The sequence below is a fragment of the Rhinopithecus roxellana genome, chromosome 19, assembly GCF_007565055.1.
Source record: "Rhinopithecus roxellana isolate Shanxi Qingling chromosome 19, ASM756505v1, whole genome shotgun sequence".
Taxonomy (NCBI): domain Eukaryota; kingdom Metazoa; phylum Chordata; class Mammalia; order Primates; family Cercopithecidae; genus Rhinopithecus; species Rhinopithecus roxellana.
This window is the reverse complement of record NC_044567.1, coordinates 12,021,842-12,093,930: the sequence shown is the minus strand read 5'-3', so window position 1 is coordinate 12,093,930 and position 72,089 is coordinate 12,021,842.

Sequence of the window (72,089 nt, the reverse complement as noted above, 5' to 3'; positions counted from 1 at the left end):
GAAGTTATCTGAGAAACTTATTTGTAATGCGTCCATTCGCCTGTCAGCATTAAACCTTTCTCTTCAGTGTACAGTTTGGAAACACTGTTTCTATAGAATCTGCAAAGGGACATATGGTGTAAAAGGAAACTTGTTCAGATAAAAACTAGAAAGAAGGTTTCTGAGAAACTGTTTTTGATGTGTACATTTATCTCACAGAATGAAAACTTTGTTTGGATTCAGCAGTTTGAAAACATTGCTTTGTCCATTCTGCGATTGGACATTTGGGAGCTCATTGAGGCTAATGGTGAAAAAGTGAATATCCCAGGTTAAAACTAGAAGGAAGCTATATGTGAAACCTCTTTGTGATGTTTGCATTCATCTCGCAGGTTTAAAAATTTCTTTTCATTCAGCTGTTTGGAAACACTGTTTTTGTCTATTCTGAGAATGAATATTTCAGAGCTCATGAGGCCAATGGCAAAAAAGTAAATGTCAAAGGATAAAAACTAGAAGGAAGCTATCTGAGAAAATGCTTTGTGAAGCGTGCATTCATCTCACAGAATTAAACTTTCTTTTCATTCAGCAGCTTGGAAACACTGTTTCTGTAGAATCTGTGAAGGGATATTTGGGAGTGCATTGAGGCCTATGGTGAAAATGGAAACATCCTCAGATAAAAACTAGAAACAAACTTTCTGAGAAACTGTTTTGTGATGTATGAATTCATCTCATACAGTTAAACCTTTCTTTCTATTCAGCAGTTTGGAAACACTGCTTTTGTCCTTTCTGCCAATCTACATTTGGCAGCCCAATGAGGCCAATGGGGAAAAATAAAATATCCTGGGATTTAAACTAGAAGGAAGCTGTCTGAGATACCGCTTTGTGATGTGTGCATTCATCTTGCAGAGTTAAACCTTTCCTTTCATTTCATGGTTTTGAAGAATCTGTGAAGGGATATTTGGGAGCACATTGAGGCCTACAGTGAAAAAGTAAACATTTTCAGATAAAAATTAGAAAGAACATTTCTGAGAAACTGCTTTGGCATGTGTGCATTCACCTCACGGAGTTAAACCTTTCTTTGGATGCAGCAGTTTGGAAACACTGTGTTTGTCCATATGTGTATAGACATTTGAGAACTCATTGTGGTCAATGGCATAAAAGTGAATATAGCAGGAAAAAAACTAGAAGGAAATTCTCTGAGAAACATTTTCTGATATGTGTATTAATCTCACAGAGTTAAACCTTTATTTTCATCCAGCAACTCAGAAACACTGTTTTTGTAGAAAGTGCGAAGGCATAATTGGGAGCACATTTTTACCTATGGTAAAAAAGGAAATATTTGCAGATAAAAACTAGAAAGGAGGTTTCTGAGAAATTGCTTTATGATGTGTGCATTCTTCTCACAGTTATACCTTTCTTTGGATTCTGCAGTTTGGAAATCCTATTTTTGTCAATTTTGCAGATGGATATATGAGAGCTCTTTGAGTCCAATGGTGAAAAAGGGAATATCCCAGAATAAAAACTAAATGGAAGCTATCTGAGAAACCAATTTGTGATGTGTGCATTCATCTCACCGAGTTAAATGCTTATCTTCATTCATCAGTTTGGAAACACTGCTTTTGTAGAATCTTCTAAGGGATATTTGCGAGCACAGTTAGGTCTATGGTGAAAAAGGAAATATCTTAAGATAAAAACTAGAAAGAAGCTTTCTGAGAAACTTCTTTGTGATGTGTGCAGTCACTTCACAGAGTTAAATCTTTCCTTGAACTTGGCAAGTTTAAAATACTTTTTGATCATTCTGTGAATGGACATTTGGTGGCTCATTGAGGCCAATGCTGAAACAAAGAATATCGTAGGACAAAAACTAGAAGGAAGCTATCTGAGAAATCACTTTGCGATGTTTGCATTAATCTCGGAGAGTTGAACCTTTCTTTTATTTCAGCAGTGGACACACTGGTTATGTAGAATCTGCAAAGCAATATTTTGGAGGGCATTGAGGTATATGGTGAAAAATTACACATCTTCAGATAAAAACTAGAAAGAAACTTTCTGAGGAACTTCTTTGTTATGTGTGCATTCATCATACAGTGAATCCTTTCTTTTGATTCTGCAGTTTGATAACACCATTTTTGTCCTTTCTGCAAATGGACATTTCAGACCTAATTGAGGCCAATGGTGAAAAAGTGATTTTCCCAGGATAAAAACAAGAAGGAAGCTATTTGAGAAACCATTTTGTCATATGTGCATGCAATTCCTGATTTAAAACTTTCGGGCCGGGTGTGGTGGCTCAAGCCTGTAATCCCAGCACTTTGGGAGGCCGAGACAGGAGGATCACGAGGTCAGGAGATTGAGACCATCCTGGCTAACATGGTGAAACCCCGTCTCTACTAAAAAATACAAAAAACTAGCCGAGCGAGGTGGCGGGCGCCTGTAGTCCCAGCTACTCCAGAGGCTGAGGCAGGAGAATGGCGTAAACCTGAGAGGAGGAGCTTGCAGTGACCTGGGATCCGGCCACTGCACTCCAGCCTGGGTGACAGAGCAAGACTCTGTCTCAAAAAAAAAAAAAACAAAAAAAAACAAAAAAAAAAACAACAACTTTATTTTCTTTCTGTGGTTTGGAAACACGGTTTTTGTAGAATTTACAATGGGATGTTTGGGAGTGCATTGAGGCCTATGATGGATAAGGAAACATTTTCAGATAAAAACTAGGAAGAAGCTTTCTGAGAAACTGCTTTGTGATGTGTGCAACCATCTCACAGTTAAACCTGTCTTTGGATTCTGCAGTTTGGAAACAGTGTTTTTGTCCATTCCACAAATGGATATTTCAGAGCTCATTGAGGCCAATGGCAAAACAACCAGAATATCCCAGTAGAAAAACTAGAAAGAACCTATTTGAGAAATCGCTTTGTGCTGTGTGTATTCTTCTCGAAGACATAAACCTTTCTTGTCCTTCAGCAGTTTGGAAACACTGCTTTTACATAACGTGCAAGAGGATTATTTGGGAGCACACTGAGACCTATGGTGAAAAAGGAAACATCTTCAGCCAAAAACTAGGAAGATGCTTTCTGAAAAACTGCCTTGTGATGTGTGCAATCATCTCACAGATGTAAAGTTTTCTTTGGATTCATCGGTTTGAAACACAATTTTGTCCATTTTGTGAATGGATATTTGGGAGCTCATTGAGGTCAATGGAGAAAAAGTGAATATCCCAGGACAAAAACAAGAAGTAAGCTATGAGAAGCCGCTTTATGATGTGTGCATTCATCTAGAAGAGTTGAACATTTCTTTCCATTCAACAGTTTGGAAAGACTCTTTTTGTGGAATCTGTGAAGGGATATTTGGGAGCGAATTGAAGACTATTGTGAAAAAGGACCCACCTTCAGATTAAAACGAGAAAGAAGCTTTCTGAGGAACTGCTTTGTGATGTGTGCATTCATCTCACAGTTAAAACTTCTTTTGGATTCTGCAGTTTGGAAACACTGTTTTTGTTCTTTCTGTGAATGGATATTTGAGAGCTCATTGAGGACAAGGGTGAAAAAGCATACATTGCTGGATAAAATCTAGAAGGAAGCTATCTGAGAAACTGCTTTCTGATGTTTACATTCATCTTGCAGAGTTAAATGTTTCTTTTCATTCAGCAGTTTGGAAACACTGTTTTGTACAATGTGTGAAGGGATATTAGGGAGCGCAATGAGGTGTAGAGTGAAAAAGGAAACATCCTTAGATGATAACGAAGAAGAAGCATTCTGAGAAACTGCTTTGTGATATGTGCATTCATCTCACAGTTCAACCTTTCTTTGGATTCAGCAGTTTGGAGACACTGTTTTTGTCCATCCTGCGAATGGACATTTGGGAATTCACTGAGGCTAATGTCGAAAAAGCAAATATCCCAGGATAAAAACTAGAAGGAAGGTATTTGAGAAACTGCTTTGTCATGTCTGTATTCATCTCTCAGAATTAAATGAAGGGGTGGCCTGCCCCTCCACATCTGTGGGTGTTTCTCATCAGGTGGGATGAGAGACTGAGAAAAGAAATAAGACACAGGGACTAAGTAGAGAGAAAGGAAATTGGGTCCAGTGAACCAGTGCTCAGCATATGGAAGAACCACGCCAGCACTGATCTCTTAGTTATCTCAACGTTTGTTGATCATTATCTCTACCATCTCAGAGAGGGGCATGTGGCAGGGCAATAGGGTAATAGTGGGGAGAGGGTCAACAGGAAAACATGTGAACAAAGATCTCTGGGTCATAAATAAGTTTAAGGAAAGTTGCTGTGTCTTGATGGGCACACATCAGAGAGCGATTTGTCAGATAAATTCCTTCTAGTTTTGTCCTAGATATCCCCTTTTTCGATATTGAACTCAATGGGCTCCCAAATGTCCTTTCACAGAATGGACAAAAACATTGTTCCAAAACTGTTGAATCTGAAGAAAGGTGTAACTCTGTGAGATGAATGCACATAAAAAGAAGTCTATTTGTCAGATAACTTCCTTGTAGTTTCTATCCTTGGATATTCGTTTTTTCACCTTTAGCCTCATAAAGTCCCAAAATGTCCATTTGAAGAATGGACAAAAACAGTGTTCTGAAAGTGCTGAATTCAAAGAAAGGTTTAACACTTTGAGATGAATGCACACATCACAAAGCAGTTTCTCAGAAGCATTGTTTCTAACTTTTATCTGGATATTTCCTTTTTCACCATTGGCCTCAATGTGCTCCCAAAAATACTTTCACAGACACTACAAAAACAGTGTTTCCAAACTGCTGAATCAAAAGAAAGGGCTATCTCTGCGAGATGGATGCACACATCACAAAGCAGTTTCTCAGATATCTTCTTTCTAGTTTTTATCTTGGGACATTCACTTTTTCACCATGGACCTCAAAGAGCTATGAAGTGTCCATTTTCAGGATAAACAAAAACAGTGTTACCACACTGCTGAATCCAAAGAAAGTTTTACCTCTTTGAGATGAATGTACACATCACAAAGCAGTTTCTCCGATAGATTGTTTCTAGTTTTTCTCAGAAGATATTTCCTTTCTCAAGGTTGGCCTCAAAGTGCTACAAAATATCTCTTCACAGAATACAAGAAAACACTGTTTCCATACTGCTGAATGAAAAGAAATGTTTGACTCTGTAAGACAAATGTATGAATCACAAGTCGATTTGTCAGATAACTCCCTTCTAGTTTCAATCCTGGGATATTCGCTTTTTTGCCACTGGCCTCAAAGAGCACCCCAACATCCCTTTGCAGAATGAACAAAAACAGAGTAACCAAACTGTTAAATCCAATAGAAAGTGTAACTCTGTGAGGTGAACAGACGCATCACAGAGCACTCTCTCAGAAAGCTTTTTTCTAATTTTATCTGAAGACATTCCCTTTCAATGCACTACTGAATATCTCTTCGCAGATTGTAAGAAAACAGTGTTTCCAAGCTGCTGAATGAAACGAAAGTTTTACCACTGTGAGAAGATTTCACACATCAGTGGTCGATTTGTCAGATAAATTCCTTCACTTTTTATTCTAGGATATTTGCTTTTTTGCCATTGGTCTCAATGAGCTCCCAAATATCCTTTCACAGAATGGACAAAAACATTGTTCCGAAACTGCTGAACCCAAAAAAGGTGTAACTCTGTGAGGTGAATGCACACATCACAGAGCAGTTTCTCAGAAAGCTTCTTTCTAGTTTTTCTCAGAAGATATTCCCTTCATCAAGTTCGTCCTCAACATGACACCAAATAGCTCTTTGCAGTGTACAAGAAAATACTGTTTCCAAACTGCTGAATGAAAGAAAATGTTTAACTCTGTAAGACAAATGTACAAATCACAAGTTGATTTGTCAGATAGATAACTTCCTTCTAGTGTCAATCCTCAGATATTCGCTTTTTTGCCAGTAGCCTCAAAAGCACACAAATGTACTTTGACAGAATGGACAAATACACGGTTACAAGACTGCTGAATCCAATGGAAAGTTTAACTCTGTGAGTTGAACAGATGCATCACAAAGCAGTTTCTTAGAAAGCTTCGTTCTGCTATTTATCTGAAGACAGTTCCTTTTTCTGAGGAGGCCTCAAGACACTACAGAATATCTGTTTGCAGATTGTAAGAAAACAGTGTTTCCAAAATTCCTGAATGGAAAGAAAGTTTTACCTCTGTGAGAAGTCACACATCAGAGGTCAGATAACTTCCTTCTAGTTATTGTGCTAGGATATTCGCTTTTTCACCATTGGCCTCAATTAGCTCCCAAATGTCTTTTCACAGAATGGACAAAAACTGTTCTGGAACTGCTGAGTCCAAAGAAATGTGTACCTTTGTGAGATGAATGCAAACATCACTAAGCAGTTTCTCAGAAAGCTTCTTTCTAGTTTTACTCAGAAGATATTTCCTTTTTCACTGTGGACCTCAAAGCAATACCAAATATGTCTTCGCAGAATACAAGAAAACACTCTTTCCAAACTTCCAAATGAAGGAAATATTGAACCTTGTGAGATGAATGCAGAACACACAAAACAGTTTGTCAGATAACTTCTTTGTAGTTTCTATCTTCAGATGTTCACTTTTTTGCCTTTGGCCTCATAAAGACCCCAAATATCCTTTTGCAGAATGGACAGAAACAGTGTTCCGAAACTGCTGAATCTAAAGAGAGTTTTAACTCTTTGAGATGAACGCACACTTTACAAAGCAATTTCTCAGAAAGATTGTTTCTAGTTTTGACTTTTCCATGGTTGGCCTCAAACTGCTACCAGATATCTCTTCTCAGAATACAAGAAAACACTGCTTCCAAACTGCTGAATGAAAGGAGGTGTTTAACTCTGTGAGATGAAAGTACAAATCACAAGTTGATTTGTCAGATAAATTCCTTCTAGTTTTGATCCTGGGATATTCGCTTTTTCACCACTGGCTTCAAAGAACATCAAAACTTCCCTTTGCAGAATGGACAAAATGGGGTTACCAAACTGCTGAATGCAATGGAACATTTAACTCTCTGAGTTGGAATGGACGCATCACAAAGCAGTTTCTCTGAAAGCTTCTTTCTGCTATTTATCTGAAGACATTTCCTTTTTCACAGGAGGCCTCAGTGCACTACCAAATATCTCTTCACAGATTGTAAGAAAACAGTGTTTCCAAACTGCTGAATGAAAAGAAAATTTTACCTCTGTGAGAAGAATTCACACATCAGAGGTCGATTTGTCAAATAAATTCCTGGTAGCTTTTGTCTTAAGATATTCACTTTTTCACCATTTTCTCAATAAACTCCCAAATGTCCTTCTCAGAGTGGACACAAATATTGTTCCAAAACTGCTGAATCCGGAGAAAGGTGTAACTCTCTGAGATGAATTTATACATCATAAAGCAGTTTCTCAGAAAGCTTCTTTCTAGTTTTTCTCAGAAGATATTACCTTCTTCACCGTGGGACTCAAAGTGGTAACAAATATGTCTTCACAGGATACAAGAAAACACTGTTTCCAAACTGATGAATGAAAGGAAATGTGGAGCTCTGTGAGACGAATGCACAAAACACAAGTTGGTTTGTCAGATAAATTCCTTGTAGTTGCTGTCTTCGGATATTCACTTTTTTTGCCTTTGGCCTCATAGAGCCTCCAAATGTCCATTCACAGAATGGACAGAAGCAGTGTTCCAAAACTGCTGAATCCAAAGAAAGGTTTGAGATCAATGCACACATCACAAAGCAGTTTCTCAGATAGATTGTTTCTAATTTTTATCTGGATATTTACTTTTTCACCATTGACCTCAATGCACTCCCAAAAAAAGTTTCACAGATACTACAAAAACAGTCTTTCCAAACTGCTGAATGAAAAGAATGGCTTACCTCTGCGAGATGAAGGCACACATCACAAAGCAGTTTCTCAAATGTCTTCTTTCTAGCTTTTACCCTGGGACATTCACTTTGCCATCATGGACCTCAAAGAACTACTCAATGTCCTTTTTCAGAATAAACAAACACAGTGTTACCACGCTGCTGAATCAAAAGAAAGGTTAAACTCTGTGAAATGCAGGCCCACATCACAAAGCATTTTCTCAGAATGTTTCTGTTTTTTTCTGACAAGATATTTCCTATTTCAAGGTGGGCCTCAAAGCACTACCAAATATCTCTTTGCAGAATACAAGAAAACGCTGTTTCCAAACTGCCGAATGAAAAATAACGTTTAACTATATGAGATGAATGTAGAAATCACAAGTCGCTTTGTCAGATAACTTCCTTCTAGTTTTGATTCTGGGACCTTCGCTGTTTCACCATTGACCTCAAAGGACATGGAAATGTCATTTCACAGAATGGACTAAAACAGGGCTACCAAACTGCTGAATGCAATGCAACGTTTAAATCTGTGAGGTGAACGGACTCAAAACAAAGCAGTTTCTCAGAAAGCTTCTTTCTACTATTTATCTGAAGATATTACCTTTTTCACAGGAAGTTTCAATGTGCTACTGAATATCTCTTCACAGATTATAAGAAAACAGTGTTTCCAAACTGCTGAATGAGAAGAAATGTTTAACTCTGTGAGAAGAATTCATACATTGGACGTCCATTTGTCAGTTAACTTCCTTCTAGTTTTTATTTGCTTTTTGCCAATGGGTTTAAGTAGCACTCAAATGTCCTTTTGAATAATGGACAAAAACAGTGTTCCAAAACTGCTGAATCCAAAGACATGTGCAAGTCTGAGAGATGAATGAACACATCACAAAGCAGTTTCTCACAAAGCTTCTTTCTAGTTTTTCTCAGAATATATTTCGTTTATCACTCTGGGCCTCAAAGCGCTACCAAATATGTGTTCACAGAATACAAGAAAACACTGTTTCCAAACTGCTGAATGAAAGGAAATGTGGAACTCTGTGAGATGAATGCACAACACACAAGTTGGTTTGTCAGATAACTTCCTTGTAGTATCTATCCTCGGATATTCGCTTTTTCATCTTTGGTCTCAGGAGCCCCCAAATGTCCACTTGCAGAATGGACAAAAACAGTGTTCCCAAATTGCTGAATCCAAAGAAAAGTTTAACTCTTTGAGATGAATGCACACATCACAAAGCAGTTTCTCAGAAATATTGTTTCCAGTTTTTATCTGAATATTTCCTTTTTCAACTCAAGCGCTCCGAAAAATACTTTAACAGATACTTCAAAAACAGTGTTTCCAATCTGCTGAATGAAAAGAAAGGTTTAACTCTATGAGATGAATGCCCACATCATAAAGTCGTTTCTCACATATCTTCTTTCTAGTTCTTATCCTTGGACATTCACTTTTTTGCCATGGACCTCAAATAGTTACTAAACATACATTCGCAGAATAAACAAAAAGAGTGTTACCAAAATGCTGAATCCAAAGAAAGGTTTAAATCTGTGAGATGAATGCACACATCACAAAGCAGTTCCTCAGAGAGCTTTTTTTAGTTTTTCTCAGATGTTTACTTTTTCATGGTTGACCTCAAAGTGCTACCAAGAATCTCTTCGCAGAATACAAGAAAATACTGTTTCCAAACTGCTGAATGTAAAGAAATGTTTAACTCTGTGAGAAGAATGTGCAAGTCGGAAGTCAATCTGTCAGATAGACAGCTTCCTTCTAGTTTCAGTCCTGGGATACTCACTTTTTTGCCATTGTCCTCAAAGAGCACCAAAACGTCCTTTGGCAGAATGGAAAAATACAGGGTAAGTAAACTGTTGAATCCAATGGAAAGTTTAACAGTGTGATGTGAACTGATGCATCACAAAGCAGTTTCTCAGAACGTTTCTTTTTCCTATTTATCTGAAGACATTTCCTTTTTCACAGGATGCCTCAATGCACTACCAAATATCTCTTCACAGATTATAAGAAAACAGTGTTTCCAAGCTGCTAAATGAAAAGAAAGATTTACCTCTGTGAGAAGAATTCAGACATCAGAGGTCGATTTGTCAGAAAACTTCCTTCTAGTTTTGCCCTAGGATATTCACTTTTTTGCCATTGGCCTCAATGAACTTCTGAATGTCTTTTCACAGAATGGACAAAAACAGTGTTCTGGACCTGCTGAATCCAAAGAAATGTGTGCCTCTGTGAGACTAATGCACATATCACAAACAGTTTCTCAGAAAGTTTCTTTCTATTTTTTCTCAGAAGATATTTCCTTTTTCACCATGGGCTTCAAAGAGCTACCAAATATGTCTGTGCAGAATACAAGAAAACACTCTTTCCAAACTTCTGAATGAAAGGAAATATTGAACCCTGTGAGATCAATACAGAACACGAAATTCGGTTTGTCTGATAACTTCCTTGTAGTTTCTATCCTCACATATTCACTTTTTCACCTTTGGCCTCGTAGAGCCCTCAAATGTCCTTTTGCAGAATGGACAGAAACAGTGTTCCAAAACTACTGAATCCAAAGAAAGTTTTAACTCTTTGAGATGAATGCACACATCACAAAGCAATTTCTCAGAAAGATTGTTTCTAGTTTTTCTCAGAAGATATTTCATTTTTCAAGGTTGGCCTCAAAGCGCTACAAAATCTCTCTTCACAGAATACAAGAAAGCACTGCTTCCAAACAGCTGAATGAAATTAAATGTTTAACTCTGTGAGATGAATGTACAAATCACAAGTCGACTTGTCAGATTACTTCCTTCTAGTTTTTGCCCTAGGATATTCACTTTTTCACCATTGGCCTCAATGAGCTCCCAAATGTCCTTCTGCAGAATGGACAAAAACATTTTTCTGAAACTGCTGAATGTAAAGAAAGGTGTAACTCTGTGAGATGAATGCACACATCACAAAGCAGCTTCTGAGAAAGCTACTTTCTAGTTTTTCTCAGAAGATATGTTATTTCTCATTGTGGGCCTCAAAGTGCTACCAAATATGTCTTTGCAGAGTACAGGAAAACACTGTTTTCAAACTCCTGAATGAAACAAAATGTACTATGTGAGATGAATGCACAAAACACAAGTCGGTTTGTCAGATCACTTCCTTGTACTTTCTATCCTTGGATATTCGCTTTTTCACCTTTGGCTTCATAGAGCCACCATATGTCCATTTGCAGAATGTTCCGAATTCACAGAGTGTTCCAAAACTGCTGAATCAAAAGAAAGTCATAACTCTTTGAGACGAATGCACACATCACAAAGCAGTTTCTCAGAAAGATTGTTTCTAGTTTTTATCTGGATATTTCCTTTTTCACCATTGGTCTCTATCCGCTCCCAAAGATACTTTCACAGGTAGTACAAAACAATGTTTCCAAACTGCAGAAAGATAAGAAAAAGTTCACTTCTGTGATATGAAAGCTCACATCACAAAGTGGTTTCTAACATATCTTCTTTCTACTTTTTGTCCTCTGATGTTCACTTTTTCGCCATGGACCTCAAAGAGCTACTAAATGTCCATTCACAGAATAAACAAAAACAGTGTTATCACACTGTTGAATCCAAAGAAAGGTTTAACTCTGTGAGATGAAGGCACGCATCACAAAGCAGTTTCTCAGAAACGTGCTTTCTAGTATTTCTCACCAGATATTTCCTTTTTCAAGGTTGGCCTCAAAGCGCTACCAAATATCTCTTCGCAGAATACAAGAAAACGCTGTTTCCAAACTGCTAAATGAAAATAAAAGTTTAACTCTGTGGACAAGTGTACAAATCACAGGTCAGTTTGTTTGATATCTTCCTTGTAGTTTCAATCTTGGGATATTAGCTTTTTTGCCATTGACCTCAAAGAGCACCCAAAAGTCCTTTCACAGAAGGGACAAAAACAGGGTTACAAAACTACAGAATCCAACATAGCATTTAACTCTGTGAGATGAAGAGAGGCATCACAAAGCAGTTTCTCAGAAAGCTTTTTCCTACTATATATCTGAAGATATTTCCTTTTTCACAGGAGGCCTCAATGCACCCCCAAGTATCCCTTGGCAGATTCCACAAAAGCAGTGCTTCCAAATTTCTGAGTGAAAAGGTGTAACTCAGCGAGATGAATGCACACATCACAAAGCCATTTCTGCAATAGTTTTCTTCCAGGTTTTTACACAGGGATACTGTTTTTTTTTTCTCCAATGAGCTCTGAAATGTTAGCTTGCATAATGGACAAAAACGGTGTCCCCAATTTGCTGAATACAAAGACAGTTATCAATCTGTGATACAAATGCACACGTCACAAAGCAGTTTATCACAAAGCTTCTTTCTAGTTTTTGTGTGAAGATATTTCTGTCTTCACCATAGACTTCCATGCACTCCGAAATATCCCTTTGCAGATTATATACAAACAGTGTTTCAAAACTACTCAATGAAAAGTAAGGTTTATCTCTGTGAGATGAATGCACACACCACAAAGCAGTTTCTCAGAAAACCTCTTTCTAGTTTTTAATCTGAAGTTATTTCCTTCTTCATCATAGGCCTCAATATGCTCCTAATATCCCATTGCAGATTCTACACAAACAATGGTTCCAAACTGCTGAACAAAGAAAGGTTTAACTCTGTGAGGTGAATGCACACATCACGAAGCAGTTTCTCATAAAACTTCTTTCAAGTTTTATCTGAAGTTATTTCCTTTTTCACCATAAGCCTTGATGTAATCCCAATTGCCTCTGTGCAGATTCTTCAAAAACAGTGTTTCCAAATTGCTCAATTGAAAGAAAGGTTTATCTCCTTGAGATAAATGCATACATCCCAAAGTAGTTTCTCAGAAAGTTTCTTTCTATTTTTTTATCTGAAGATACTTGCTTTTTCACAATAAGCTTCAATGAGCTCCTAAATTTCACTTCGCAGATTCTACACAAACAGGGTTTCCAAACTGCTCCATAAAAATAAAGATTTAATTCTGTGAGAGGAATGCACCCATAACAAAGCAGTTTCTCAGACAACTTCTTTCTAGTTTTTATTTGAAGAGATTTCCTTTTTCCTCATAGTTCTAGATGCACTCCAAAATGTACCTTTACAGATTGTTAAAATACAGTGTTTAGAAACTGTTCAAAGAAAAGTAAGGTTTAACTCTATAAGATAAATGCACACATCACAAAGCAGTTTCCCAGATAACTTCTTTCTAGTTTTTATGTGAAGATATTTCCTTCTTCAATGTAGGCCTCCATGTGCCCCGAATTATCCCTTTGCAGATTCTACACAAACAGTGATTCCAAACTGCTCAATGAAAAGAAAGGTTTAACTCTGTGAGCAGAATGCGCACATCACAAAGGAGTTTCTCAGAAAGCTTCTTTCTAGATTTATCTGAAGATAATTCCTTTTTCACTGTTAGCCTCAATGTGCTCCCAAATGTCCCTTTGCAGATTCTCCAAAAACAGTGTTTCAAAAATGCTAAATGATAAGAAATGTTTATCTCTGTAAGATGAAGGCACACATCACAAGACTGTTTCTCAGAAAGCTTTTTCTAATTTTTATCTGAAGATATTTCCTACTTCACCAGGCTTCAATGTGCTCCAAAAATATCTTTGCAGAATATACAGAAAGAGTGATTCCAAACTGCTCAATAAAAACAAAGGTTCAAATGTGTGAGATGAATGTAGGCATCTCAAACACTTTCTCAGAAATCTTCTTTCTAGTTTTTATATGAAAATAGTTTCCTTTTTCAGTGTAGGCCTCAATGTACTCCCAGATGTCCCTTTGCAGATTATTAAAAAACAGTGTTTCCAAACTGCTCAATGAAAAGATAGGTTAACCTTTGTGAGTTGAATGCATACATCACAAAGGAGTTTATCAGAAAGGTTCTGTCTAGTTTTTATCTGAAGATATTTCCTTTCTCACCATAGGCCTCAATGCGCTCTGAAATATCCATTCACAGATTCTACAAAAACAGGTATTTCAAACTGCTCAAGCAAATGAAAGTTTTAACTCTGTGAGATGAATGCACACATCACAAATAAGTTTCTCAGATGCCTTCTTTCTAGTTTTCATCTAATGATATTTCTTTTTCACCATAGGCCTTGCTGTACTCAAAAATATCCCTTCACAGATTCTTCAAAAACAGTTTCCAAAATGCTCAGTGAAAAGAAAGGTTAATTCAGTGAGATGAATGCACACATCAAAAGCAGTTTCTCCGAAAACTTCCTTATAGTTTTTATGTGAAGATATTTCCTTATTCACTGTAACTGTCAATGCACTTCAAAATATCCCTTTCCAGATCCTATGCAAACAGAGTTTCCAAAAAGCTCAAGGATAACAAATGTTTAACTCTGTGAGATGAATGCACACATCACAAAGCAGTGTCTCAGAATGCTTCTTTCCTGTTTTTATCTGAAGATAGTTTCTTTTTTACCATAGGCCTCAATGCTATCCCAACTAACCCTTCAGAGATCCTACAAAAACAGTACATCCAAACTGCACAATGAAAAGAAAAGTTTAACTCTGTGAGATGAATGCATACATCATAAAGCAGTTTCTTAGACAGCTTCTTTCTAGTTTTTATCTGAGAATATTTCCTTTTTCAACATAGTCCTCAATGTGCTCTCAAATATCCCTTCACAGATTCTACACAGTGTTTCCAAACTGCTCAATGAAAACAAAGGTTTAACTCTGTGAGATGAATGAACACATCACAAACCAGTATCTCACAAAACTTCTTTCTAGTTTTTATGTGAAGATATTTCCTTCTTCACCACAGGCTGCAATGCACTCTTAAATATCCCTTTGCAGATTCAACACAAAGAGGGATTCCAAACTGCTCAATGAAAACAAAGGTTTAGCTGTGTGAGGTGAATGCGCACATCTCAAATCAGTTTCTCAGAAAGCTTATTCCTGGTTTTTATCAAAAGCTATTTCCCTTTTCACTGTATGCCTCGAAGTGCTCCAAAATATCTCTTCACAGGTTACTCAAGCACAGTGTTTCCAAAATGCTCAGTGAAAAGAAAAGGTTTAACACTGAGAGATGAATGCACACATCAAAAACAGTTTCTCAGAAAGCTTCTTTCTAATTATTATGTGAAGATATTTCCTTCTTCACCATAAGCTTCAATGCATTCTGAAATATCCCTTCACAGATTCTACACAAAGAGTGTTTCCAAACTGCTCAATGAAAAGAAAGGTTTAACTCTGCGAGATGACAGAGCACATCACAAAGCAGTTTCTCAGAAATTTTCTTTGCAGTTTTTATCTGAAGATATTTCTTTTTTCACCATAGACTTCAATGCACTCCCAAATATAACTTCACACATTCTACAAAACAGTGATTCCCAACTCCTCAGTCAAATGGAAGTTTTAACTCTGTGAGACGAATGCTCACGTCACAAAGCAGTTTTTCACCATAAACCTTGATGCACTACTAGATGTCCCTTTGCAGATTTTTCAGAGGCAGTGTTTCCAAACTGCTCACTGAAAAGAAAGGTGTAACTTTATGAGATGGATGCATACATCACAAAGTAGTTTCTCAGAAGGTTCTTTATGGTTTTTATCTGAAGATATTTAATTTTTCACCATGGGCCTCATGTGCTCACAAATATCCCTTCACAGTTTCTACAAAAGCAGTGATTCCAAACTGCTCAGCAAATTAATGGTTTACCTCTGTGAGATCAATGCACACATCATGAAGCAGTTTCTCAGAGAGTTCTTTCTTGTTTTAATCTGAAAATATTTCCTTTTTCACCATAAGCCCTGATGCGCTCCTAGATATCCCCTTGCAAATTCTTCAAAAACAGTGTTTCCCAACTGGTCAATGAAAAGATAGGCTTTACTGTGTGAGATGAATGCATACATCACAAAGCAGTTTTTCAAAAATGTTTTTTCTAGTTTTTTTCTACTTTTTATCTGAAGATATTTAGTTCTTTACCATAGACTTCAGTGCCATCCAATATATCCTTTCTCATTTTCTGCAGAAACAATATTGTCAAAATGCTCAATTTAAAGTGAGGTTTAACTCTGTGAGATGAATGAAAGCATCACAAAGCAGTTTCTCAGAAAGCTTTTTATCTGAAGATATTTCTTTTTTAAATGTAGACCTCGATGCACTCTGAAATGTCCTTTAACAGATGTTTCAAAAACAGTATTTCCAAAATGCTCATTGAAAAGAAAGGTTCAATTCTGTGAGACAAATGCACAGATCGCAAAGCAGTTTCTTGGAAAGCTTCTTTCTAGTTTTTGTGTGAAGATATTGCCTTCTTCACCATAGGATTCAAAGCACTCCGAAGTATCCCTGCACAGATTCTACACAGTGTTTCCAAACTGCTCAATGAAAAGGACGGTTTATCTCTGTGATGTGAATGCACACAGCACAAAACAGTTTCTCAGAGAACTCCTTTCAAGAAATTACTGGAAGATATTGCCTTCTTCACCATAGGCTTCAATGCACTGCAAAATATCCCTGCACAGATTCTACACAGTGTTTCCAAACTGCTCAATGAAAAGGAGGGTGTATCTCTGTGACGTGAATGCACACAGCACAAAACAGCTTCTCAGAGAGCTCCTTTCTAGATATTATCTGAAGATACTTCGTTTTTCACCACACGCCTCGGTGAGCACTGAAATGTCCCTTCAAAGATTCTTCAAAAACAGTGTTTCCAAAATGCTCAATGAATAGAAAGTTTTTAACTCTTTTTGATGAATGCACACATCACAAAGCAGTTTCTCAGAAAGCTTCTTTCTAGTTTTTATGTGAAGATATTTCCTTATTCACCGCAGTCTTCAATGCGCTCCGAAATATCCCTTTACAGATTCTACAAAAACAGTGCTTCCAAACTGCTCAATGAAAAGAAAGGTTTAACTGTATGAGATGAATGCAGACATCACAATGCAGTTTTTCAGAAAGCTACTTTCTAGTTATCCTCTGAAGTTATTTCCTTTTCCAACATAGGCCTCAATATGCTTAAAAATATCCCTTCACAGATTCTAAAAAAAGAGTGTTTCTACAAGGAGGAGCTGGTACCATTCCTTCTGAAACTATTCCAATCAATAGAAAAAGAGGGAATCCTCCCTAACTCATTTTATGAGGCCAACATCATCCTGATACCAAAGCCTGGCAGAGACACACAAAAAAAAGACAATTTCAGACCAATATCCCTGATGAACATCGATGCAAAAATTCTCAATAAAATACTGGCAAACCGGATTCAGCAGCACATCAAAAAGCTTATCCACCATGATCAAGTGGGCTTCATCCCTGGGATGCAAGGCTGGTTCAACACTCGCAAATCAATAAACGTAATCCAGCATATAAACAGAACCAAAGACAAGAACCACATGATTGTCTCAATAGATGCAGAAAAGGCTTTTGACAAAATTCAAGAGCCTTTCATGCCAAAAACGCTCAATAAATTCGGTATTGATGGAACGTACCTCAAAATAATAAGAGCTATTTATGACAAACCCACAGCTAATATCATACTGAATGGGCAAAAACTGGAAAAATTCCCTTTGAAAACTGGCACAAGACAGGGATGCCCTCTCTCACCACTCCTATTCAACATAGTGTTGGAAGTTCTGGCTAGGGCAATCAGGCAAGAGAAAGAAATCAAGGGTATCCAGTTAGGAAAAGAAGAAGTCAAATTGTCCCTGTTTGCAGATGACATGATTGTATATTTAGAAAACCCCATCGTCTCAGCCCAAAATCTCCTTAAGCTGATAAGCAACCTCAGCAAAGTCTCAGGAAACAAAATTAATGTGCAAAAATCACAAGCATTCTCATACACCAGTAACAGACAAGCAGAGAGCCAAATCAGGAATGAACTTCCATTCACAATTGCTTCAAAGAGAATAAAATACCTAGGAATCCAGCTTACAAGGGATGTAAAAGACCTCTTCAAGGAGAACTACAAACCACTGCTCAGTGAAATAAAAGAGGACACAAACAAATGGAAGAACATACCATGCTCATGGATAGGAAGAATCAATATCGTGAAAATGGCCATACTCCCCAAGGTTATTTATAGATTCAATGCCATCCCCATCAAGCTACCAATGAGTTTCTTCACAGAATTGGAAAAAACTGCTTTAAAGTTCATATGGAACCAAAAAAGAGCCCGCATTGCCAAGACAATCCTAAGTCAAAAGGACAAAGCTGGAGGCGTCACGCTACCTGACTTCAAACTATACTACAAGGCTACAGTAACCAAAACAACATGGTACTGGTACCAAAACAGAGATATAGACCAATGGAACGGAACAGAGTCCTCAGAAATATACCTCACATCTACAGCCATCTGATCTTTGACAAACCTGAGAGAAACAAGAAATGGGGAAAGGATTCCCTATTTAATAAATGGTGCTGGGAAAATTGGCTAGCCATAAGTAGAAAGCTGAAACTGGATCCTTTCCTTACTCCTTATACGAAGATTAATTCAAGATGGATTAGAGACTTAAATTTTAGACCTAGTACCATAAAAACCCTAGAAGAAAATCAGGTAGTACCATTCAGGACATAGGCATGGGCAAGGACTTCATGTCTAAAACACCAAAAGCAATGGCAGCAAAAGCCAAAATTGACAAATGGGATCTAATTAAACTAAAGAGCTTTTGCACAGCAAAAGAAACTACCATCAGAGTGAACAGGCAACCTACAGAATGGGAGAAAATTTTTGCAACCTACTCATCTGACAAAGGGCTAATATCCAGAATCTACAAAGAACTCAAACAAATATACGAGAAAAAAACAAACAACCCCATCAAAAAGTGGGGAAAGGATATGAACAGACATTTCTCAAAAGAAGATATTCATACAGCCAACAGACACATGAAAAAATGCTCATCATCACTCGCCATCAGAGAAATGCAAATCAAAACCACAATGAGATACCATCTCACACCAGTTAGAATGGCAATCATTAAGAAGTCAGGAAACAACAGGTGTTGGAGAGGATGTGGAGAAATAGGAACACTTTTACACTGTTGGTGGGATTGTAAACTAGTTCAACCATTATGGAAAACAGTATGGCAATTCCTCAAGGATCTAGAACTAGATGTACCATATGACCCAGCCATCCCACTACTGGGTATATACCCAAAGGATTATAAATTATTCTACTACAAAGACACATGCACACGTATGTTTATTGCAGCACTATTCACAGGAGCAAAGACGTGGAATCAACCCAAATATCCATCTGTCACAGACTGGATTAAGAAAATGTGGCACATATACACCATGGAATACTATGCAGCCATAAAAAAGGATGAGTTTGTGTCCTTTGTAGGGACATGGATGCAGCTGGAAACCATCATTCTTAGCAAACTATCACAAGAACAGAAAACCAAACACCGCATGTTCTCACTCATAGGTGGGAACTGAACAATGAGATCACTTGGACTCGGGAAGGGGAACATCACGCACTGGGGCCTATTATGGGGAGGGGGGAGGAGGGAGGGATTGCATTGGGGAGTTATACATGATATAAATGATGAATTGATTGGTGCTGACGAGTTGATGGGTGCAGCCCACCAACATGGCATAAGTATACATATGTAACAAACCTGCACGTTATGCACATGTACCCTAGAACTTAAAGTATAATAATAAAAAAAAAAGACAACATATATGATGCAGTGTATACTGCTCGGGTGATGGGTGCACCAGGATCTCACAAATCACCACTAAAGAATTTACTTATGTAACCGAATACCACCTATAACCCAATAACTAATGGAAAAATAAATCAATAAAAAATATAAATAAATAAATTTTAAAAATGTAAAAAAAAAAAAAGAGTTTCAAAAATGCTCTATGAAAAGAAAGGTTTAACTCTATGAAATGAAGGCACACTTCAAAAAGAAGCTTCTCGGAAGGCTCTTTCTATTTTTTCTGCAAAGATATTTCCTTCTTCACTGGAGGCTTCAATGCACTCCAAAATATCCTTTTGCAGATTCTACACAAACAATGTTTCTAAAATGCTGAATGAAAAGAAAGGTTTAACTCTGGGAGATGGTTGCACATATCACCAAGCAGTTTCTCAGAAAGCTTGTTTCTATTTTTTATGTGAAGATATTTCCTTCTTCACCTGAGTCTTCAATGTGTTCCAAGAAGCACAATGTGCTTCAATGTGCTCCAATGTGCAGTTTCTCAGAGAGCTCCTTTCTAGATAGTATCTGAAGATATTTCCTTTTTCACCATACGCCTCGATGAGCTCCGAAATGTCCCTTTAAAGATTCCTCAAAAACAGTGTTTCCAAAATGATCAATGTATAGAAAGTTTTTAACTCTTTGTGATGAATGCACACATCACAATGCAGTTTCTCAGAAAGCTTCTTTCTAGTTTTTATGTGAAGATATTTTCTTATTCACTGCAGTCTTCAATGAGCTCTGAAATATCCCTTTGCAGATTCTACAAAAGCAGTGTTTCCAACCTGCTCAATGAAAAGAAAAGTTTAACTCTGGGAGATGAAACCACACATCAGAAAGGAATTTCTCAGAAAGCTTCTTTCTAGATTTTATCTAGGTATTTCCTTTTTCACCATAAGCCTCGATGCACTCCCAGTTGTCCCTGTGGAGATACTACCAAAAGAGTGTTTCCAAACTGCTCAATGAAAAGAATGATTTAAGTCTGTGTGATAAATGCATACATCACATGGCAGTTTCTCAGAAAGTTTCTTTTTAGTTTTTATCTGAAGTTATTTCTTTTTTCACCATAGGCCTCATTGTTCTCCCAAATATCCCTGCACAGATTCTACAAAAAGAGTGATTACAAATGGCTCAATCAAATGAAAAATGTAAATCTGTGAGATGAATGCACAATCACAAAGCAGTTTCTCAGGAAGCTTCCTCCTAGTTTTTATCTGAAGATATTTCCTTTTTTACCATAAGCCTCGATGTGCTCCCAGATGTCCCTTTGCAGATTTTTCAAATCAGTGTTCAAAACTGCTCAATGGAAAGAAAAGTTCAACCCTCTGAGATGAATGCACACATCACAAGGCAGTTTCTCAAAAAAGTTCTTTCCAGTTTTTATCTGAAGAGATTTCCATCCTCACCATAGGCTTCCATGTGAAAACAAATATCCTTTAACTGATTCTACACAATGTTTCAAAACTGCTCAATGAAAAGAAAGATTTATCTCTGAGATGAATGCACACATCACAAGGCAGTTTCCAAGAAAGCTTCTTTTTAGTTTTTTTCCTGAAGATATTTCCTTTTTCGCTGCAGACCTCGATGCTCTCCAAAGTGTCCCTTCACACTTTTTTAAAAAACTGTGATTCCTAAACAGTCAATGAAAAGAAAGGTTTAACTCCAGATCTAGATGAATGCACACATCACAAAGAAGTTTCTCAGGAATTTATTTCTAGTTTTTAGGTGAAGATATTTTCTTCTTGGAGGCTTCAATGCTCTCAGAGATATCCCTTTGCAAATTCAACACAAACAGTGTTTAAAAACTGCTCAATGAAAAGAAATGTTTAACTCTTTGAGATGAATGCACACATCACAAAGCAGTTTCTCAGGAAGCTTCTTTCTAGTTTTTAATCTGAAGGTATTTCCTTTTTCACCATAGGACTCGATGTGCACCAAAATGTCCCTTAACAGATTCTACAAATACAATGTTTTTAAAATTCTCAATGAAAAGAAAGGTTTAACTCTGTGACATGAATGCACATGTCCATGAGCAGTTTGTGGGAAGGCTTCTTTCTTGTGTTTATGCAAAGATATTTCCTTCTAGATGGAAGGCTTCAATGGACTCTGAAATATTCCTTGGTAGATTCTACACGAACATTGTTTCTAAAATCCTTCATGAAAAGAAAGGTTTAATTATGTGAGATGAAGTCCCACATCCCAAAGTAGTTTCTGAGAAAACTTTTTTCTAGTTTTTATCTGAAGATATTCCCTTCTTCATCATAGGCTTCAATGCCCTTCCAAATATGCCTTTTCAGATTCCATAAAAAGAGTTTTTAAAAACTGCTGAATGAAAAGAAAGGTTTGACACTGTGAGTTGAATGCACTCATCACAAAACGGTGTTTTAGATAGCTTCCTTCTAGTTTTTATCGTGGGATATTCTGAAGGGGTGGCCTGCCCCTCCACACCTGTGGGTGCTTCTCGTTAGGTGGAACGAGAGACTTGAGAAAAAGAATAATACACAGAGACAAAGTATAGAGAAAGAAAAGCGGGGCCTAGGGGACCAGTGCTGTGCTTACAGAGGACCCACACCGGCACCAGCCCCTGAGTTCCCTCAGTATTTATTGCTCAAAAGATAAGGGAGTAAATCAGCAGTAAGACATACAGATACACGGAGATGTTCCATTTACCCAGGGACAGGCAGGAGACAGATGTTTTTCTTTCACTGAGATTTAAGAGAATGGTGATGGCCTTTAACCAACAGCAGGCTTTAAGCATTTGCCTAACAAAGCACATTCCTTACAGCCCAAAATCTTTTCAACTTTAATTACCACAGCGATGTCTCTAGCAAGGACAAGATTGGGGGTAGAGTCACAGATTAACAGCATCTCAAATACAGAGCCAAATGGAGTCTCTTAAATTTACTTCTTTCTATATAAACACACTAACAAGCCGACCTCTCTTTTCCCCACAATATTCCCCTTTTCACCTTTGTCCTACCGAGTTCCCAAATGCCTATTCGCAGAATGGGCAAAAACAGGGTTTCCAACCTGCTGAATAGAAAGAAAGGTTTAATTCTATGAGATGAATGCACACATCACAAAGCAGAATTTCAAAAAACTTCTTTCTACTTTTTATCTGAAGATATTTCCTTTTTCACCATAGACCTGAATGCACTCCCAAATATCCATTCACAGTTTCTACAAAAACAGTGCTTCCAATCTGCTGAATGAAAAGAAAGGTGTAACTCTATGAGACGAATGCACACATGAAGAAGAAGTTTCTTAGATAGCGTCCTTCTAGTTTTTACCTGGGATATTCATTTTTTCACTTTTGGCCTCAAAGAGCTCCCAAATGTCCATTGGTGGAATGGAAAAAGCAGTGTTTCCAGACTGCTGAATCCAAAGAAAGGTTTAACTTTGTGAGATGAACACACACATCACAAAGATGTTTCTCTGAGGGTTTCCTTCTGGTTTTTATCTTGGGATGTTTGCTTTTTCACCATTGTTCTCAAAGAGCTCCCAAACGTCCATTCGCAGAATGGAAAAAACAGTGTTTCCAAACTGCTGAATCCAAAGAAAATTTTAACTATGTCAGATGAATGCACACATCACAAAGTATTCTCTCAGAAAGTTTCTTTCTGGTTTTTACCTGAAGATGTTTCCTTTTTCACAATAGGCCTCAATGCACTCCCATCACAGATTGTACAAAGACAGTGTTTCCAAACTGCTGAATGAAAAGAATGGTTTAACTCTGTGAGATGAATATGCACATCACATAGCAGTTTCTCAGTTATGTTTCTTCTAGTTTTTATCCTGGGATCTTTGATTTTTTGCCATTGGCCTCTATGTGCTCCCAAACACTCCTATGCAGATTCTAGAAAAACAGTATTTCCAAACTGCTGAATTAAAAGAAAAGTGTAACTCTGAGAGATGAATGCACACATCACAAAACAGAATGATGAAAACAGTGTCCAAACTTCATCACTAAAAGAAAGGTTTAACTCTGTGATATGAATGTACACATCACAAAGCACTTTGTCAGAAGACTTTGTCAGAAGACTTCTTTCTAGTTTTTATCTGAAGATGTTTTCTCTTTCACCATAGGCCTCAATGCATTCCCAAGTATCTTTTCATAGATTCTAAAAAAAAAAAAAAAAAAAAAAAAAAAAAAAAAAAAACAGTGTTTCCAAACTGCTGAATCAAAAGAAAGGTTTAAGTCAGCGAGTTGAATGCACAAATCACAAAGCGGTTTTTCAGATCGCTTCCTTCTGATATTTATCCTGGAGTACTCCCTTTTTCACCATTGTTCAGAGTGGACTCCTTAGTGTCCATTCGCAGAATGGACAAAAGCAGCGTTTCCAAACTGCTGAATCAAAAGACATGTTTAACTCTGTGAGATGAATGCCCATATCAGAAAGCAGTTTCACAGAAATCTTCTTTCTAGTTTTTATTTGAAGATGTTTCATTTTTCAACATAGACCTCAATGTGCTTTCAAATGTCTCTTCACAGATTATACAAACACGGTGTTTCCAAACTGTTATATGAAAGAAAAGGTTTAAAACTGGGAGCTGAATGCACATATCACAAAGCAGTTTGTCTGGTAGCTTGTCTGTAGTTTTTATCCTGGATCATTTGCTTTTTCGCCACTGGTCTCAATGAGCAACAAAATGTCCACTCGCAGAATGTACAAAAATGGTTCCCAAATTGCTGAAAGCAAGGAACGTTTACCTCTTTGAGATGAATGCACACATCACAAAGCAGTTTCTCAGAAAGTTTCTTTCAAGTTTTTATCTGAAGATGTTTCCTTTTTCACCATAGTACCTAATGTGCTCCCAAATATTCCTTCCCAGATTTTACAAAAGCCGTGTTTCCATAATGATGAATGAAAAGAAAAGGTTAACTCTGTAGGAGGAATGTACAGACCATAAAGCAGTTTCTCAGGTGGTTTCCTTCAAGTTTTTATCCTCGGATATTCACATTTTTGCCATTGGACTCAATGTGCTCCCAAATGCCCATTTGCAGAACAGACAAAATTCGTGTTTCCAAAGAGCTGAATCCAAAGAATGCTTTAAATCTTAGAAATGAATGCACACATCACAAAACAGTTTCTCAGAAAGTTTCTTTCTGGATTTCACCAGAAGATGTTTCTATTTTCCCCATAGGTCTCAATGCTGTCCAAAACATCCCATCATAGACTCTACAAAAACAGTCTTTCCAAACAGTTGAAGGTAAAGGAAGTTTTCACTCTCTGAGATGAATGCAAAAACCACAAAGTGGTTTCTCAGATAGCCTCCTTCCAAATTTTATCCTGGAATATTCGCTTTTTTGCAAGTGGTCTCAATGAGCTCCCAAATGTACTTTCACAGAACGGACAAAAACAGTGTTTCTAAACCGCTGAATCCAAAGAAAGGTTTAACTCTGTGAGATGAATGCGCACATCACAAAGCGGTTTCTCAGAATGATCTTTCAAGTTTTTATCTGAAGATGGTTCCTTTTTCACCATAGACCTCAATGTGTTCCCATATATCCCTTCACAGATTCTACAAAAGCAGTGTTTCCAAAATGCTGAATCAAAAGAAAGTTTAACTCTGTGAAATGAATGTACACATCACAAAACGGTTTCTCAGATAGCTTCATTATCGCTTTCATCCTGGGATATTCACTTTTTTGCCATTGGCCTCAATGAGATCCCAAAAGTCATTTTGCAGAATGGACAAAAATAGGGTTTCAAAACTGCTGAATCCAAAGAAAGGTTTATCTCTGGGAGATGAATTCACACATCACAAAGCAGTTTCTCAGAAAGTGTCTGTCTTGTTTTTAGCTGAAGATTTTTCTTTTTTCACCATAGGCCTCAATGTGCTCCGAAATATCTGTTCACAGATTCTACAAAATCAGTGTTTCTAAACAGCAGAAAGAAATGTAAGATTTAACTCTGGGAGATGAATTCTCACATCACAAAGCAGTTTTCAGATAGCTTCCTTCTAGTTTTTATCCTTGTATATTTGCTTTTTCACCATTGGCCTAAATGAGCTCCCAAATGTTCATTTGCAGAATGGACAAAAAAAGTGCTTCAAAATTGCTGAATCCAAAGAAATGTTTGACTCTGTGAGATAAATGCATACATCACAAAATAGTTTCTCAAAAACTTATTTCTAGCTTTTATCTGAAGATCATCCCTTTTTCACATCAGGCCTGAAGGCACTCCCAAATATCCCTTCACAGATTCTACAAACACAGTGTTTCAAAACTGATGAATGAAAATAAATGTTTAACTCTGTGAAATGAATGCACATATCACAAAGTGGTTTCTCAGAGTGCTTCCTTCTAATTTTTGTCCTGATATATTCACTTCCTTGTCATTGGCTACAATGAGCTCCCAAATGTCCATTGAAGAATGAACAAAAACAGCGTTTCCAAACTATTGAGTCAAAAGACAGGTTTATCTCTGTGAAGTGAATGCATACATCACAAAGCAGATTCTCAGAGACTTTCCTTCTAGTTTTTATCCTGGGACATTCGCATTTTCACCATTGACCCCAATGGCTCCGAAATGTCCTTTTGCACAATGGACGACAACAGTGTTTCCAAACTTCAAAATGAAAAGAACAGTTTAACTCTGTGAGATGGATGTATACATCAGAAAATAGCACCTCTGATAGCTTACTTCTAGTTTTTATCCTGGTATATTCCCTTTTTTGCCATTGGCCCCAATGAGCTCCCAAATGTCCATTCACAGAACGGAGAAAAACAGTGTTTACAAACTGCTGAATACAAAGAAAGTTTTATCTCTGGGAGATGAATTCACACAACACAAAGCAGTTTCTCGGAAAGATTCTTTCTTGTTTTTACCCGAAGATGTGTCTTTTTTCACCATAGGCCTCAATGTACTGTGAAATATCCGTTCACAAATCCTACAAAATCAGTGTTTCCAAACTGCTGAAAGAGAGGAAAGGTTTAACTCTGGGAGATGCATGCACACATCCCAAAGTGGTTTTCAGTTAGCTTCTTTCTTTTTTATTTTTTTTTTCTTTGTATATTCTCCTTTTCACCATTGACCTCAATGAGCTCCCAAATGTCCATTCTCAGAATGGACAAAAATAGTGTTTCAAAACAGCTGAATCCAAAGAAATGTTTAACTGTGTGAGATGAATGCACACATCACAAAATAGTTTCTAAGAAAGCTTATTTCTAGTTTTCATTTGAAGATCATCCTGTTTACACCACAGGCCTCAAGGCCCTACCAAATATCCCTTCACAGATTTTACAAAAACAGTGTTTCCAAAATGCTGAAAGGAAAGAAAGGTTATATCTGCTAGATGAAACCACACATCACAAAGTGGTTTCTCAGATAGCTTCCTTCTAGTTTTTATCCTTGCATATTCACTTTTTCGCCTTTAGCCTCAATGAGCTCCCAAATGTCCATTGGCAGAATGGACAAAAATGGTGTTTCAAAATGGCTGAATTCAAAGAAATGTTTAACTCTGTGAGATGAATGCACACATCACAAAATAGCTTCTCAGAAAACTTATTTCTGGTTTTTATCTGAAGATCATCCCATTTTCACCACAGTCCTCAATGTGCTCCCAAATATCTTTCCTCAGATTCTACAAACACAGGGTTTCAAAACTGCTGAATGAAAAGAAATGTTTAACTCTGCGAGATTAATACACACATCACAAAGCGGTTTCTCAGAGTGCTTCCTTCTAGTTTTTATCAGGGTATATTCACTTTTTCACCATTGTCCTCAATGAGTTCCAAAATGTCCATTCAAAGAATGGACAAAAACTGTGTTTCCAAACTGCTGTATCCAAGGAAAGGTTTAACTTTGGGAGATGAATGCACACATAACAAAGCAGTTGCTCAGAAAGCTTCTTTCTTGTTTTTATTTAAAGATGTTTCCTTTTTTACCACAGGCCTCAATGTACTCCAAAACATCCTGTCATAGATTCTAGAAAAACTGTGTTTCCAAACTGCTGAATGAATAGAAAGTTTTAACTCTGTGAGGTGCTTGCACACATGGAAAAGCGATTTCTCAGATCACTTCTTTCTAGCTTTTATTATGATATATTAGATTTTTTGCCATTGGTCTCAATGAGCTCCCAAATGTCCATTGGCATAATGGACAAAAACAGTTTTTCCAAACTGCTGAATCCAAAAGTGTTAAACTATGTGAGAAGAATGTACATATCAGAAAGCAGTTTATCAGAAAGCTTCTTTCTAGTTTTTATCTGAAGATGTTTCCTTTTTCCCCATAGGCCTCTATGTGCTCCCATATATCCCTTCACAGATTCTACAAAAACAGTGTTACCAAACTACTAAATGCAAAGAAAGGTTTGTCTCAGTGAGATGAATGCACACACCACAAACTAGTTTTTCACAAAGTGTCTTTCTAGCTTTTATCTTAAGATGTTTCCTTTTGCACTGTAAGTCTAAATGCACTCCCAAATATCCCTTTGTAAATTCTACAAAAACAGTGTTTCCAAACTGCTGTTGAATGAAAAGAAAGTTTTAACTGTGTGAGGTGAATGCACACATCATAAAGTGGTTTATCAGATAGCTTCCTTCTAGTTTTTATCCTTGGATATTCTGGGAATGGACATTTGGCCTCAGTCAGCTCCCAAATGTCCATTCACAGAATGAACAAAAATTGTGTTTCAAAACTGCTGAATCCAAAGAAAGGTTTAATTCTGTGAGATGAAGGTACACAATACAAAGCTGTTTCTCAGAAAGCTTCTATTTATTTTTGTTCTGAAGATGTTCCTTTTTTCACCATAAGAATCTGTGCTTCCAAATATCCCTTCACAGACCCTACATAAACAGTGTTTCCAAACTGCTAAATACAAAGGGAAGTTTAACTCTGTACAATGAATGCAGACATCAGAAAGTGGTTTTGCAGAAAACTTCTTTCTGGTTTTTATCTGAAGATATTTTCTTTTTCATCATAGGCCTCACTGCAATCCCAAATATCCCTTTGCTGTTTCTACAAAAACAGTGTTTCCAAACTGCCAAATGAAAAGAAAGTTTTCACTTGGCAAAATCAATATGCACATCACAAAGTGGTTTCCTCCAGTTTTTATCCTGAAATATTTGCATATTCTCCATTGGCTTCAATGAGCTCTCTGATATCCATTAGCAGAATGCCCAAAACCAGTTTCTCCAAACTGCTGAATCAAAATAGAAGTTTAACTCTGGGAGTTGAATGCACACATCACAAAGCAGATTCTCAGAAACCCTCTTTCTTGTTTGTATCTGACGATATTTTCTTTTTCACCATACACCTCAATACACTAAACAAATATTCCTTTGTTTTTGTTTAATGATTTTGATTTTGTTTAATGATTCAGCAGTTTGGAAACAGGGTTCATTAGAAATGTTTAATTCTGTGAGATGGATGCACCCGTCACAAAACAGTTCCTCACAAAGCTTCTTTCTATTTCTTATTTGAAGATATTTTGTTTTTCACCTTATGCTTCAATGTGCTCCCAAATACTCCTTCACAGATTCTTAAAAAAACAGTTTTTCCAAAGTGTTGAATGAAAAAAATGTTTAATTCTGTGACATGAATGCACACATTGCAAAGCAGTTTCTCACATAGCTTCCTTTTGTTTTAATATGAAGATGTTTCCTTTTTGACCATAGGCCCCAATGCGCTCCCAAATATCACTCCACAGATTCCACAAAAACAGTGTTTTCAAACTGTTGAGTCAAAACAAAGGTTTAACTCTGTGAGTTGAATACACACCTCACAAAGACTTTTCTCAGATGGCTTCCTTCTAGCTTTTATCCTGGGATATTCCCTTTTTTTTGCCTCAATGAGCTGCCAAATGTCCATTCCCAGAATGGACAAAAACAGAGTTTCCAAACTGCTGAATCAAAATAAATTTTAATCCTTTAAGATTAATGCACACATAACTAAGCAGTTACTCAGAATCTGAAGATATTTTCTTTTTCACGATAGGCATCAATGCACTCCCCAATATCCCATCACAGATTCTACAGAAACAGTGTTTCCAAACCTCTGATTCCAAAGAAAGTTTTATCTGTGTGAGATAAATGCACACATCACAAAGAAATATATTAGAAATATTCTTTTTAGTTTTCTTCTGAAGATATTTTCTTTTTCACAATAGGCCTCAACATGCTCCCAACTATCCCTTCAGAGATTCTACAAAAAAAGTGTTGCCAAACTGTGGAATGAAAATAAAGTTTTAACTCTTTGAGATGACTGCACATCACAAAGCTCTTTGTCATTTACCTTTCTTCTCGTTTTTATCAAGGAATATTCACTTTTTTGCCACTGGCCTCAGTGAGATCCCAAATTTCCGTTCTCAGAAGGGACAAAAACAGTGTTTGCAAACTGTTGAATCAAAAGAAAGTTTTAACTCTGTGAGATGAATGCACACATCACAAAGCAGTTTCTCAGAAAACTTCTTTCTGGTTTTTACCTGAAGATATTTTCTTTTTCAACATGAGTCACAATGCATTTACAAATATCCCTTCAAAGTTTCTACAAAAACAACGTTTCCAAACTGTTAAATCAAAAGAAATCTTTCACTCTTTGAGACGAATGCCAACATCAGAAAACTGTTCCTCAGACAGCTTCCTTCTAGTTTTTATGTTGGTATACTCATTTTTTCGCCATTGGCCTCAATGAGCTACAAAATGTCCATTTGTAGAATGGACAAAACAGTGTTTCCAAGCCGACGAATCAAAACAAGCATGTAATTCTGTGAGATGGATGCACACATCACCAAGAAGTTCCTCAGGGAGAGATTTTTTCTAGTTTTCTTTGAAGATATTTTGTTTTTCAACATAGGCCTCAATACACTCCCAAGTAACCCTTCACAGATTCTATAAAAACAGTGTTTCCAAACTGCTGAATGAAAATAAACCTTTAGCTCTGTGAGACGAATACACACATCAAAAAACTGTTCCTCAAATAACTTCCTTCCAGTTTTTATGTTGGGATATTCGCTTTTTCTCCATTGGCCTCAATGAGCTCCAAAATGTCCATTCGTGGAATGGACAAAAACATTGTTTCCAAACTGGTGAATCAAAATCAACGTGAAATTCTGTGAGATGAATGCACACATCACAAAGCAGTTTTTCAGAGAGATTTTTTTCTAGTTTTATCTGAAGATATTTTGTTTTTCAACATAAGCCTCAACACTCTCCCAAATATCCCTTCGCAGATTCTTAAAAAACAATGTTACCAAACTGCTGAACGAAAAGAAACCTTTAGTTCTGTGAGATGAATGCATACATCACAAAGCAGTTTCTCAGCTAGCTTTCTTCCAGTTTTTATCCTGGGATATACCCTTTTTTGCCCTTGGCCTCAATGAGCTCCCAAATGTCCATTCACAGAATGGACAAAAACAGTGTTTCCAAACTGCTGAATTAAAATAAATTCTTAACTCTATGAGACGAATGCACTCATCAAAAACAGTTTCTCTGAAAGCTTCCTTCTAGTTTTTATCTGAAGATATTTTCCACAATAGGCCTCAATGCACTCCAAAATATACCTTCGCAGACTCTACACAAACAGTGTTTCCAAACTGCTGAATGAAAAGGAAATTTTAACTCTGTGAGATGAATGCACGCAGCACAAAGCAGTTTATCAGAAAGCTTCTTTGTCACTTTTATCTGAAGATTTTTCTCTTTCACCATAGGCCTCAATGCGCTCCCAAATATCCCTTTGCAGATTTTACAAAAGAAGTGTTTCCCAACTGCTGAATGAAAATAAACATTTAATTCTGGGACATGAATAAACACATCACAAAGCAGTTTCTCAGACAGCTTCTGTCTAGCTTTTATCCTGGGATATTCACTTTTTGCCATTGGACTCATTGAACTTCCAAATGTCCATTAGCGGAATGTACAAAAACAGTGTTTTCAAACTGCTGAATAAAAAGAAAGGGTTAATTCTGTGAGATGAATGCACACATCACAAACCAGTTTATCAGAGAGCGTCATTCAAGTTTGTATCCGAGGTTTTTTTCTTTTTGACTATAGAACTCAATGCACTGACAAATATCCCTTTGCAGATTCTACAAAAGCAGTTTATCCAAACTGGTAAATCAAAATAAGGTTTTAACTATGGATATTAATGCACACATCACAAAGCAGTTTCTCAGAATGCTTTCTTTTACTTTCATCTGAAGATTTTTTTTCACTATAGACCTCAACGTTCTCCCAAATATTCCTTCACAAATCCTAAAAAAAACAGTGTTTCCAAACTGCTCAATGAAAAGAAAGGATTGCCTCTGTGAGATGAAGGAACACATCACAAAGTAGTTTCTCAGAGAGCTTCCTTCTAGTTTTTTCTGGAATATTCGCTTTCTCAACATTGGCCTCAATGAGCTCCCAAACGTCCATTCACTGAATGGACAAAAACAGTGTTTCCAAATTACTGAATCAAAAGAAAAGTTTAACTTTGTGAGATGAATCCAACCATCACAAAACAGTTTCTCAGAAAGCTTCTTCCTAGTTTTTTTCTGAAGATACTTCCTTTTTCACAGTAGTCCTCAAAGCACTCCTAAAAATCCCTTCACAGACTCTACAAGAGCAGTGTTTCCAAACTGCTGAATGAAAGGAAAGGTTTAATTCTGCAAGATGAATGCACACAGCACAAAGCAGTTTCTCAGATAGCTTCCCTCTAGTTTTTATTCTGGGATATTCACTTTCTCGTCATTGGCATCAACGGGCTCCCAATTGTCCATTTGCAGAATGGACAAAAACTGTTTTCCCAAACCTCTGAATCAATAGCTGAATCAATAGAAAGGTTTCAAGCAATGAGATAAATGGAAACATCACAAAGCATTTTCTCAGAAAATTTCTTTCTTGTTATGATTTGAAGGTAATTTCTTTTTCACCATAGGCCTCAATGTGCTCCCTATTGTCCCTTTGCAGACTCTACAAAAACATATTTTCCAAACTGCTGAATCAAAGTAAAGTTTTACAACTGTGAAATGAATGCTGACATCACAAAGTAGTTTCTCAGAAAGCCCCCACCTAGTTTTTATCTGAAGATATTTTATTTTTCACCATAGTCCTCAAGGCTCTCCCAAACATCCTTTTGCAGATTCTAGAAAAACAGTGGTTCCAATCTATTGAAGGAAAAAGAAGTTATATTCACATTTTCACAATTGTATTTAATAGACTCACTACGTCTTTCACACAATGGTCTGAAAGAGTGTTTCCAAACCACTGAATCCAAGGAATGATGTAACTCTATGAGATGGATGCACTCATTACAAAGCCGTTTCTCACAAAGCTTGTTTCCAGTTCTTATATGAAGGAATTTCCTTTTACACCATAGGCTTCAATGGACTCCCAAATGTCCATTCGCAGAATGGACAAAAAGTGTGTTACCAAACTGCTGAATCCAAAGAAAGCTTTAGCACTTTGAGATGAAGGCACACATCACAGTGAAATTTCCCAGAAAATTTATTTCTTGTTTTTATCAGAAGACATTTACTTTTTCATCTAAGGACTAAATGCACTCCAAAAATATCTCTTGGAAGATTCTACAAAAACGATTTTTCCAATCTGCTGAATGAAAAGAAATGTTTAACTCTGCAAGATGAATGCACACAACAAAAAAAGTTTCTGTGGATAGTTTCCTTCTAGTTTTTATCCCGAGATATTAGCTATTTTGTCATAGGCTTCTTTGAGCTCCCAAATGAATAGTGTTTCCAAACTGCTGATTGAAAACAAACATTTAAATCTGTGAGATGAATACACACATCATAAGCGGTTGGTCAGATAGCTTTCTTCTAGTTTTTAAACTAGAATATTTGCTTTTTGCCATTGGCCTCAATGAGCTCCCAATCCTTTGCAGAATGTACATAAACAGTGTTTACAACCTGCTGAATTTAAAGAAAGGTTCAACTCTGTGAGATTAATGCATACATGACAAACCTGTTTCTCTGAAATCTTCTTTCTATTTTGTGTCTGAAGATGATTTCTTTTTCACCATAGGCTTCAATGCACTCCCAAATATCCCTTCGCAGATTCTACAAAAAAAGTGTTTCCAAACAACTGAATGAAAAGAAAGTTTTAACTCTATGAGAAAATGCACACACCACAAAGCAGTTTCTCAGAGAGCTTCCTTCTAGTTTTTATACTGGGATGTTTCCTTTTTCATCATAGGCCTCAATGAGCTCCCAAATATCCATTCACAGAATGGACAAAAACAGTGTTTACAAACTGTTGAATCCAAACAAAGATTTAACACTGTGATATGAATGCACACATCACAAATCAGTTTCTCAGAAAATTCTTTCTGATTTTTATCTGAAGATGATCCCTTTTTCACCATGGCACTCAATGCACTCCAAAATAGCCCTTCTCAGATTCTACAAAAGCAGTGTTTCCAAAGTTCTGAATGAAAAGAAAGATTTAAATCTATTAGCTGAATGCAGACATCACAAAGCAGTTTCTCGGATAGCTTCCATCTAGTTTTCATCCTGGAATATTCATATTTTGCCATTGGCCTCAATGAGTTCCCAATGTCCATTCACAGAATGGACAAAAACAGTGTTTCTAAACTTCTGATTGTAAAAGACTTTTAAATTTGCGAAATGAATACACACATCAAAAGTGTTTTTCTCAGCTTTCTTCTAGTTTTTAGCCTGGAATATTCTCTTTTTCACCATTGCCCCAATGAGGTCCCAATGTCCTTTGCAGAATGGACAAAAACAGTGTATACAAGCTGCTGAATTTAAAGGAAGGTTCAACTATGTGAGATTAAAGCATACATAACAGAGCCATTTCTCTGAAAGCTTCTTTCTATTTTGTATCTGAAAATGAGTCCCTTTTCACCATAGGTTTGAATGTGCTCCCAAATAACACTTCACAGATTCTAGAAAAACATTGTTTCTAAGCTTTTGAATGAAAAGAAAGCTTTAACTCTGTGAGAAGAATGCACACAACACAAAGTGGCTTCTCAGAAAGCTTCCTTCTAGTTTTTATCCTGGGATATTCAATTTTTCAACTTATGCCTCATTGAGCTCCCAAATATCCATTTGCAGAATGGACAAAAAGAGTGTTTCAAAACTGTTGAATCCAAACAAAGATTTAACACTGTAATATGAATGCAAAAATCACAAAGCAGTTTCTCAGAAAGCTTCTTTCTAGTTTTCATCTGAAGATGATCCCTTTTTCACCATGACACTCAATGAGTTCCCAAATATCCTTTTGCAGATTCTTCAAAACCAGTGTTTCCAAACTGCTGAATGAAAAGAAAGGTTTAATTATGTGAGTTGAATTCTTACATCACAAAACGGTTTCTCAGATAGCTTCCTTTTGGTTTTTATCCTGGGATATTAGCTTTTTCACCATTGGCCTGAATGAGCTCCCAAATGCCCATTTGCAGAATGAACAAAGAGTGTGTTTCCAAACTGCTGAATCAAAAAAATATTTAACTCCATGAGACAAATGCACCCATCAGGAAACATTTTCTCAGAAAGGTTCTGTCTGGTTTTTATCTGAAGATGATTTTTGTTTTCACCATAGGCCTCAATGTGCTCCAAAATTTCCCTTCACAGATTGTACAAAAACAGTGTTTCCAAACTGTTGAATGAAAAGAAAGGTTTAACTCTGTGAGATGAATGAACACATCACAAAGCAATTTCTGAGGTATATTCCTTCAAGTATTTATTCTGGGATATTCACTTTTTCACCAATGGCCTCAATGAACTCCCAAATGTCCATTCACAAACAGGAGAAAAATAGTGTTTCCAAACTGCCGAATACAAAGAAAGATTTAACTCTGTGATATGAATGCACATGTCACAAAGCAGTTTCTCAGAATGCTTATTTCTGTTATTTATATGAAGATATTTTTTCACCATAGGCCTCAATGAGTTCCTAAATGTCCATTCCTTGATTCTACAAAAACAGTGTTTCCAAACTGCTGAATACAAAGAAAGGTTAACTGTGAGATGAATGCACACATGACAAAGCAGTTTCTGAGAAAGCTCCTTTCTAGTTTTTATCTGAAGACGTTTACTTTTTCATGATAGGTCACAATGCATTTCAAAATATCCTTTCACAGATTCTACAAAAACAGTTTCCACATGGCTGAAAGAAAACAAAGGGTTAACCCTGTGAGATGAATGCCCATATCACGAAGTGGTTTCTCAGATAGCATTCTTCTACTTATATCCTGGGATATTCTTTTTTTTTTTGCCACTGTCCTCAATTAGCTCCCAAATGTCCATTCGCAGAATGGACAAAAACCGTGTTTTCAAACTGCTGAATCCAAAGAATGATGTAACTCTGTGAGGTGAATGCACACTCACAAAGCAGTTTCTCAGAAAGTTGTTTCCAGTTTTTATATGAAGGTATTTCCTTTAACACCATAGGCTTCAATGCACTCGCAAATATCCCTTCGCAGATTCTACGAAAACAGTGTTTCCAATCTGCTGAAGGACAGAGAGGTTGAACTGTGTGAGATGAATGCATGCATCACAAAACCATTTCTCAGAGGGCTTCCTTCTACTTTTTATCCTGGGATATTCCTTTATTGGCTTTGGCCTCAATGTGCTCCTAAATGTCCATTCACAGAATGGACAAAAGAGTGTTTCCAAACTGTTGAATCCAAAGAAAGTTTTAACATTGTGAGATGAAGTCACACATCACAGTGAAGTTTCTCAGAAAGCCTCTTTCGGGTTTTTATCAGAAGATGATTTGTTTTTCACCTTAGGACTAAATGCACTCTCAAATATCCCTTGAAAGATTCTACAAAAACAGTATTTACAATCTTCTGGATGAAAAGAAATGTTTAACACTGCAAGATGAATGCACACATCACAAAGCAGCTCCTCACATCGCTTCCTTCTGGGTTTTATCCTGGGATATTTCCTTTTTCACCATTGGCATCAATGAACTCCCAAATGTCCAGTCACAGAATGGACAAATCAATGTTTCCAAACAGTTGAATCCAAAGAAATGTTGAACTCTGTGAGATGAATGTACACATCGCAAAGCAGTTTCTCAAAAACGTTCTCTCTAGTTTTTATTTGAAGTTATTTCTTTTTTCACCATAAGCCTCAATGCATTCACAAATATTCCTTCGCAGATTCTTCAAAAACTTTGTTTCCAAACAGCTGAAGGGAAAGAGAGGTTTATCTCTGTTACATGAATGTCCACATCACAAAGTGGTTTCTCACATAGTTTCCTTCTAATTTTTATCATGTGATATTCCCTTTCTCTCCATTGGCCTAAATGAGCTACCAAATATCCCTTTGCAAATTCTGCAAAAACAGTTTCACCAAACTGATGAGAGAAAAGAAATGTTTAACTTTGCAAGATAAATGCACATATCACAAAACAGTTACTCAGTTTCCTTCTATGTTTTAACCTAGGATACTGGCTTTTTCTCCATTGGCCTCAATGAGCTTCTAAATGTCCATTCACAGAATGGATAAGAACAGTGTTTCCAAACTGCTGAATCCAAAGAAAGGTTGAACTGTGTAATATGAATGCATGGATCACAAAGGACATTCTCAGAAAGTGCCTTTCTAGCTTTTATCTGAAGATGTTTCCTTTATCACTATTGACCTCAACATGCTCCCAAATATCACTTTGCAGATTCCACAAAAACAGGTTTCCAAACTGCTGAAATAAAAGAGAAGTTAATCTCTGTGAGATGATTGCACACATCACAAAGAGATTTCTCAGAGAGCTTCCTTCTAGTTTTATCCTGGGATATTCACCTCTTTGCCTTTGGCCTTAAAGAGTTCCCAAATATCCTTTTATAAAATGTACAAAAACAGTGTTTCCAAACTGCTGAATCAAAGAAAAGTTTAACTCTGTGAGATGAATGCACACATCACAAAGCAGTTTCTCAGAAAGCTTCTTTCTATTTTTTATTTAAAGGTGTATCCTTTCACCATAGGCCTCAATCCGCCCCCAAATATCCTCGCAGAGTCCACAGAAACTGTGTTTCCAAACTGTTGAATGAAAAGAGAAGCTAATCTCTGTGAGATGAATGCAAGCATCATAAAGCGATTTCTCTTTCTTCTGGTTTTTGTCATGTGATATTTTCTTTTTTGCCTTTGGCCTCAATGAGGTTCCAAATGTCCATTTCCTGAATGGACAGAGACTGTGTTTCCAAACTGCTGTATACAAAGAAAGTTTTACCTCTTTGAGATGAATGCACACATGACAAAGTAGTTTCTCTGAAAGCTTCTTTTAGTTTTTATCTGAAGATGACTACTGTTTCACCACCGGCCTCAACGCACTCCCAAATATCCCTTTGCAGATTCTACAGAAACTGTATTTCCAAAATATTGCATGAAAAGAAAGGTTAAACTCTGTGAGATGAATATACACATCAGAAAGCTGTTTCTCAGATAGCCTCCTACTAGTTTTCATGCTGGGATATTCACTTTTTCACCGTTTTCCTAAATGAGCTCCAAAACGTCCATTTGCAACATGGACAAACAGAAGGTTTCCAAATGGCTGAATCGAAAAATGGTTTAACTCTGTGATGTGAGTGAACACATCGCAAAGCAGTTTCTCTGAAAGCTTCTTTCTAGTTTTTATCTGCATATGTTCATTTTTTCACCAGGCCATAATGTGATGCCAAATATTCTTTTGCAGATTCTACAAATCAGTGTTCCCAGACTGCTGAATCCACAGAAAGGTTAAAATATGTGAGATGAATGCACTCCTCACAAAGCAACTTCTCAGAAAGCTTCTTTCTAGATTTTTCTGAAGATGTATACTTTTTCACCATAGACCTCAATTCACTGTCAAGCATCCCTTTTGTAGATTCTACAAAACCAGTATTTCCAAAATGCTGAATTGAAAAAAGGTTTAACTCTGTGATGTGAATGCACACATCACAAATCAGTTTCTCAGAAAATTTCTTTCTTGTTTTTATCTGAAGATGTCTCCTTTTTCACCATAGACTTCAATGCTCTCCTAAAGAACCCTTTGCGCATTTTACAAAAATGGTGTTTACATGCCTCTGAATGAAAAGAAAGATTTAGCTCTGTGAGATGAATGCACACATGAAAAAGTGGTTTCTCAGATAGCTTCCTCCTAGTTTTTATCCTGGGATTTTCAGTTTCTCACCATTGGCCTCAAAGAGTTCCCAAATGTCCATTCACAGAATGCACAAAAAGAGTGTTTCCAAACTGCTAAATGCAAAGAAAGGTTTACTTCTGTGAGATGAATACACCTATCACAAAGTAGCTTCTCAGAAACCTTCTGTCTTGTTTTTATCTGAAGATGTTTCCTTTTTCACCATAGGCCTCAGTGTGCTCCCAGATATCCTTTCGCAGATTCTACGAAAAGTTTTTCAAAACTGCTGAATGAATAAAAAGGTTTAAATCTGAGAGATGATTGCACACATCACAAAGTGGCTTCTCAGATAGCTTCCTTCTAGTTTTTATCCTGGAATATTCACTTTTTAGGCATTGGCCCTAATGAGCTCCTAATGTCCATTCACAAAATGGAAAAAAAAAAGTTTTTTTTTCTGAATCTAAAGATTCTGAAACTGCTGAATCTAAAGATTGATTTAACTCTGTGAAATGAATGCACAAATCACAAAGCAATTTCTCAGAAAGCTTCTTTCTAGTTTTTCTCCGTAGATGTTTCCTTTTTCACTGTAGGCCTCAATGTGCTTCCAAATATCCCTTCACAGATTCTACAAAAACAGGGTTTCCAAACTGCTCCATCAAAAGAAAAGTTGAACTCTCAGATGAATGCACATATCTCAAAGCAATTTTCCAGATAGCTTCTTTCTAGTTGTTCCCTGAAGGTATTTTTTTTTCATGGCAGACCTCAATAAGCTACAAAATATCCCTTGCAGATTCTACACAAACAGTGTTTCCAAATCGTTCCATCAAAAGAAAAGTTTCACTCTGTGATAATAATGCAAACACCACAAATCAGTTTCTCAGAAAGCTTCTTTCTAGTTTTTATCTAAAGATATTTCCTTTTTGACAATAGCCTCAACATGCTCGGAAATGGCCCTTCTCAGAGTCTACAAGAAGAGTGTTTCTCAATGGCTCCATCAAAAGAATGGTTTAACTCTCTGAGATAAATGCACACATCACCAAGCAGTTTCTCAGAAAACATCTTTCTAGTTTTTCTCTGAAGATATTTCCTTTTTCACAACAGACCTCAATTTGCTCCCAAATATCCCTTTGCAGATTCTACAAAAAGAGTGTTTTCAAAATGCTGCACCAAGAAAGGTTTTACTCAGTGAGATGAATGCATACATCACTAAACAGTTTCTCAGAAAGGTTATTTCTGTTTTTTCTCTTAAGATATTTCCCTTTTCACCATAGGCATAAATGAGCTTCCAAATATCCCTGCACAGATTTTACCAAAACAGTGTTTCCAAACTGTTAATCAACAGAGTATTTACCTCTGTGAGATGAATGTACACATCACAAAGCAGTATATCAGAAAGCTTCTTTGTAGTTTTTCTCAGAAGATATTTCCTTTTTCACCATGGGCCTCAATGCTCTCTCAAATATCCCTTTGCTGATTCAACCAAAACACTGTTTCCAAACTGTTGTATCAAAAGAAAGGTTTAACTCTGTGAGATGAATGCACACACATCACAAATCAGTTTCTCAGAAGACTTCTTTCTGGTATTTCTCTTAAGATATTTCGTCTTTCACCAGAGGTCTCACTGCTCTCCCAAATATCCCTTTGCAGATTCTACAAAAACAGTGTTTCCAAGCCGCTCCATCAATACAAAGGTTTATCTCTGTGAGATGAATGCACACATCACTAAGCAGTTTCTCAGAAAGCTTTTTTCTAATTTTTTCTGTAAAGATACTTGCTTTTTCACCATAGACCTCAATGTGATCCTGAATATGCTTTCACAGATTCTACAAAAAAGTGTTTCCAAACTGTTCCATCAAAATAAAATCATATCTCTGTGAGATGAATGCACACATTACAAGACAGTTTCTCAGAAAGCTTCTTTTTAGATTTTGTATGAAGATGTTTAGTTTTTTTTTTTTTACCATAGGCCTCAAAGCACTCCCAAATATCCCTACACAGATTCTACAATAACAGTGTTTTCAAACTGCTCAACCAAAAGAAAGTTTGAGTCTGAGAGATGAATGCTCATACCACACAGCAGTTTCTCAGAAAGCTTCTTTCTCATTTTTCTCTGAAGCTATTTTTCACCATAGGCCTCAATGAGCTCCCAAATATCCCTTTGCAGATTCTAGAAAAACAGTGTGTCCTAACAACTCCATCAAAAGAAAGTTTTAACTCTGTGAGATGAAAGAACACATCACAAAGCAGTTTTTCAGAAAGCTTCTTTCAATTTTTTCTCTGAAGGTATTTCCTTTTTCACCTTAGGCCTCAATGTGCTCCCAAATGTCCTTTCACAGATTCTACAAAAACAGTGTTTCCAAACAGCTCAATCAAAAGAAAGCTTTAACTCTGTGATATGAATGCACACATCACAAAGAAGTTTCTCAGATAGCTTCCTTCTGGTTTTTATCCTGGGATAGTCCCTTTTTCACTTTTGGACTCAAGGAGCTACCAAATGTCCATTCACAGAATCAATAAAACCGTTTCCATACTGCTGATTCCAAAGAAAGATTTAACTCTGTGAGATGAATGCGTACATCACCAAGAAGATTTTCAGAAAGGTTCTTCCTAGTTTTTTTCTGAAGATGTATCTTTTTTCACCATAAGCCTCAATGTGCTCCCAAATATCACTTAGTAGATCCTACCAAAACAGTGTTTCCAATCTGCTTAATGAAAGTAGAGGTTTAATGCTGTGAGATGTATGCACACATCAAAAAGTGGTTTCTCAGAAAGCTTCCTTCTAGTTTTTATCCTTGGATATTTGCTTTTCTGCCATTGGCCTCAATGAGCTCCCACATGTCCATTCGTAGAATAAAAAAAAACCAGTGTTTCCAAACTGCTGAATCCAAAGGAAGGTTTAGCTCTGTGAGATAAATGCCCACTCCACAAAGCAGTTTCTCAGAAATCTTATTTCTAGTTTTTATCTGAGGATGTTTCCCTTTTCACCACAAGCCTCAATGACCTTCATATATCCCTTCACAAGTTCTACAAAAACAGTGTTTCCAAAAGGCTCCAGTCTACAGCTCCCAGCATGAGTGACGCAGAAGATGAGTGATTTCTGCATTTCCAACTGAGGTACCTGGTTCATCTCACTGTGGCTTGTGAGACATTGTTTGCAGGATATTGGGTGCAACCCACCGAGCATGAGCCTAAGCAGGGTGAGGTATTGCCTCACCTGGGAATTGCAAGGGGTCAGGGAATCATTTTTCCTAACTAGGGGAAGCTTTAACAGATGGCACCTGGAAAAATCACTTCACTCCCACCCTAATACTTTGCTTTTTCAATGGTTTTAGCAAATGGCACACCAGGAGATTATGTCCTGTGCCTGGCTCAGAGGGTCCCACAACTACGGAGCCTCTCTCATTGTTAGCACAGCAGTCTGATATCGAACTGCAAGGTGGCAATGAAGCTTGGGGAGGGGTGCCCACCATTGCTGAGGCTTGAGTAGGTAAACGAAGTGGCCAGGAAACTTCAACTGGGTGGAGCCCACCACAGCTCAAGGAGACCTGCCTGCCTCTGTAGACTCCACCTCTATGGGCAGGGCATAGCTGAACAAAAGGCAGCAGAAACCTCTACATACTTAAATGTCCCTGGCTGACAGCTGTGAAGAAAGCAGTGCTTCTCCCAGCATGGAGTTTGAGATCTGGGAATGCACATACTTCCTCCTCTGGGACTCAGGTCCCTGATGCCTGATAGCCTAACTGGGAGGGACCCTAGGGCCAGACTGACACCTCACAAGGCCGGGTACCCCTCTTAGACCATGCTTCCAGAGGAACAATCACGCAGAATTATTTGCTGTTCAGCAATATTCGTTGTTCTGCAGTCTGTCTTGCTGATACCCAGGGAAACGGGGTTTGGAGAGGACCTCCAGCAAACTCCAACAGAACTGTAGATGAGGGTCCTGTCTTTTAAAGGGAAAACTAACTAACAGAAAGGACATCCACACCAAAACCCCATCTGTATGACACCATCATCAAAGACTAAAGGTAGATAAAACCACAAAGATGGATAAAAAACAGAGCAGAAAAGCTGAAAATTCTAAAAATCAGAGTGCCTCTATGCCTCCAAAGGAACGCAGCTCCTCACCAGCAATGGAAAAAAGCTGGATGGAAAATGACTTTGATGAGATGAGAGAAGAAGACTTTAGACGATCAAACTTCTCTGAGCTAAAGGAAGAAGTTCAAATCTATCGTAAAGAAGCTATAAACCTTGAGAAAAGATTAGACAAATGGATAACTAGTATAACCAGTGTAGAGAAGTCCTTAAATGACCAGATGGAGCTGAAAATCATGGCACAAGAACTACATGATAAATGCCTAAGCTTCAGTAGCCAGTTTGATCAAATGGAAGATAGGGTATCAGTGATTGAAGATCAAATGAATGAAATCAAGTGACAAGAGAAGTTTATTGAAAAAAGAGTAAAAAGAAATGAATGAAGCCTCCAATCAGACAAGACCAAATCTATGTCTGATTGGTGTACATGAAAGTGACAGGGAGAATGGAACCAAGTTGGAAATATCTTCAGGATATTATCCAGGTGAACTTTCCCAATTTGAAAAGGCAGGCCGACATTCAAATTCAGGAAATACAGAGAAGACCACAAAGATACACTTCGAGAAGAGCAACTCCAAGACACATAATTGTCAGATTCACCAAAGCTGAAATGAAGGAAAAATGTTAAGGGCAGCCAGGTCGGGTTACCCACAAATGGAAGCCCATTAGACTAAAAGTGGATCTCTTGGCAGAAATGCTACAAACCAGAAGAGTGTGGGGGCCAATAGTCAACATTCTTAAGGAAAAGAATTTTCAACACAGAATTTCATATTCAGCCAAACTAAGTTTCATAAGTGAAGGAGAAATAAAATCCTTTACAGACAAGCAAATGCTTAGAGATTTTGTCACCACCAGGCCTGCCCTGCAAAAGCTCCTGAAGGAAGCACTAAACATGGATAGGAACAACACGTACCAGCCACTACAAAAACATGCGAAATTGCAAAGATCATCGATGCTAGGAAGAAACTGCACCAACTAACGTGCAAAATAACCAACTAACATCATAATGACAGGATGAAATTCACACATAACAATATTCACCTTAAATGTAAATGGGCTAAATGCTCCAATTAAAAGACACAAAGTAGCAAATCGGATAAAGATTCAAGACCCATCAGTGCGCTGTATTCGGGAGACCCACCTCATGTGCAGAGACAGAGATAGGCTCAAAATGAAGGGATGGAGGACGATCTACCAAGCAAATGGAAAACAAAAAGAGGCAGGGGTTGCAGTCCTAGTCTCTGATAAAGCAGACTTTAAAACAACAAAGATCAAAAGAGACAAAGAAGGCCATTACATAATGGTAAAGGGATCAATTCAAAAAGAAGTGCTAACTATCCTAAATATATATGCACCCAATATAGGAGCACCTAGATTCATAAAGTAAGTCCTTAGAGACATACAAAAAGACTTAGACTCCCACACCATAATAGTGGGAGATTTAAAAACCCACTATCAACATTAGACAGATCAAAGAGACAGAAAGTTAAAAAGGATATCTGGGAATTGAACTCAGTTCTGCACCAAGTGGAACTAATAGACATATACAGAACTCTCCACCCCAAGGGGAGAAGAAGAATATACACTCTTCTCAGCACCACATCACACTTATTCCAAAATTGACCACATAGTTGGAAGTAAAGCTCTCCATAGCAAATACAAAAGAAGAGAAATTATAACAAACTGTCTGTCAGACTACAGTGCAATCAAACTAGAACTCAGGATTAAGAAACTCAAAACTGCTTAACTACATGGAAACAGAACAACCTGCTCCTCAATGACTACTGGGTACATAACGAAATGAAGGCAGAAATAAAGATGTTCTTTGAAACCAATGAGAACAAAGACACAACATACCAAATGTCTGAATGAAAAGAAAGGTTTAACTCTGAGAGAAGAAGTCGCACATGAGAAAGCAGTTTCGCAGATAGCTTCCTTCTAGTTTTTATCCTGGGATATTCGCTTTTTCGCTATTTGCCTCAAAGAACTCCCAAATGTCCACTTGCAGAATGGAAAAAAAAGAGTGTTTCCAAACTGCTGAATACAAAAAAAAAAAAAAAAAAAAAAAAAAAAAAAAAAAAAAAAAGCTTTAACGTTGCGATATGAATGAACACATCACAAAGCAGTTTCTCAGAAAGATTGTTTCTAGTTTTTGTCTGAAGATATTTTCTTTTTCACCCTAGGCCACAATGTGCTCCCAAATACTCATTCAAAGATTCTATAAAAACATTGTTGCCAAACTGCTGTATGAAAAGAAAGGTTTATCTCTGTAAGATGAATTCACACACCACAAAGTAGTTTCTTAGATAGGTTTCTTCTGTTTTTTATTATGTGATATTCACTTTTCTGCCATTGGCCTCAATGAGCTCTCAAATGTCCATTCGCAGAATGGACAGAAACAGTGATTCCAAACTGCTGAAGCCAAAGAAATGTTTGACTCTGTAAGATGAATGCACACATCCAAAAGCACTTTCTCGGAAACCTTCTTTCCACTTTTTATATAAAGATGTTTCCTTTTTCATCACAAGCTTCAATGTGCTCCTAAATATCCCCTTGTGGATTATATAAAAACAGTGTTTCCAATCTGCTGAATGAAAAGAGAGGTTTAATTCTGTGAAACAAAGGCACACATCACAAAGCAGTTTCTTAGAAACCTCTTTTCTAGTTTTTATATGAAGTTGTTACCTTCTTCAGCATAAGCCTCAATGCTCTCCAAAATATCCATTCACAGTTTCTACAAAAAGTTTTTCCAAACTGCTGAAATCAATGAAGTGTTTACCACTGTAATATGAATGCACACATCACAAAGTAGTTTCTCAGAAAGCTGCTTTCTAGTTTGTATCTAAAGATGTTTCCTTTTTCACCATAGGCCTAAATGCACTCCCAAATACCCCTTTGCAGATTCTACAACAACAGTGATTCCAAATTGATGAATGAAAAATAATGTTTAACTCAGCAAGATGAATGCCCAGGTCACAAAGCGATTTCTCAAATAGCTTCCTTCTAGTTTTAATCTAGGATATTCACTTTTTTGACATTGGCCTGAGTGAGTTCCCAAATATCCATTTGCAGAATGGACAAAAACTGTGTTTCCAAACTGGAGAATTCAAAGAACAGTTAAATTCTGTGAGATGAATGCATGCATCACAAATCAGTTTCACAGAAGAATCCTTTCTAGTTTTTATTTGATATTTCCTTTTTCACCATAGGCCTCAATGTGCTACAAAATATCTGTTTGCAGATACTACAAAAACAGTGTTTCCAAACTGCTGAATGAAAAGAAAGATTTACTTCTCTGAGATGAATGCACACATCACAAAGCAGTTTCTCTGATATCTACTTTCTAGTTTTTATCCTGGGATATTCACTTATTTGTCATTGGCTTCAAAGAGCTCCCAAGTTTCCTTTTGCAGAATGGACAAAAACAGTGTTTCCAAACTGCTGAATGAAAAGACAGGTTAAAAGTTGTGAGATGAATACATACATCAGAAAGCAGTTTCTCAGAGAGCTTCCATCTAGTCTTACCTGGGATATTTGGTTTTCACTATTGACCTCAATGAACTCCCAAATATCCATTCGCAGAATGGACAAAAACAAGGTTTGCAAATTGTTGAATCCAAAGAAGGTTTTAACTCTGTGAGATCAATGAACAAATTTCAAAGGGGTTTCTCAGAAAATTTCTTCCTTGTTTTTTTATGAAGTTGTTTCCTTTTTCACCATAGGTCTGAATGCATTCCCAAATATCCCTTTGAAGATTTAAAAAATACACTGTTTCCAAACTGCTGAATGAAAAAAAGGTTTAACTCTGTGAGATGGATGCACCCATCACAATGTGTTTTCTCAGATATCTTCCTTCTAATTTTTATCATGCAATATTTGATTCTTCACCATTGTCATCAATGAGCTCCTAAATGTACAATTGCAGAATGGAAAAAACAAAAAGTGTTTCCAAACTGCTGAATCCAAAGAAAGTTTTAACTCTGTGAGATGAATGCACACATCACAAAGTAGTCTCTCTGAAAGATTCTTTCTAGTATTTTTCACCATAGGCATCAATGTACTCTGAAATATCCTTTCACAGAATCTACAAAAACAGTGTTTCCAAATTGCTGAATGAAAAATAAGGTTTAACTCTGTGGGATGAATGCAGTCATCACAGTGTTGTTTCTCAGATAGCTTTTCTCTAGTTTTCATCCTGAGATAATCACTTTTTCACCATCAGCCTCAATGAGCTCCAAAATGTCCATTCACAGAATGGACAGAAACACTGTTTTCCAACTGCTGAAGCCAAAGAACGGTTTACCTCTGTGAGACGAATGCACATATCACAAAGCAGTTTCTCATAAAGCTTCTTTGTAGTTTTTATTTGAAGATATTTACCTTTTCATGTTAGGACTCAATGCGCTTACAAATATGCCTTCACAGATTCTACAAAAGCAGTGTTTCCAACTGCTGAATGGAAAGAAAGTGTTAACTGTGAGGTGAACACACACATCACAAAGTGGTTTTTCAGAGAGCTTCCTTCTACTTTTTATCCTGGAATATTCACTTCTTTGCCATTATCTTCATTAAACTCCCAGATGTCCATTCACAGAACAGACAAAAGCATTATTTCCCGACTGCACAAACCAAAGAGAGGTTAAACTTTGTGAGGTGAATGCCCACATCAGAAAGAAGTTCCTCGAGATTTTTATCCTGGGATATTCAGTTTTCATCATTGGCCTCAATGAGTTCCCAAATGTCCATTCACAGAATGGACAAAAGCAATGTTAGCAAACTGCTAAATACAAAGAAAAGTTTAACTCTCTGAGATGAATGAACACATCACAAAACAGTTTCTCAGAAAATTTCTTTCTTTTTTTTATTAAGATGTTTCTTTTTTCACCATAAGCCTCAATGTGCTCCCAAATGTCTCTTTTCATGTTTTAAAAATAAAGGATATCCAAGGTGCTGAGTAAAATGAAAAGTTTAACTGTGCGAGATGCATGGCACATCACAAAATGGTTTCTCAGATAGCTTCCTTCTAGTTTTTGTCCTGGGATTTATTTATTTTTTATTTTTTTATTTTTTATTTTTGGCTTCGATGAGCTCCAAAATGTCTATTGGCAGAATGGACAGAAACAGTGTTTACAAATCATGGAATCCAAAGAATGGTTTAACTCTGAGATGAATGCACACATCAAAACCAGTTTCTCAGAAAGACGCTTTCTACTTTTTATCTGAAGTTTATTTTTTCACCATAGGCATCAATGCACTCTGAAATATCCCTTTTTAACATTCTACAAAAAGAGCATTTCCAAACTGCTGAATGAATAGAAAGTTTAACTCTGTGAGTTGAATGCACACATCACAAAGCAGTTTCTCAGATAGTTTCCTTCTAGTTTTCATTCTTAGATGTTTTTTATTTCACCATTGGCCTCAGAAGGATCCAAAATGTACATAGGCAGAATGGACAAAAACAATGTTTCCAAACTGCTGAATCCAAAGAAAGGTTTAAGTCCATGGGATGAATGCACACAACACCAAGCAGTTTCTCAGAAAGCTTCTTTTGTGTTTTTATCTTAAGATGAATTCTTATCAACCATAGGCCTCAATGTGCTCCAAAATATCTCTTCACAGATTCTGTAAAAACAGTGTTTCTGAACTCCTGAATGAAAAGAAAGGTTTAAATCTGGGAGATGAATAAACACATAGCAATGTCGTTTCTCAGATAGCTTGCTTCTTCTTTGTATCACAGGATATTCCATTTTTCTCCACTGGCCTCAAAGTGCTCCCAAATGTATATTGGCAGAATGGACAAAAACAGTGTTTTCAAATGGCTGAATCCAAAGAAAGGTTTAACTCTGTTAGATGAATGTACACATCACAAAAAAAGTTTCTCAGAAAGTTTCATTCTAGTTTTTATTTGGAAGTCTTTTTATTTTTCACTATAGCATCAATGTGCTCCCAAATATTCTCTCACAGATTCTACAAAAACATTGTGTCCAAACTGCTGAATGAAAAGAAAGGTTTAACTGGGCAAGATGCATACATCTCAAAGTGGGTTCTCAGATAGCTTCCTTAAGTTTTTATCCTGGATACTTTGTTTTCATCATTGTCCTCAATGAGCTCCCAAACGTCCATTCACAGAGCGGACAAAAACAGTGTTTCCAAAATGCTGAGTACAAAGAAAGTTTTAACTCTTTGAGATAAATGCACACATCACAAAGCAGTATCTCAGAAAGCTTCTTTCTTGGTACTATCTGATGATGTTTCCTCTTGCTCATAGGCCTCAAAGCACTACCAAATATCCTTTTGCAGATCATACATAAACAGTGTTTCCCAACTGCTGAATTAAAAGAAAGGTTTAATTCAGTGAGATTAATGCACATATCTCAAAGCGGTTTCTCTCAGAGCTTCCTTCTAGTTTTTATCCTGGGATACTCACTTTTTGTCATTTGCCTCAGTGGGCTCTCAAATGTCCATTTGCAGAATGGACAAAAACAGTGTTTCCAAACTGCTGAATCCAAAGAAATGTTTCACTCTGTGAGATGAATGCACACACATCACAAAGCAGTTTCTGAAATAGCTTCCATCTGGTTTTTAACCTAGGATATTTGATTTATCACCATTGGCTTCAATGAGCTAACAAATGTGCATTTGCAGAATGCACAAAAACAGTGTTTCCAATCTGCTAAAAACAAAGAATGGTTTAACTCAGTGAGTTGAATGCATACAACAAAAAGTAGTTTTTCAGAAAGTTTATTTCTTATTTTTATCTGACGATGTTTACTTTTTCAATATAGGCCTCAATACTCGCTGAAATATCCTGTCAGTTTCTACAGAACCAGTGTTTCCAAACTGCTGAATGAAAAGAAAGGTTTAACTCTGTGAGATGAATGCACATATAACAAAGTGGTTTCTCAGATAGCTTCCTTCCAGTTTTTATCCCTTTTTCACCATTGGCCTCAATGAGCTTGCAAACGTCCATTCACAGACTGGACAAAAAGAGGGTTTCCAAACTGCTGAATCAAAAGAAACGTTTAGCACTCTGAGATGAATGCACGAATCATAAAGCAATTTTTCAGAAAGCTTTTTTCTAGCTATTATCTGAAGATGTTTACTTTTTCACCATAGCCCTCAATGCTCTCCCAAATATCCCTTTGCAGATTTTACCAAAACAGTGTTTCCATACCACTTGATGAAAAGAAAGGTTTAACTCTGTGACATGAAAGCACACATCATAAGGTGGCTTCTCAGAGAGCTTCCTTCTAGTTTTTATCCTGGGATATTTGCTTTTTCGTCATTGGCCTCAATGAGCTCCCAAATTTCCATTTGCAGAAGGGACATAAACAGTGCTTCCAAATGGCTGAATGAAAAAAAAATGTTTAAATCTGTGAGATGAATGCACACATCACAAAACAGTTTCTCAGAAAGCTTCTTTACAGTTTTTATATGAAGATGTTTCCTTTTTCACCTTGGGCCTCAATGTGCTCCCAAATATCCCTTAGCACATTCTACAAACATTGTGTTTCCAATCTGCTGAAGGAAAAAAGAGATTTAACTCGGCGAGATGAATGCACACGTCCCAAAGCTGTTTCTCAGAAAGCGTCCTTCTAGTTTTCATGCTTGGATATTTGCTTTTTCACCATTGGCCTCAATGTGCTCCCAAATGTCCATTTGCACAATGGACAAAAACAGTGTTTCAAAACTGTTGAATCAAAAGAAAGTTTAACTCTCTAAATGAATGCATACATGGCAAAGCAGTTTCTCAGAAAACTTCTTTCTAGTATTTATCTGAAGATGATTCCTGTTTCATCATAGGCCTCAAATCACTCCCAAATATCCGTTAGCAGATTCTAAAAAATCAGTATTTCCAAATACTGCACGAAAGGGAAGGTTTAATTCTGCAAGATGAATGCATATATCACAAACCAATTTCTCAGATAGCTTTCTTCTATTTTTTATCCCAGGATATACGCTTTTTTATGATTGGAATCGATGTGCCCCCAATGTCCATTCACAGAATGGACAAAAAGAGAGCGTCCATACTGCTGAATCCAAAGAAAGTTTTAACTCTGTGAGATGGTTGCATTAATCACAAAGCAGTTTCTCAGAAAGCTTCTTCCTAGTTTTCATCTGAAGTTGTTTCCTTTTCACCATAGTCCTTAATATGCTTCCAAATATCCCTTCACAGATTCTACAAAAACATTGTTTCCAAACTGCTGCATTAAAAGAAAGGTTTAACTCTGTGAGATGAATGGACACATCACAAGGTTGTTTCTCAGATACCTTCCTACTAGATTTTATCCTGGGACTTTCGCTTTTTCATCATTGGCCTCAATGGGCTCTTAAATATCCATTCCCAGAATGGACAAAAACAGTGTTTCCAAACTGTGGAATCCAAAGAAAATTTTATCTCCATGAGATGAATGTACACATCATAAAGCAGTGTCTCATAAAGCTTCTTTCTAGATTTTATCTGAAGATGTTTTCTTTCTACCATAGACCTCAATGCACTCCCAAATATCCCTTCACAGATTCTACAAAAACTGTATTTCCATACTGCTGAATGAAATGAAAGTTTTAACTCTGCAAGACGAATGCACGTATCACAAAGTGATTTCTCTGATAGCTTCCTTCCAGTTTTTATCCTGGGATATTCAGTTTTTCACCTTTGTCCTTTATGAGCTCCCAATTGTCCACTGGCAGAATGATCAAAACCAGTGTTTGCAAACTGCTGAATCAAAAGAAAGTTTTAAATTCTGTGAGACGAATGCAGACATTACAAAGCAATATCACAGAAAGCTTCTTTCTTCTTTTTATCTGAAGATACTTCTATTTTCACCATAGGCCTCAATGCGTTCCCAAATATAAATTCGCAATTACTACAAAAACAGTGTTTCCAAGTTGCTGAATGAAAAGAATGGTTTAACTCTGTAAGATGAACGCACGCATCACAAAGCAGTTTCTCAAATACCTTCTTTCTAGTTTTTATCATGCAACATTCCATTTTTCACCTTTGGTAACTATGATCTCCCAATTGTCTCTTTGCAGAATCCACAAAAACAGTGTCTCCAAACTGCTGAATATTAATGTAAGTTTAACTCTTTAACGTGAATGCACACATCACAAAGTAGTTTCTCAGAAAGCACCTTTCTAATTTTTGTCTGAAGATGTTCCCTTTTTCACTATAGGCCTCAAAGCGCTCCAAAATATCCATTCACAGACTCTACAAAAACAGTGTTTCCAAAGTGCTCCACCAATAGAAAGATTTGAGACTTTGAGAAAAATGCACACATATCCCTTAGCAGATTCTGCAAAAGCAGTGTTTCCAAACTGCTCCACCAAAAGAAAGATTTGAGACTTTGAGAAAAATTTACACATCACAAAGCAGTTTCTCAGAAAAAATCTTGGTAGTTTTTCTCTGAAAATATTTCATTTTTCACCCTAGGCCTCAATGCACTCCAAAATATCCATTCACAGATTCTACAAAAACAGTGTTTCCAAACTGCTCCACCAATAGAAAGATTTGAGACGTTGAGAAAAATGCACCCATCACAAAGCAGTTTCTCAAAAAGCTTCATTGCAGTTTTTCTCTGAAGATGTTTCCTTTTTCACCCTAGGCCTAAGTTCTCTCCCAAATATCCCTTTGCAGATTCTACAAAAGCAGTGTTTCCAAACTGCTCCATCAAACGAAAGGTTTAACTCTGAGATAAATGCACTCATGACAAAGCAGTTTCTCAGAAAGATTCTTTCTAGTTTTTATTTTAAGATGTTTCCGTTTTCACCATAGGTCTCAGTGCACTCCCAAATATCCTTTCGCAGATTCTACAGAAACAGTGTTTCCAAACTGCTTCATCAAAACCAAAGTTTAACTCTGTGAGATGAATGCTCACAATACAAAGCCGTTTTTCAGAAACGGCTTTGTAGTTTTTATCTTAAGATATTTCTTTTTCACCATAGGCCTCAATGCGCTCCCAAAAATCCCTTAACAGATACTACAAAAACTGTTTCCAAACTGTTCAATCAAAGGAAAGGATTACCTCTGTGAGATGAATGCTCACATCACAAAGCAGTTTTTCAGAAAGCTTCTTTCTAGTTTATCTCTGAAGATACTTCCTTTTTCACCACAGACCTCAAAGCATTCCCAGATATGCCTTCACAGTTTCTACAAAAACAGTGTTAAGAAACTGCTCCATCAAAGGAAATTTTTTATCTGTGTAAGGTGAATATACACATCACAAAGAAGTTTCTCAGAAAGCTTCTTTCTTGTTTTCATGTGAATATATATTCCTTTTCACCATGAGTTTCCATGCACTCCAAAATATCCCTTTGCAGATTCTACAAAAAGAGTGTTTCCAAACGGATCAACCAAAAGTAAGTTTTGTGTCTGTGAGATGAATGCACCAATCACAAAGGAGTTTTTCATTGAACTTCTTTCTAGTTTTTCTCTGAAGATATTTTTTTCACCATAGCCTTCAATGTGCTCCCAAATATCCCTCCACATATTCTACAAAAATGGTGTTTCCAAACTGCTCAGTCAGAAGAAATATTTAACTCTGTGTCTTGAATGCACACATCACAAAGCAGATTCTCTCAAAGCTTCTTTGAAGTTTTAATCTGAAGATATTTCCTTTCTCACCATCGGCCTCAAAGCACTCCCAAATATCCCTTTACAGATTCTACAAAAACAGTGTTTCCAAACTGCTCCATCAAAACAAAGGTTTAACTCTGTGAGATGAATGCACACATCACAGAGCAATTTCTCAGAAAGCTTCTTTCTAGTTTTTATCTTAAGATATTTTCGTTTTTTTCCCCATAGGCCTGAAAGCACTTCCAAACATCCCTTCGCAGGTTCTACAAAAATGGTGTTTCCAAACTACACAATCAAAGAAGTTTTTAACTCGTGAGATGAATGCACTCATCACAGAGCAGTTTCTCAGAAAGCTTCTTTCTAGTTTTTCTCTGAAGATGTTTCCTTTTTCAGCATAGGCTTCAATGCACTTTAAAATATCCCTTCAGAGATTCTATAAAAACAGTGTTTCCAAACTGCTCAATCAAAAGAAAGGTTTAACTCAGGGAGATGAAAGCACACATCACAGAGCAGTTTCTCAGAAAACTTCTCTCTAGTTTTCCTCTGAACATATTTCCTTTTTCATCATAAGCCTCAATCAATGCTCCTCCAAATATCCCTTCACAGATACAACAAAACCAGTGTTTCAAAACTGCTATGTGAAAAGAAAGATATAACTGTGATATGAATGCAGACATCACAAACAGTTTGTCAGAGAGCTTCCTTGTAGTTTTTATCCAAGTATATTCACTTTTTGTCCATTGGCCTCATTGAGTTCCAAAATGTCCATTCACAGAATTGACAAAAACAGTGTTTCCAAACTGCTGAATCCAAAGAAAGTTTTAACTCTGTGATTTGAATTCTACCAACACATAACAAATTCTCCGAAAAAGTTTTCTAGTTTTTGTCTGAAGATGTTTTCTTTTTCACTGTAGGTCTCATTGTGCTCCAAAATATCCCTTCCCAGATTCTACAAAAGCAGTGTTTCCAAACTGCTGAATGAAAGGAGAGCTTTAACTCTGCGAGATGAAAGCACACATCACAAAGCTGTTTCTCAGACAGCTTTCTTCTAGTTTTTAATCCATGGATATTTGCTTTTTCTCCTTTGGGCTCCATTAACTCCAAAATGTCCATTTGCAGAAGGAAAAAAAGAGTGTTTCCAAACTACTGAAACCAAGGAAAGGTTTACATCTGTGAGATGAATGCACACATCACAAAGAAGTTTCCCTGAAAGCTTCTTTCTAGTTTTTATCTGAACATATTTCCTTTTTCACCATAGGCCTCAATGGACTGCCAAATATCCCTCCACAGAATGTACAAAAACAGGGTTTCCAAACTGCTGAATGAAAGGAGAGCTTTAACTCTGTGAGATGAATGGAAACATCACAAAGTGGTTTCTCAGGTAGTTTCCTTCTAGTTTTTATCAATGGACATTCACTTTTTCACCATTGGCCTCACTGAGTTCCCAAATGTCCATTTGCAGAATGGACAAAAAACAGTGTTTCCAAACTGCTGAATCCAAAGAAACGTTTAACTCTGTGAAGTGAATGTAAACTTTACAAAGCAGTTTCTCAGAAGTTTCTTTCTAATTTTTTTCGAAAGGAGTTTGCCTTTTCAACTTGGTCTCAATGTGCTCCCAAATATCACTTCACAGATTCTACAAAAACAGTATTTCAAAATTGCTGAATGAAAAGAATGGCAGAACTCTGTGATATGAACGCAAAAATCGCAAAGCAGTTTCTCAGCTTCCTTCTAATTTTTATCCTGCTATATTCGTTTTTCTGCTATTGCCCTCAATGAGTTCCCAAATGTCCATTCGTGGAATGGACAAAATGTTGAAATCTGTGAGATGAATGCACACATCACAAGAGGTTCTCAGACAGCTTCCTTCTAGTTTTTATCTTGGGATATTCTGTTTTTCACCATTGGCCTCAATGAGCTGCCAAATGTCCATTGGCAGAAAAGAGTGCTTCCAAACTGCTGAATCCAATGAAAGTTTCAAATCTGTGAGATAAATGTACACATCACAAAGAGTTTCTTAGAAATCTTCTTTCTCATTTTTATCTGAAGATGTTTGCTTTTTCAGCTTCAGCCTCAATGTGCTCCCAAATATCCCTTTGCAGATTTTACAAAAATAGTGTTTCCAAACTCCTGAATGAAAAGAAAGGTTTAACTCTGCAAAATGAATCGACACAACACAAAGTGGTTTGTCAGATAGATTCCTTCTAGTTTTTGTCCTTGGATATTGGCTTTTTACAATTGGCCACAATGAGCTCCCAAATATCCATTTGTCCAATGGAGAAAAACAGTGTTTCCAAACTGTTGAATCCAAAGAGAGGTTTGACTCTGTGGGATGAATGTACACATAATGAAGCAATTTCTCAGAAAACTTCTTTCTCAATTTTATCTATAGATGTTTCCTTTTTCATCATAGATCTCAATACACTGCCAAATATCCCTCTGCAGATTCTACAAAAATGATTTCTCCAAACAGCTGAATGAGAAGAATTCTTTAACTCTGTGAAATAAATGCATACATTACAAATGCGTTTCTCAGATAGATTCTTTCTAGTTTTTATCCTTTAATATTCGCTTTTTTTGCCATTGGTCTTAATAAACTCACACATGGTCATATGCAGAATGGATAAAGACAGTGTTTCCAAATTGCTGAATCCAAAGAAACCTTTAATTCTTTGAGTTGAATGGACACATCACAAAGCAGTTTCTCCGATAGTTTTCTTCTAGTTTTAATTCTGGGATATTTGGGGGTTTTTTTGCGGTTGACGACAATGAGCTCCCAAATGTCCACTTGCAGAATGAACGAAAACAGTGCTTCCAAACTACTGAATCCAAAGAAATGTTTAACTCTGTGAGATGAATGCACATATCACAAAGCAGTTTCTCAGAAATATTCTTTCTAATATTTTTCTGAACATAATTCCTTTTTCACCAGAAGCTTCAATGCCCTACAATATATTCCTTCGCAGATCCTACAAAGCAATTTTTCCCAACTGCTGAGTGAAAAGAAAGGTTTACCTATGGGAGGTGAATGCACACATCACAAAGCAGATTTTCAGTTAGATTCCTTCTAGTTTTTTTCCTGGAATATTCACTTTTTCACCATTGGCCTCAATTAACTCCCAAATGTCCATTATCATAATCAACAAAAACAGTGTTTCCAAATGGCTGAATAAAAATAAAGTTGTATCTCTGTGAGGTGCATGTACACATCACAAAGCAATTTCTCAGAAAGCTTCCTTCTATTTTTTAGCTGAAGATGTTTCATTTTTCACCATAGGCCTCAATGAGCTCCCAAATATCCCTTCTCAGTTTCTACAAAAACAGTGTCTCCAAACTGCTGACTAAAGAGAAGTTTATCACTGTGACGTGAAAGCAAACGTCACAAAGCAGCTTCTCAGAAAGCTTCTTCATAATTTTTATTCCAGGATAAAAACTAGAAAAAAGATATTCGAAAACTGCTTTGTGAAGTGTGCATTCGCTTCACGGTGTTAAACCTATCTTTTCATTCAGCAGTTTGAAAACACTGCTTTTGTAGTATCTGTGAAAGTATTTTTGAGAGTACATTGAGACCAATAGTGAAAAGAAAATATCCAGATATACACTAGAAACAATCTTTCTGAGAAATTGCTTTCTGATGTGTACATTCATCTCAGTTAGTGAAACTTTTCTTTGGATTCAACAGTTTTGTAACACTGTTTTGGTCCATTCTGTGAATGTACATTTGGGGACTCAATGAGGCCAAAGGTAAACAAGTGAACATCCGAGGATAAAAACTACAAGGAAGTGATCAGACAGACTGACTTGTGTTTTGGCCATTCATCTCACAAAGTCCAACATTTTCTTTCATTCAGCAGTTTGGAAACAGTGTATTCTTGTATTCCACAGAGACATATTTGGCAGCACTTTGAGGCCCACAGTGAAAAACGAAATATCTTCTGAAAAAAAACTAGAAAAAAGCTTTCTGAGAAACTTCTTTGTGATGCGTGCATTCATCTCACAGAGTTACACCTTTCTTTGGCTTCAGCAGTTTAGGAACAATGTTTTTGTCCATTCTATGAAAGGACATTTGGGACCTCACTGAGGCCAATGGTGAGAAAGGGAGTATCCTAGGAAAAAAACTAGAAGGAAGTTATCTCACAAGTTGACCTCTGATGTGTGAAATCTTCTCACAGAGGTAAACCTTTCTTTCCATTCAGCAGTTTGGAAACACTGTTTTCTTACAATCTGCAAAGACATATTTGGTAGAACACTGAGGCCTCCTATGATAAAGGAAATCTCTTCAGATAAATAAAAGAAAGAAGCTTTCTGAGTAATTGCTTTGTGAAGTGCCTGTTCACCTCTCAGAGTTAAATGTTCCATTGGAATCAGAAGTTGGTAACCCTGATTTTGTCCTTTCTGGAATGGATATTTTGGTGCTCTTTAAGGACAGTGGCGAAAAAGCGAATACCCCAGGATTGAAACTAGAAGGAAGTTTTCTGACAAATCGACTTGTGATTTGTACATTCGTCTCAGAGAGTTAAACATTCCGTTTCATTCAGCAGTTTGGAAACTGTGTTTTCTTGTATTCGGTGAAGATATATTTGTTAGCGCTTTGATGTCAACCTTGACAAAGGAAATATCTTGTGAAAAAAACTAGAAAAAAGCTTTCTGAGAAATGGCTTTGTGATGTTTGCATTCATCTGACAGAGTTATACCTATCTTTGGTTTCAGCAGTGTGGTAACACTGTTTTGGGGGTATTCTGCGAATGGACCTCTACTAGCTCTTTGAGGTCTGTGGTGAAAAAGTGACTGTCTAAAGATAAAAACTAGAAAGAAGATATCTGAGAAAACACTTTTTGATGTGTGCATTCGTCTCACAGAGGCAAATCTTTCTTTTCATTCAGCAGTTTGGAAACAGTTTTTGTAGCATCTGTGAAAGTATTTTTGGGAGTGCATTGAGGCCAATGGCGAAAAAGGAAATATCGAGATAAAAGCTATAAACAATCGTTCTTACAGTCGGCTCATCGATATTCAGTAGTGTATTGAGGCCTCCTGTGAAAAAGGAAATGTCTTCAGATAAACAATAGAAAGAAGCTTTCTGAGAAACTCTTCTGTGATGTGTCCATTCACTCACAGAGTTAAATTTTTCTTTGGATTCAGCAGTTTGGTAATCCCGTTTTTGTCCATTCTGCCAAAGTACATTTTGCTGCTCCTGGAGTCCAGGTGTGAAAGGGCGAATATCCTAGAATTGAAACTGGAAGGAAATTATCTGACAAATCGACTTGTGATTTTTACATTCTTCCCACAGAGTTAAACATTTCTTTTCATTCACCAGTTTGGAAACAGCGTTTTCTTGTATTCTCTGAGGTGACATTTGGTAGCACATCAAAGTCCACCTTGAAAAAGGAAATATCTTGTGAAAAAAACCAGACAAGGTTTCTGAGAAACTGCTTTGTGATGTGTGCATTTATCTCACAGAGTTACACCTTCCTTTGGATTCAGCAGTTTCAGAACAACGTTTATGTCCCTTCTGCAAAGGGACTTTTGGAACCTCTTTGAGGCCAAAGGACAAAAAGCGAATATCTAGGACAAGAACTAGAAGGAAGATATCTGACAAACCCACCTCTGATGTGTGATTTCTTCTCACAGGTATAAACCTTTTTTTTCATTCAGCAGTTTGGAAACACTGTTTCTTACAATCTGCCAAGAGATATTCAGTAGCACATTGAGGCCTCCTGTGAAAAAGGAAATGTCTTCAGTTAAATAGTAGAAGAAGCTTTCTGAGAAACTGCTTTGTGATTTGTGCATTCGTCTCACAGATTCACACGTTCTCTTGGATTCAGCAGTTTCAGAACAATGTTTTTGTCCATTCTGCCAATGGACTTTTTGTAACTCATAGGCCAATGACGAAAAAGGTTGTATCCTAGGACAAAAACTAGAAGTAAGCTATCTGACAAACCAAACACCAATGTGGGAATTCTCACAGATGTAAACTTTTTTCACTCAGCAGTTTGGAAGCATTGTGTTCTTACAATCTTCCAAGAGATATTCGGTAGCACATTGAGACCTCCTGTGAAAAAGGAAATGTCTTCAGATAAGGAGTAGAAAGAAACTTTCTGAGAAACTCTTTTGTGATGTGTCCGTTCACCTCACAGAATTAAATGTTTCCTTGGATTCAGTAGTTTGGTAATCCTGTTTTTGTTCATTCTGCCAAAGGACTTTTTGGTGCTCCTGGAGGAGAGGGCTGAAAGCGTGAATATCCTAGAATCAAAACTGGAAGGAAGTTATCTGACAAATTGACTTGTGATTTTTATATTCCTCTCACAGAGTTAAATGTTTCTTTATTTTTTATTTTTTTTATTTTTTTATTTTTATTTTTTAATTTTTTTTATTATACTTTAAGTTCTAGGGTACATGTGCATAACGTGCAGGTTTGTTACATATGTATACGTATGCCATGTTGGTGTGCTGCACCCATCAACTCGTCAGCACCCATCAATTCATCATTTATATCATGTATAACTCCCCAGTGCAATCCCTCCCTCCTCCCCCCTCCCCATGGTAGGCCCCAGTGTGTGATGTTCCCCTTCCCGAGTCCAAGTGATCTCATTGTTCAGTTCCCACCTATGAGTGAGAACATGCGGTGTTTGGTTTTCTCTTCTTGTGATAATTTGCTAAGAATGATGGTTTCCAGCTGCATCCATGTCCCTACAAAGGATGCAAACTCATCCTTTTTTATGGCTGCATAGTATTCCATGGTGTATATGTGCCACATTTTCTTAATCCAGTCTGTCACAGATGGACATTTGGGTTGATTCCAAGTCTTTGCTATTGTGAATAGTGCCACAATAAACATACGTGTGCATGTGTCTTTGTAGTAGAATAATTTATAATCCTTTGGGTATATACCCAGTAGTGGGATGGCTGGGTCATATGGTACATCTAGTTCTAGATCCTTGAGGAATTGCCATACTGTTTTCCATAATGGTTGAACTAGTTTACAATCCCACCAACAGTGTAAAAGTGTTCCTATTTCTCCACATCCTCTCCAACACCTGTTGTTTCCTGACTTCTTAATGATTGCCATTCTGACTGGTGTGAGATGGTATCTCATTGTGGTTTTGATTTGCGTTTCTCTGATGGCCAGTGATGATGAGCATTTTTTCATGTGTCTGTTGGCTGTATGAATGTCTTCTTTTGAGAAATGTCTGTTCATATCCTTTCCCCACTTTTTGATGGGGTTGTTTGTTTTTTTCTTGTATATTTGTTTGAGTTCTTTGTAGATTCTGGATATTAGCCCTTTGTCAGATGAGTAGGTTGCAAAAATTTTCTCCCATTCTGTAGGTTGCCTGTTCACTCTGATGGTAGTTTCTTTTGCTGTGCAAAAGCTCTTTAGTTTAATTAGATCCCATTTGTCAATTTTGGCTTTTGCTGCCATTGCTTTTGGTGTTTTAGACATGAAGTCCTTGCCCATGCCTATGTCCTGAATGGTACTACCTAGATTTTCTTCTAGGGTTTTTATGGTATTAGGTCTAACATTTAAGTCTCTAATCCATCCTGAATTAATCTTCGTATAAGGAGTAAGGAAAGGATCCAGTTTCAGCTTTCTACTTATGGCTAGCCAATTTTCCCAGCACCATTTATTAAATAGGGAATCCTTTCCCCATTTCTTGTTTCTCTCAGGTTTGTCAAAGATCAGATGGTTGTAGATGTGTGGTATTATTTCTGAGGACTCTGTTGTGTCCCATTGGTCTATAGCTCTGTTTTGGTACCAGTACCATGCTGTTTTGGTTACTGTAGCCTTGTAGTATAGTTTGAAGTCAGGTAGCGTGACGCCTCCCGCTTTGTCCTTTTGACTTAGGATTGTCTTGGCAATGCGGGCTCTTTTTTGGTTCCATATGAACTTTAAAGCAGTTTTTTCCAATTCTGTGAAGAAACTCATTGGTAGCTTGATGGGGATGGCATTGAATCTATAAATAACCTTGGGCAGTATGGCCATTTTCACGATATTGATTCTTCCTATCCATGAGCATGGTATGTTCTTCCATTTGTTTGTGTCCTCTTTTATTTCACTGAGCAGTGGTTTGTAGTTCTCCTTGAAGGGGTCCTTTACATCCCTTGTAAGCTGGATTCCTAGGTATTTTATTCTCTTTGAAGCAATTGTGAATGGAAGTTCATTCCTGATTTGGCTCTCTGCTTGTCTGTTACTGGTGTATAAGAATGCTTGTGATTTTTGCACATTAATTTTGTATCCTGAGACTTTGCTGAAGTTGCTTATCAGCTTAAGGAGATTTTGGGCTGAGACAATGGGGTTTTCTAAATATACAATCATGTCATCTGCAAAGAGGGACAATTTGAGTTCTTCTTTTCCTAACTGGATACCCTTTATTTCTTTCTCTTGCCTGATTGCCCTAGCCAGAACTTCCAAGACTACGTTGAATAGGAGTGGCGAGAGAGGGCATCCCTGTCTTGTGCCAGTTTTCAAAGGGAATTTTTCCAGTTTTTGCCCATTCAGTATGATATTAGCTGTGGGTTTGTCATAAATAGCTCTTATTATTTTGAGGTACATTCCACCAATGTTTGGAAACAATGTTTTCTTGTATACTCGGAAGTTATATTTCAAAGCGCTTGGAAGCCCACCTTGAAATTGGAAACATCTTGCGATGAAAACCAGAGAGAAGTTCTTTGAGGAACTGCTTTGTGATATTAGCATTCACCACACAGAGTTGCAACATCCCTTGGTTTCAGCAGTTTCAGAACAATGTTTTAGGCCATTCTGCGAAGGGACATTTGGGAGCTATTTGATGCCAATGGAGAAAAAGCGAATATCCTAGGACAAAAACTAGAAGGAACTTATCTCACAAATCAAACTCTGATGTGTGAATTCTTCTCACAAGTGTAACCCTTTCTTTTCATTCGACAGTTTGGCAAAACTCTTTTCTTAAAATCTGCAAAGACATATTTAGCAGCGCTCTGAGGCCCATGGTGAAAAAGGAAATACCCTCAGATAAAAACTTGAAAGAAGCTTTCTGTGAAACTGCTCTGTGATATGTGCATTCATCTCACAGAGTTAAAACTTTCTTTCCATTACACAGTTTGGAAACTCTGTCACTGATACATCTGTGAAGAGACATTTATCAGCACAATGAGGCCTATGGTGAAAAATGAAATACCTTCAGATAAAAACTGGAGAGAAGCTTTCTGAGAAACTACTTTGTCATGTGTGCATTTGGCTCATAGGGTTATACCTCATTTTACATAGGGCAGTGTGTTAACACTGTTCATGTAAAACCGACCAAGTGATATTTCAGAGCTCATTGAAGCCTATGGTGAAAAGTGAAATATTCTCAGATAAAAACTAAAAAGAAGCATTCCAAGAAGCTGCTTTATGATATGTGCATTCATCTCACAGAGTTAAAGCTTTCCTTACATTGCACAGTTTTTAACTCTGTCTTTGAGGAATTCCCGAAGGGACATTAGGGGACGCAATGACACATCTTTAGATGAAAACTGGACAGAAGCTTTCCGATAAACTGCTTTGTAATGTGTGTATTCATCTCATAGAGTTAAACCATTGCTTGGATTGAGCAGTTTGAAATCACTGTTTTTGTGGAATCTGAGAAAGGACATTTGGGAACCTTACGAATAATACAGGTGAAAAAGGAAATATCCTCAGACAAAAAATAGAAGGAAGCTTTCTGAGAAACTGATTTGTGTTGTGTGAATTCCTCTTGAAGGATTAACCTTTTTTTATTGAGCAGTTTGCTAACACTGTTTTTGTGTAATCTGAGAAGGGATATTCGGGAGCACTTTGAGGCCTATGGTGAAAAAGGAAATATCTTCAGATAAAAACTGCAAAGAAGCTTTCTGAGAAACTGCTTTGTTATGTGTGCATTCCACTCACAGAGTTATACCTCTCTTTTCATAGAGCAGTGTGGAAACACATTTGGTGTAAAAGCTACCAAGGGATATTTAGGAGTGCATTGAAGCCTATGGTGGAAAAGGAAATATCCTCAGATAAAAAGTGGAAAGAAGCTTTCTGAGAAACTGCTTTGTGATAAGTACATTCATCTCAGAGTTAAAGCTTTCTTTACATTGCACAGTTGGGAAACTCTGTCATTGATGGATCCATGAAGAGATATTCAGGAGTGCTTTGAGGCCTACAGAGAAAAAGAAAATATCTTCAGATAAAAATGGAGAGGAGCTTCCTGAGAAACTGCTTTGCGATGTGTGCATTCAACCCATAGAGTTATACCTCTTTTTTACTAGGGCAGTGTGGAAACACTGTTCATGTAAAATCTACCAAGTGATATTTCAGAGGGCACTGAAGTCTGCGGTGAAAAAGGAAATATCCTCAGATAAAAATTGGACAGAAGTTCTTCCAGAAACTGCTTTGTGATGTGTGTATTTCACTCATAGAGTTTTACCTCTTTTTTCATAGGGCAGTGTGGAAATACTGTTCGTGTATAACCAACCAAGTGATATTTCGGAGTGCATTGAAGCCCAGAGTGAAAAGTGAAATATCCTCAGATAAAAACTAGGAAGAAGCATTCCAAGAAACTGCTTTCTAATATGTGCATTCATCTCTCCCAGTTAAAGCTTTCCTTACATAGCACAGTTTGGAAACTCTGTCTTTGAGGAATCCATGAAGGGACATTAGGGGGCACCCTGAAGACTATGGCGAGCAAGGAAATAGCTTCAGATGACCTCTGGACAGAAGGTATCTGAGAAACTGCTTTGTGATGTGTGCATTACCCTCACAGAGTTATACCTCTCTTTCATAGAGCAGTGTGGCAACATTTTTGGTATAAAAGCTACCAAGGGATATTTTGGAGCATATTGAAGCCTATGGTGAGAAAGGAAATATCCTAAGATGAAAACTGGGAAGAAGATTTCTGTAAAACTGCTTTGTGATATGTGCATTCATCTCACAGAGTTAAAGCTATCTTTATGTTACACAGTTTGGAAACTCTGTGATTGACGGATCCACGAAGAGACATTCAGGGACACACTGAGGCGAATGGTGAGCAAGGAAATATATTCAGATGAATACTGGACAGAAGTTTTTTGAGAAACTGCTTTGTGATGTCTGCATTCATCTCTCAGAGTTAAAGTTATGCTTACATTACACAGTTTGGAAACTGTGTCATTGATGGATCCACAAAAAGACATTCAGGGATGCCATGAGGTGAATGGTGAGCAAGGAAATATCTTCAGGTGAAAATTGGACAGAAACTTTTTGTGAAACTGCTTTATGATGTGTGCATTCCACTTACAGAGTTATACCCCTCTTTTCATAGAGCAGTGTGGAAACACTTTGGTATAAAAGCTACCAAGGCATATTTTGGAGCCCTTTGAAGCCTATTGTGAAAAAGGAAATATCCACAGATAATAACTGGAGAGAATCTTTCTGAGAAAATGGTTTGTGATATGTACATTCATCTCACAGAGTTAAAGATTTCCTTACATTACACAGTTTGAAAACTCTGTCACTGATGGATCCACGAAGAGACTTTCTGGAGCACTTTGAGGCCAATGTGAATAAGAAAATATCTTCAGATAAAAACTGGAGAGAAGCTTTCTAAGAAACTGCTTTGGGATATGTGCATTTGACTCATAGAGATATACTTCTTTTTTCATAGAGCAATATGGAAAAACTGCTCCATAAACCCTACCATGTGATATTTTGGAGTGCATTGACACCCATAGAGAAAAATGAAATATCCTCGATAAAAACTGGAAAGAAGCATTTCAGGAAACTGCTTCCTGATATGTGCATTCATCTCACAGAGTTCAAGCTTTCCTTGCATTCCAGTTTGGAAACTGTGTCTTTGAGTAATCCACGAAGGGGCACTGGGGATGCCCTGAGGCCCATGGTGAGCAAGGAAATATCTTCAGATGAAATCTAGACGGAAGCTTTCTGAGAAACTGCTTTGTGATGTTAACATTCATCTCATAGACTTAAACCATTCTTTGGATTGAGCAGTTTGAAGTCACTGTTTTCGTGGAATCTGAGAAGGAACATTTGCGTATGCTATGAATAATATCGTGAAAAAGGAAATATCCTCAGATAAAAACTAGAAGGAAGCTTTCTGAGAAATTGCTTTATGTTGCGTGAATTCCTCTCAGAGAGTTAGCCCTTTTTTCATTGAGCAGTTTGCTGACACTGTTTTTGTGTAAACTGCGAAGGGATATATGAGAGCTCTTTGAGGCCTATGGGGAAGAAGGAAATATCTTCAGATAAGATCTAGAAAGAAATTTATGAGAAACTGCTTTGTGATGTGTGCTTTCCACTCACAGAGTTATACGTCTCTTTTCATAGAGCAGTGTGGAAACACTTTTGGTGTAAAAGCTACCAAGGCATATTTCAGAGTGTATTGAAGCATATTATGGAAAAGGAAATATACTCAGATAAAAAGTGGAAAGAAGCTTTCTGAAAAACTGCCTTGTGATATGTGCATTCATCTCACAGAGTTTAAGCTTCTGTTACATTACACAGTTTGAAAACTCTGTCATTGATGGATGAACGAAAAGACACATAGGGGTGCACTGAGGTGAATGGTGAGCAAGGAAATATCTTCACATGAAAAGTGGACAGAAGCTTTTTGAGAAACTGCTTTGTGATGGATGTCTGCATTTCATTTACATAGTTATACCTCCCTTTTCGTGGAGGAGTGCGGAAACACATTTGGTATAAAAGCTACCAAGTGATATTTCAGAGCACATTGAAGCCTATGGTGATAAAGGAAATATCCACAGATAAAAACTGGAAACAAGCTCTCTGAGAAACTGCTTTGTGATATGTACATTCACCTCAAGTGCTAAAGCTTTCCTTACTTTAGACAGTTTGGAAACTCTGTCATTGAGGGATCTGTAAAGAAACTTTCTGGAGCACATTAAGACCGATGGTGAGCAGGGAAATATCTTCAGATTAAAACTGAGGAGAAGCCTTCTGAGAAACTGCTTTGTGAGGTATGTATTCATCTCACAGAGTTAAACCATTCTTTGAATTGAGCAGTTTGAAATCACTTTTTTTGTGGAATTTGAGAAGAGACATTTGGGAACACTATGAAGAATATGTTGAAAACTGAAACATCCTCAGATGAATACTAGCAGGAGGCTTTTGAGAAACTGCTTTGTATCCTCCGAATTCCTCTCGGAGAGTTAATTATTTATTTTCATTGTACAGTTTTCTAACACTGTTTTTGTGGAATCTGCAAAGTGATATTCGGGAGCACTTTGAGGGCTATGGTGAAAAGGGAAATATCTTCACATAAAAACTGGAGAGAAGCTTTCTGCGAAACTGCTTTGTGATATGTGCATTCACCTCAAAGAGTTAAAGCTTTCTTTACATTACACAGTTTGGAAACTCTGTCATTGACGGATCTGCGAAGAGACATTTGGGGGTGCACTGAGGCAAATGGAGAGCAAGGAAATATCTTCAAATGAAAATGGAACAGAGATTTTTGAGAAACTGATTTGTGATCTGTGTATTCCACTTACAGAGCCATACCTCTCTTTTCATAGAGAAGTAGGAAAACACTTTTGGTATAAAAGCTACCAAGGGATATTTTGGAGTGAATTGAAGGCTATGGTGAAAAAACAAATATCCACAGATAAAACTTCCTCTGTAAAGAAGCTTTCCGAGAAACTGTTTTGTGATATGTGCATTCATCTCACAGAGTTAAAGCTTTTTTTACATTACAAAGTTTGGAAACTCTGTCATTGACAGATCCACAAGGAGACATTCGGAAGTGCATCAAAGCCTTGGTGAAAAAGGAAATATCTTCAGATAAAAACTGGAGAGAAGCTTTCTGAGAAACTTCATTGTGATGGGTGTATTCCACTCATAGAGTTATACCTCTTGTTTTCATAAGGCAGTGTGGAAGCACTGTTGCTGTAAAAACTACCAAGTGATATTTTGGACAGAATTGAAGCCTATACTGAAAAAGGAAATATCCTGAAATAAAAACTGAAAAGAAGCTGTCTTAGAAACTGCTTTGTGATATGTTCATTCATCTCACTGAGCTAAAGTTTTCCTTAAAATTGTACAGTTTGGAAACTTGTCATTGACAGATCAAAGAAGAGACTTTCTGGAGCACATTGCAGCCTATGGTGAGCAAGGTAATATCTTCAGATGAAAACTGCAGAGAAGCTTTCTGAGAAAGTGCTTTGTGATGTGTGTATTCACCTCATAAACTGTTCCTTGGATTGAGCACTTTGGAATCACTGTTTTAGTGGAATCTGAGAAGGGACATTTGTGAGCCCTATGAAGAATATGCTGAGAAAGGAAATATCCTCAGATGAAAACCAGAAGGAAGCTATCTGAGAATCTGGATTGTGTCATGTGAATTCCTCTCACAGAGTTAACCCTTTCTTTTCATTGAGTAGTTTGCTAACACTGTTTCTCTGGAATCTGTGAAGGGATATTCGGGAGCGTGTTGAGGCCTATGGTGTAAAAGGAAATATCTTCCGATAAAAACTGCAGAGAAGCTTTCTGAGAAACTACTTTGTGATATTTGCATTCCACTAACAGAGTTATACTTCTCTGTTCATAAAGTAGTGTGGAAACACCTTTGGACTAAAAGCTACCAAGGGATATTTTGGAGCCCATTGAAACCAATGGTGAAAAAGAAAATATCCTCAGATAAAAACTGGAAAGAAGCTTTCTGAGAAACTGCTTTGTGATATGTGCATTTACCTCACAGAGTTAAAGTTTTTCATCCATTACACAGTTTGGAAACTGTCATTGACGGATATGTGAGACCTTAGGGAGCGCATTGAGGTCTATGGTGAAAAAGGATATATCTTCAGATAAAAAATGGAGAGAAGCTTTCTGAGAATCTGCTTTGTGGTGTGTGTATTCATCTCTTAGAGTTAAACCATTCTTTGGCTTGAACAGTTTGAAATAACTGTTTTTGTGGAATCTGAGAAGGGACATTTGGGAATGCTGCGAAGAATATGGTGAAAAAGGTAATATCCTCAGATGAAAACTAGAGGGAAGCTTTCTGAGAAACTGTTTTGTGTCGTGTGAATTCCTCTCGCAGAGTTAACCCTTTCTTTTCATTGAGCAGTTTGCTAACACTGTTTGTATGGAATCTGTGAAGTGATATTCAGGAGCACTTTGAGACCTGTGGTGAAAAATGAAATGTCTTCAGATAAAAACTGCAGAGAAGCTCTCTGAGAACCTACTTTGTGATGTGTGCATTCTACTCACAGAGTTGTATCTCTGTTTTCATAGAGCAGTGTGGAAAATCTTTTGATGTAAAAGCTACCAAGGCACATTTTGGAGCATATTGAAGCTTATAGTGAAAAAGGAAATATCCTCAGATAAAAAGTGGAAAGAAGCTTTCTGAAAAACTGCTTTTTGATATATGCATTCATCTCTCAGAGGTAAAGCTCTCTTTACATTACACAGTTTGGAAACTCTGTCATTCATGGATCCACGAAGAGACATTCGGGAGTGCACTGAGGTGTATGGTGAGGAAGGACATATCTTCGGATAACTGTAGAGAAGCTTTCTGAAAAATTGCTTTGTGATGTGTGTATTCCTCTCATAGAGTTAAAGCATTATTTGGATTGAGCAATCTGAAATAACTCTTTTTGTGGAATCTGAGAAGGGACATTTGGGAATGCCACGAATAATATGGTGAAAAAGGAAATATCCTCAGATGAAAACTAGAGAGAAGCTTTCTGAGAAACTGCTTTGTGTCCTGTGAATTTCTCTTGCAGAGCTAAACCTTTCTTTTCATTGAGCAGTTTGCTAACACTGTTTTTGCAGATTCTGCGAAGTGATATTCGGGAGTGCATTGAGGTCTGTGGAGAAAAAGCAAATATCTTCAGATGAAAACTGCAGAGAAGCTTTCTGAGAAAGTGCTTTGTGATGTGTGTATTCACCTCATAAACTGTTCCTTGGATTGAGCACTTTGGAATCACTGTTTTAGTGGAATCTGAGAAGGGACATTTGTGAGCCCTATGAAGAATATGCTGAGAAAGGAAATATCCTCAGATGAAAACCAGAAGGAAGCTATCTGAGAATCTGGATTGTGTCATGTGAATTCCTCTCACAGAGTTAACCCTTTCTTTTCATTGAGTAGTTTGCTAACACTGTTTCTCTGGAATCTGTGAAGGGATATTCGGGAGCGTGTTGAGGCCTATGGTGTAAAAGGAAATATCTTCCGATAAAAACTGCAGAGAAGCTTTCTGAGAAACTACTTTGTGATATTTGCATTCCACTAACAGAGTTATACTTCTCTGTTCATAAAGTAGTGTGGAAACACCTTTGGACTAAAAGCTACCAAGGGATATTTTGGAGCCCATTGAAACCAATGGTGAAAAAGAAAATATCCTCAGATAAAAACTGGAAAGAAGCTTTCTGAGAAACTGCTTTGTGATATGTGCATTTACCTCACAGAGTTAAAGTTTTTCATCCATTACACAGTTTGGAAACTGTCATTGACGGATATGTGAGACCTTAGGGAGCGCATTGAGGTCTATGGTGAAAAAGGATATATCTTCAGATAAAAAATGGAGAGAAGCTTTCTGAGAATCTGCTTTGTGGTGTGTGTATTCATCTCTTAGAGTTAAACCATTCTTTGGCTTGAACAGTTTGAAATAACTGTTTTTGTGGAATCTGAGAAGGGACATTTGGGAATGCTGCGAAGAATATGGTGAAAAAGGTAATATCCTCAGATGAAAACTAGAGGGAAGCTTTCTGAGAAACTGTTTTGTGTCGTGTGAATTCCTCTCGCAGAGTTAACCCTTTCTTTTCATTGAGCAGTTTGCTAACACTGTTTGTATGGAATCTGTGAAGTGATATTCAGGAGCACTTTGAGACCTGTGGTGAAAAATGAAATGTCTTCAGATAAAAACTGCAGAGAAGCTCTCTGAGAACCTACTTTGTGATGTGTGCATTCTACTCACAGAGTTGTATCTCTGTTTTCATAGAGCAGTGTGGAAAATCTTTTGATGTAAAAGCTACCAAGGCACATTTTGGAGCATATTGAAGCTTATAGTGAAAAAGGAAATATCCTCAGATAAAAAGTGGAAAGAAGCTTTCTGAAAAACTGCTTTTTGATATATGCATTCATCTCTCAGAGGTAAAGCTCTCTTTACATTACACAGTTTGGAAACTCTGTCATTCATGGATCCACGAAGAGACATTCGGGAGTGCACTGAGGTGTATGGTGAGGAAGGACATATCTTCGGATAACTGTAGAGAAGCTTTCTGAAAAATTGCTTTGTGATGTGTGTATTCCTCTCATAGAGTTAAAGCATTATTTGGATTGAGCAATCTGAAATAACTCTTTTTGTGGAATCTGAGAAGGGACATTTGGGAATGCCACGAATAATATGGTGAAAAAGGAAATATCCTCAGATGAAAACTAGAGAGAAGCTTTCTGAGAAACTGCTTTGTGTCCTGTGAATTTCTCTTGCAGAGCTAAACCTTTCTTTTCATTGAGCAGTTTGCTAACACTGTTTTTGCAGATTCTGCGAAGTGATATTCGGGAGTGCATTGAGGTCTGTGGAGAAAAAGCAAATATCTTCAGATAAAAGCTGCAGAGAAGCTTTCTGAGAAATTTCTTTGTGATGTGTGCATTTGACTCACATAGTCTGTTTTCATAAAGCAGTGTGGAAAAAATTTTGGTGTAAAATCTATCAAGGGATATTTTGGAGCATATTGTGGCCTATGGTGAAAAAGGAAACATCCTTAGATGAAAAATTGAAAGAAGCTTTCTGAGAAACTGCTTTGTGATCTGAGTATTCATGTCTCAGAGTTGAAGCTTTCTTTACATTGCACTGTTGGGAAACTCTGTCATTGACGGATCTGCGAAGAGATATTTGGGAGCGCACAGAATGAATGGTGAGCAAGGAAATATCTTCAGATGAAAACTTAGTAGAAGCTTTTTGAAAAGCTATTTTGTGATGTGTGTATTCATCTCATAGATTTAAACCGTTCTTTGGATTGAGTAGTTTGAAATCACTGTTTTTGTTTCATCTGAGAAGGGGCAGTTGGAAACGCTATGAAGAATATGGTTAAAAAGGAAATATCCTCAGATGAAAACCAGAAGGAAGCATTCTGAGAAACTACTTTGTGTCCTGTGAATTCCTCTCGCAGAGTTAACCCTTCGTTTTCATTGAACAGTTTGCTAACACTGCTTTTGTGGAATCTGAGAAGGGATATTCAGGAGCGCTTTGAGGCCTATGGTGAAAAAGGAAATACCTTCAGATAAAATTGCAGAGAAGCTTCTGAGAAACTGCTTTGTGATTTTTGCATTCCACTCACAGAGTTATACCTCTCTTTTCATAGAGTAGTGTGGAAACGCTTTTGGTATAAAAGCTACCAGGGGATATTTTAGAGCTTATTGAAATCTAAAGTGAAAAAGGATATATCCTTCGATAAAAACTGGAAAGAAGCTTTCTGAGAAACAGCTTTGTGATATGTGCATTCATCTCTCAGAGTTAAAGCTTTCTTTATATTACACAGTTTGGAAAGTCTGTCATTGATGGATCTGCAAAGAGACATTTGCCCACTGAGGCAAATGGTGAGAAAGGAAATATCTCCAGATGAGAAGTGGACAGAAGTTTTCTGAGAAACTGCTTTGCGAAGTTTGCATTACACTAAGAGTTATACCTCACTTTTCATAGAGCAGTGTGGTGACACTTTTGGTATAAAAGCTCCCAAGGGATATTTCGGAGTGCATTGAAGCTTACAGTGAGAAAGGCAATATCCACAGATAAAAACTGGGAAGAAGCTATCTGAGAAACTGCTTTGTGATATGAGCATTCATGTCACAGAGCTTAAGCTTTCTTTACATTACACAGTTTGGAAACTCTATCATTGACGGATCCGTGAAGAGACCTTTGGGAACGAATTGAGGCCTATGGTGAAAAAGGAAATATCTTCAGATGAAAACTGGAGAGAATTTTTCTGAAAAACTGCTTTGTGATGTGTGTATTCATCTCCCAGCCTTAAACCATTCTTTGGATAGACCAGTTT